The sequence below is a fragment of the Lithobates pipiens genome, unplaced genomic scaffold (assembly GCF_037356315.1).
Source record: "Lithobates pipiens isolate NorthernLeopardFrog02 unplaced genomic scaffold, aLitPip1_a1.2 Scaffold_19, whole genome shotgun sequence".
Classification (NCBI taxonomy): Eukaryota; Metazoa; Chordata; class Amphibia; order Anura; family Ranidae; genus Lithobates; species Lithobates pipiens.
In genome coordinates, this window is record NW_027507764.1 from 373,814,573 (window position 1) to 373,886,661 (window position 72,089).

The following is a 72,089-nucleotide window of genomic DNA, read 5'->3' on the forward strand; positions in this document are numbered from 1 at the left end:
TGTGTGTGTGTATAGTTTTCATTAATTGTATTCACCACTGCTCGGCAATATTTAGCCAGGTTAGGACAATTCCATAACATATGTATTAAATCAGCAGGTGATTTTTGGCACCGTGGACTCCGGGGAATCATGCCTACCCCACTTAAATAATTTAACCGGTGTTCTTATTTATAATATGCAGGGTAAATGGGTCCATCTCAGTGTTTGCTGACGACACAAAAATATGCAGGACAATAACAGCGGGATATAGAACCATATTTAATAAATTATTGGACTGGGCTACTGCATGGCAAATTAAGTTTAACACTGGTAAATGTAAGGTAATGCACTTGGGGGGTAAAAATATAAACGCAAGTTACGCTTTGTGGGGGAGAACCCCTAGGGGCTTCCAGGATGGAGAAGGATATAGGGGTTCTAGTAGAAGACAGACTGAGAAATAGCATGAAGTGTCAAGCAGCGGCTACCAAAGCCACTAGAATATTAGCATGCATTGAAAAAGGAATTTACTCCAGCGATAAGATGATTATTTCACCACTTTATAAAACTCTGGTTTGGTCACATCTAGAGTATTCTGTCCAGTTCTGGTCACCAATCCTCAGAAAGGATGTGCTGGAACTGGAGAGAGCCCAGAGAAGGGCAACTAAATGAATATGGGGACCTCAATTATGAGGAACGACAAGCGCTAAATTTGTGAGAAGAAACGCTTGAGGAGATTTGATTGCGATATACAAATATCTCAACAGTGATCCCAGTGTAAGTATGAAACTTCTCAATCCAAGGGAGTGTAAGTGGACACAGTGCCATAAGAGGAGACTGGAAGGAAGTGGTTTATCCTTTAAGGGGTTGTAAAGGTAAATGTTTTTTCACCTTAATGCATTCTATGCATAAAGGTGAAAAAACATCTGACAGTGCCAGTGCCCCCCCCCCCCCCCGTTTTACTTACCTCACCCCTCGAAAGTCCCGCGCTCGTCCCCCGACGTTCTTTCCACCATTCAGCCTGGGCGCTGATTGGCTGGAGTGGATGGATGGAAAGCAGCGCAGCCATTGGCTCGAGCTGCTGTCAATCACATCCACTGACGCGGAGCGCCGGGGCCGTGTGATACAGCGAGCGTCTATAGCCGCCGGCTGTATCATAGGAGCGCGCCCGCAGATGCTTCTCACCATGCGAGGGAGCTCGCATGAACGTGAGAAGCACCTGCGGGAGGAAGCCGAGACAGCCGCTGAGGGACCCCAGAAGAGCAGGTTCGGGGCCACTCTGTGCAAAACGAGCTGCACAGTGGAGGTAAGTATAACATGTTTGTTATTTTAAAAAAAAATCACTTTACAATCCCTTTAAGCTGCGTAGGGGTTTTTTTCTCTGTCAGGGCAGTAAGGATGTGGAACTCTTCCATAATCGGTGGTGTCAGCAGGAAGTATGGATAGTTTTAAAAGACTCTTGGACATGCATCTAAGCGAAAACAATATAGGGGGATATGGGAAATGATTTTCTCAAACACACACACGTTGGACTGTTGTCTTTATTCAACCTTACCAACTATGTAACTACCTTACTAAATGAAGCTCAATCAAAAGCAACAATAGGTGACAGGGACATGCATAAATTACTTTCTCTTTCGTTCATTGATGGACACAGCACCTTAATCTTGACCTTAGGGTTATATCGCCACCTTTAGGAGAGGACTAGGCAGAACACAAAAAACAAGCACAGTACCGCCCAGGAGGCGGTCCTACTGGCTATAACCCCTCACTCTTCTCCCAGCAGCTCAGTTTTTTTTCTGCCTAGTCTAGAAGGACCTGGCTCTCTCCGTGGGGACTAGTGGTCTTTAAAAAAAAATATCTTTTTTTTTTTTTTTTTGCTTCCTGTGATCTACAATCAACAGCCGGGCTGGGTGACAAGCTGGATAATATAGATCCCGGTAGTCTCCCCAGCCTGGCCATCGAGCACGTGCAGACCTTAGCTCCACGTTGGGTCGGCCGCGACAGGCCCCATTCTAGTCCAGTGGCGGCCAGTGAGCTATATGCTCCGGGGCACATATATGACCGGGCTACTGCTATCCGAGTCACAGTGTGCCGTGGCTGACAGCCACCCCGTACTGCTCGGGTGATGGGTCTGTCTGTGGAGTGCGTCCCTGCAGGAATGGTAAGTATGGTTCCACCTGTTTAGGCAGGATGGAGCAGCTGGGCATTCCCTGGGAGTTCGATTAGGGGGTCTCACTATCTCCCTTTCTTCACTCGCTGCCTATTTTCCTCCTCCCCATTCTAAGGGAGCGCTGTGTGACTGGGCATAAGGGGTTTAGAGCACGTACCAGGCCCAGGGGTCTTCCGGGTAATCTCTGGGTCCTGGCCAGGGGCTGCGCTGGGTGGTCATTTGGTTCGCTCGTTTAATCCCTGTGTTTTCTGTGTGCCGCCATGTGGGGGGAAATGGTTGCCGCGGCCATTTTCCCAGCGTTTTTGGGCACTTTTTGCCTGAGGCAGCCAGCGGTCATTTTCTTGTAGCCACAGGGGACGGTCTCTGTTACACTCTAGCTCTGGGCAGCTGATTAAGCTTGGAACAGAGGTTCCAAGCTCAGTTCCACACTCGAGTCTTGCAGAAAGAGATCCCGTCCAAATGGGACAAATCTCCAACATCCCTGGATTGTCAGATTCAGGTGAGCCAGCTAGCCAGGGCTTCGCTTCTCTGGTGGCTGAAGTCCCCGGCCCTTAGGTCCAGGAAGTCGCTACGTCCAATGAAGAGGAAGGCGATTACGAGGGACGCCAGCCTGAACAGCCGGGGGGGGGGGGGGGGGGGGGTTTGGGGCATCCAGATGGCTCAGGGTTGCTAGACGCAGGAAGAATCCCGCCTGCTGATCAATGTGCTGGATCTTCGGGCGATCGCAGAGGCTGCAGGGGCATCCGGTCAGGATCCAGTTGGACAATACGGCGGTGGCGTATGTCAATCATCAGGGAGGGAACAAGGAGCTCAGCTGCAGCACTGGAGGTCTCTCACATCCTACAGTGGGAAGAGCGGCGCGTGGCGGCTCTGTCAGCCGTACACATTCCGGGTGTAGAAAACTGACAGGTGGACTACCTCAGTCATCAGTTGCTTCGGCTCATTTGCCTAAGGTGAGGCATGCTGAATGTGGATCTCCTAGCCTCTCGATTTAATCGGAAGGTGCAGAGGTTTGTAGCCAGGTCAAAGGATCCCTGGTTGGCCCCATGGGGGCATTATCAGCCGATTTTTGCCTTTCCTCCTCTCAGACTCCTCCCTCGTCTGCTACGCAGAGTGGCGGTCGAGAGGATTCCGGTGCTTCTGATTGCCCCAGACTGGCCTTGATGTCCTTGGTACACCGACCCATAGTATGAATGGTGGCGGGTGTTCCTTGGAAGCTACCGATGCAGGAGGACCTTCTGTCGCAAGGGCCGATACTTCACCTTGCTTTACCGTCGCTGGTTTTAACAGCATGGCTTTTGCAAGCCACGTGCTGAGTGACCGAGGGCTGTCGGCTTCGGTAATTTCCACTATGCTGAGGGCGTGGAAGTTTTCTTCCCGGAAGATTTATCATGGCACGTGGAAGGTCTACATCTCCATGTGCGAGATGGGGTAGCGTCCGTGTACATATTCAGTTTCTAGGATTCTGCTGTTTTTGCAGCGAGGAGTAGATCAGAAGCTTGCATTAAGCACCATTAAGGGGCAGACATCAGCTTTGGCTGTCTTTTTTTTCAGCGTCCCTTGGCGAATCACTCATTGGTGCGTACATTTGTTCAGGGGGTTCGGCGTATGGCCCCTCTGGTACGACTGCTGTTTCCCATGTGAAATCTGAATCTGGTGATCTCGGTGCTTCAGAAACCGCTGCTTGAAAATATTAGGGAGATTCTTTTGACGCTCTCTCAGAAAGTAGTCTTTCTAGTGGCTATTACGTCTGCAAGGTGGGTTTCTGAGTTGGTGGCCTTGTCTTGCAAGTCTCCCTACTTGATCCTCCACATGGATAAGGCGGTGCTGCGTCCGCAGCCTTCTTTTCTTCCGAAGGTTGTTTCGGCCTTTCATGAGGACATCGTGCTTCTGTCCTTATGTCCTCGGCCGTCGCATCCCAAGGAGGTTACTTTACATTCTTTGGATGTGGTCTGGGCTCTGCAGGTGTATCTGTCTGCTATGGCTCCTTTCCAGAGGTCGGACTCCGTTTGTTTCAGTGCCTGGTCCGAAGAAGGGCCTGACGGTCTCCTTGGCCACCATTTTCCAGTGGATCAGACAGATTGTGGTTCAGGCTTATGCCATAAAGGAGAGGGCGTCTCCCATTCCTGTCACAGTGCATTCTACCAGGGCAACTGGTGCTTCCTGGGCTTTCCAACATCAAGCGTCCATTTCTCAGGTGTGTAAGGCGGCGACTTGGTCATCCGTACACACTTTCACAAAATTTTACAAGGTCGATGTGGGCACATCTTCAGATGCATGCTTTGGCTGCAAGGTTTTGCAGGCGGCCGTTTGAGGTAGCAACTCATCTGATGGGGCATTCTTGTTATGGGTGGAGTTTATTTTCTGTGTTCCCACTCCTCATTTTTGGCACTGTTTGGGGACATCCCCTAAGGTCAAGATTAAGGCGCTCTGTCTGTCAACGAACGAAAGAGAAGATACGATTTTTGTACTCACCGTAAAATCCTTTATTCTGATGTTCATTGATGGACATAGCACCCACCCCTCCAATTTATGTTTGTACTGCTTGTTGATGAACAAAGCTGCTGGGAGCAGAGTGAGGGGTTATAGCCAGTAGGACCCCCCCGGGTGGTACTGTGTTTTTGTTGGTGTTCTGCCTAATCTTCTCCTAAATGTGGCAATATAACCCTGAGGTCAAGATTAAGGTGCTGTGTCTGTCAGAAAAGGATTTTACGGTGAGTGCAAAAATCCTACTTTTGTATTTCTCTGTTGTCCTGGCTTTACAGGAGCTATTAATGCTCTTGGCAGAAGCTATCACTGCACTGGGGCTATATTGTAGAAACGTGCAAAAACTCTTACTGCACTTGTAATACCTTGAAAATTTATTTATACCCCTTGAACTTTTCCACATTTTGTCATGTTACAACCAAAATTGCAAATGTATTTTATGTGATAGACCAATAAAGTGGCACATTTTTGTGAAGTGGAAGGAAAATGATAAATGGTTTACAAATAAATGTGTGAAAAGTGGTGTGTGCATTTGTATTCAGCCCTCTTTACTCTGATACCCCTAACTAAAATCTAGCAAAACCAATTGCTTTCAGAAGTCACCTAATTAGTAAATAAAGTTCACCTGTATGTAATATAATCTCAGTATAAATACAGCTGTTCTGTAAAGTCCTCAGACATTTGTTAGAGAACCTTAGTGACCAAACAGCATCATGAAGGCCAAGGAACACACCAGACAGGTCAGGGATAAAGTTGTAGAGACGTTTAAAGCAGGGTTGGGTTATATAAAAATCTCAAGCTTTGAACATCTCACCTAGTACTGTTCAATCCATCATCTGAAAATGGAGAGTATGGCACAACTGCAAACCTACCAAGACATGGTCATCCACCTAAACGGACAGGCCGGGTAAGGAGAGCATTAATCAGAGAAGCAGCAAAGAGGCCCATGGTAACTCTGGAAGAGCTGCAGATATTCACAGAGCAGGTAGGAGAACCTGTCCACAGGACAACTATTAGTCGTGCACTCCACAAATCTGGCCTTTATGGAAGAGTGGCAAGAAGAAAGCCATTAGAAATCCTGATTGCAGTTTGAAAGAAGCCATTTGGGAACACAGGAAATATATGGAAGAAGGTGCTCTGGGCAGATGTGACCAAAATTGAACATTTTGGCCTAAAAGGAAAACGCTATGTGTGGCGGAAATCTAACGCTGCACACCACCCTTAGCACACCACCCCCACCGTGAAATATGGTGGTGGCAGCATCATCATGTTGTGGGATGCTTTTGTTTAGAGACAAGAAAACTGGTCAGAATTGATGGGAAAATGGATGGAGCCAAATACAGGGCAATCTTAGAAGAAAACCTGTTAGAGTCTGCAAAAGATTTGAGACTGGGGCAGAGTTTCACCTTTCAGCAGGACAACGACCCTAAACATACAGCTGGAGCTACAATAGAATGGTTTAGATTAAAGCATATTCATGTGTTAGAATGGCCCATTCAAAGTCCAGACCTGAATCCAAGTGAGAATCTGTGGCAAGGCTTGAAAATTGCTGTTCACAGACGCTCTCCATCCAGTCCAACAGAGCTGGAGCTATTTTGCAAAGAATGGGCAAAAATTTCACTCTCTAGATGTGCAAAGCTGGTAGAGATATACTCAAAAAGACTTGCAGCTGTAATTGCAGATAAAAGTGGTTTCACTAAGTATTGGCTCAGGGGAGCTGAAAACAAATGCATGCCACACTTTTCAGAGATTTGCAAAAAAATTCGAAACCATTTATCATTTTCCTTCCACTTCACAATTATGTGCCACTTTGTGCTTGTCTATCACAGGGGTAGGCTACCCCTGGCACGCAAAGCCTCTCTTGCCAGCACTCAACTCCCTCCCCAGTAGCAGAGCAGCGCAGGGAAGTGTCAGTGAGACACTAATGCATTCCAATTTCAGAATTCCCCACTCCACACCTGCACTGAGGGGGAGGCACTGTGCCCTCACACATTGCAAAAACATTGTTTGGTTCTCTAACTGTGCTGTAGTTGCGATTGTCAGCTTTTGTGATAGGGAAGCAATTGGGTGCAGTTCTGCTAGGGGGAAGTCCCTGTTTCCAGGAGGAGGGGGACTGTCATTGGCCACTGCTAAAGCCAATCACAGTCCTGCCAGCCCCACCCACCAGCTGGAGGAAGATGACTCGCTTGGTTGCCACTACCAATCTCAGAAAAAAGGATTTCACTGTGATTGTGGTTTTCTCAATCAGGTGACAGTTTGTGGAATTACTGTTGAGCTTCTGGGAACGTTGTTGAAATTATTCCTGAAACTTTGTTGCGTCACTTACTATTGAACCCCTGCACGCTGTGTCCCTTTAAGCCACAGCCAGTGTTCAGTGCAATGAAAATCACACCCAACATTTGCACTCTCAGCTGCAGAGGCCCAACTTATGATCCTGCACACAGGGCCACTGCTTTCAGAAAATGCCCCTGACCTGAGCATCCATTCCAGATGCTTGTATGTGAAAAGACATACATCCCATACAAGCACGTGGGCTGGATGTGAGAGGTGGATCAGCAGGATAAATGTGCCAGGGCAAGTAGATGTGTTTCATCTCTGCTTCCTTTCCAACACTCTGCATATCATAGATATGCAGGTGGGGAAAAATGTGCAGGAGGAGTTCAGAGGTGGGACAGAAGAGCAGGAAGGTACAGCGGTGGGGCAGCTGTGCAGGGTGGTAGAGATGAAAAGGGGGTTCAGTGGTGGGACAGAAAAGCAGGGGGGTAGAGCATTGGGGCAGATGTGAAAAGAGGTATTGGTGGGACAGAAGAGTAGGGGGTTACAGTGGTGGGACAGAAGAGGAAGGGGGTACAGTGGTGGGACAGAAGCGAAAGGAGGTAAATTGGTGGGACAAATGACCAGGGAGTTACAACGGTGGGTCAGAGGAGAAAGGAGGCACATCAGTGGAGCACATGAGCAGGGGGTACAGTGGTGGGGCAGAAGAGCAGGAGGAACAGAGGTGGGACAGATGTGCAGCAGGATCAGAGGTGGGACAGATGTGCAGCAGCATCAGAGGTGGGACAGATGTGCAGCAGCATCAGAGGTGGGACAGATGTGCAGCAGCATCAGAGGTGGGACAGATGTGCAGCAGCATCAGAGGTGGGACAGATGTGCAGCAGCATCAGAGGTGGGACAGATGTGCAGCAGCATCAGAGGTGGGACAGATGTGCAGCAGCATCAGAGGTGGGACAGATGTGCAGCAGCATCAGAGGTGGGACAGATGTGCAGCAGCATCAGAGGTGGGACAGATGTGCAGCAGCATCAGAGGTGGGACAGATGTGCAGCAGCATCAGAGGTGGGACAGATGTGCAGCAGCATCAGAGGTGGGACAGATGTGCAGCAGCATCAGAGGTGGGACAGATGTGCAGCAGCATCAGAGGTGGGACAGATGTGCAGCAGCATCAGAGGTGGGACAGATGTGCAGCAGCATCAGAGGTGGGACAGATGTGCAGCAGCATCAGAGGTGGGACAGATGTGCAGCAGCATCAGAGGTGGGACAGATGTGCAGCAGCATCAGAGGTGGGACAGATGTGCAGCAGGATCAGAGGTGGGACAGATGTGCAGCAGGATCAGAGGTGGGACAGATGTGCAGCAGGATCAGAGGTGGGACAGATGTGCAGCAGGATCAGAGGTGGGACAGATGTGCAGCAGGATCAGAGGTGGGACAGATGTGCAGCAGGATCAGAGGTGGGACAGATGTGCAGCAGGATCAGAGGTGGGACAGATGTGCAGCAGGATCAGAGGTGGGACAGATGTGCAGGAGGTACAGTGGTTGGGCAGATGAGAAGAGAAAGCGGGTTAGTGGTGGGGCAGATGAGAAGGTGATTCAGTAGTGAAACAGAAGAGCATGTACAGTTAGCCATCTCCACTAATAAGATCTTTTGTTTGGTGGTATTTGATCATCTCTGCATTTTTGTTTTTCCCCCCCAAAAAAAAAAAAAAATTGTGTTTTTCCTCCACCTTAAAACATAAAAAGGAACTGTGGGAACCCCCCCCACCCACACACCTAAAAGGTACCAGTTACTTAGCCGAGCTGTCTTTCTGGAAAATCTTCCGGGACGGCACACCTGAGAGATGAGAGGCTCCTCCCTTCAGGAAACACAATCAATCGACAGCTGTTTTAAAGTCCCCACCCTTCCCCTTGAACCTCAGTTTGTAGAGAAGTATCTCCTGAACCCGGTTCACAAGGGAAAATCCTTCCTCATAGGCACTCACCTTCTAGTGTTCTACAATTTTTCCCTCCTCCAACGGGCGGGAAGTAGGCCTGCCGTCCTGGAAGATTTCCCAGAAAGACAGCTACCGGTAAGTAACTGGTACCTTTCTCAAGTCATCTTCCAGGACGGCACACCTGAGAGGATAAACAAGTACCTCAGGCCACTGCCACTGGGGCCACTGCAAGACCCTCTTGGCGAACCTTGGTTCTGCAGTGAGCTTTACCTCCACTCCATATGCTTGATGAAGGTATCTTAGCTGGATCATGTGGCTGATCTGCAGGTCTGCTCCACCGATGTCCCTGCCTTTTCCGCTTCGGATGCAGTATCTAGGTGAAATGGGCTCTTAAAGATGGAATCAGAAAACAAGTTAAACTTGTAGGTTAGCAATGTTGCCTGTCTCACACATCTAACAACCATGGCCTATTGTGCCTGTAGGTGCTACTTAGAACCACTAAAAAGATAAATCAGAGACCAGTGTTGTAAGACAAGGACACTACATTAATCAATAAGAGGGCCTGTCTTAACACTACCCTGTTCAAGGAAGTAAAGCTGCAAAAAAAAAAGGGGGGGGGAGGGGGGGGCCTGACAGACAACCTTTTTTGTTCCTTTTTATCTTTACGTCAGCAGACGTCAGAAGACTAAAGGGAAGCCTACTTAAGGGTAATAGATTAACAGATGCTTGATCCCTGGGTTTAAGGCATGCCCAATCTATGGCTTTACTTAGGCCTGAGAGCCTACTTCAGATTAAAGTCCATAGCAGGAGTAGACTACCCATATTGCACCGAGCCAAAACCTATTTGATCGGGTATACATCTTTATACTTCATCCTCAGGCCCTAATACTCCTCTGAACAGAACTCTTCTTACTAAACAGGTCAATTCATTATCCCCTTCCTCCAGTGTCCCATAAACCTACAGGGCTTCAACCCTAGGAAATGGTTCTGGCATCCCTGAATGTAAGGGGTCAAGGTTTTCTGACATGTGGCATCTGCAGCCCGAACTTCTGGACCCTCCATGGAAAAGAAGGCTGAAATATAAAAAGGTGATACATGTATTAATATCACAAATAAAAAGATCATAGATTGTGGGCACGGCGCAATAGATTTAGACAGAAAGGACACAAGTATAGACAACAATGTTGTGTACCCGAGTGTGACTAGCTAAACCGATATATCAAATATGGGAAGAGACCCAAATCTGAACCTCAATGTAGACAAACAGTCCTCACAGCCTGGTTTTCTGATGTGCTGCCAAGATGTAAAAACATTAAGACACAAGCAAACCTTAAATGCTGCATATTTCTGAAGTGCAGCTAGCTAGGTCATAACTGATATATAAATACAGAAAGGACAGGAACGCCTTTACTGTTGTGTTTTACTGATGTACAGCAAAACAAGGCTATAAATATAAAAGACAGAAAGACCCAAACTTCTATGTTGCGTATTTCATCTGGTGAGCGCAAATACATCCTCACAGCACTGAGTGGCACACCGGGGAAGAATGTCCTTAGTCTTCCTGCACTAGTCACCTTATCCCACTATCAGCTCTAGAGATACAGCAACATGCGACTTTTTAGCAACTTCAGGATGCGATTTTGAAAATTTCTTTGCATATTGAAGGACATTTTTCTTGTGTTTTTTGCACGATTATCCCGCACTATCATTCTTTGCACTAGTAGTTGCATGACACTTGTTTAAGACTATTAATCAGCACTTTTTTGCACAATTGTAAAAAAATGTTTGTTGTTTATCTTTGTTTATCTGGTAACTGTGTGCATTTCATCAGAAAACATATATACAGCATTACACACACACATATATATATATATATATATATATATATATATATATATATATATATATATATATATATATGGCAAATCAGCACCCACGCTGATACATAGTATGTAATAAGAAAACCAGTATTCACACTGGATATACAAGTAATATTTATTGTTAAACACACACATAAGAAATAAGAAAACCAAACACCGATATTGGATATACAAGTACCGTATTTGCCGGCGTATAAGGCGACTGGGCGTATAAGGCGACCCCCTAATTGTCCAGCTAAAACGTTGGTTTTGACATATGCTCGCCCTATAAGACGACCCCCTTAAATACCTCATGTGCCAGATGGAGGGTCGGGTGCCAGATGGAGGGTCGGGTGCTTAAAACAAATCTCCGGTGTTGAATGGCGAGGTGGCCGTGGAGGGAAGAGGAGCCGAGGGGTAGCCGCATTCATACTGTATACAGTATTACAGTGTACCGCGCCGAGCCAATCACGGCAAGCGATGTATTCTATTAATGAATACAAAGCCTGCACGGATTGGCTTTGAGATTCAGAGAGGCGCGGGCTGATGATATTACAGCCTCTGCCAATCCGAGCAGGCTTTGTATTCATTAATAGAATACATCGCTCGCCGTGATTGGCACAGGTTGGATCATCAACCCGCGCCTCTCTGAATCTCAAAGCCAATCCGTGCAGGCTTTGTATTCATTAAAAGAATACATCGCTTGCCGTGATTGGCTCGGCGCGGTACACTGTAATACTGTATACAGTGTGAATGCGGCTACCCCTCGGCTCCTCTTCCCTCCGCGGACATTAATGCTGACATCCATATACCGGCGTATAAGACGACCCCCGATATTTGGGGGATTTTTTTAAGTATAAAAAGTCGTCTTATACGCCGGAAAATACGGTAATAATTTTTTGCTAAACACATACAGTTTTTCTAATAATTTTAAGGCACTTATTTGTACGCACTTAGATGCACAAACATAGGGTTCCAGCGTCAAAGCTTAATTTTAATTTTCTACTAAACCTTCACCACCAGTGAAGGAACAAATCCTAAAATGGTTGGACACCCTACTATAGTAGTAGTTGTCCTACCTTACCTCCATAGACTGAGCAAACGCTAGCCAGCTCATACCCAGGTGGGACCGATTAGCAACTAAAGTCTCAATGAGCCCAGCCCTAGAGACCAATTTAAGGCAGCCTCTAGAAGAGGTAGGTGGTTACCAATTTAGCCTGGGGGTAAATAGCTACTTGCATGCTTCAAATAAGCAATTATGTAGCTCTTGCATAGGTTTGCACAGAAAATCCTCAATTAAAAGGATGTAGGAAGCGATCTATGGTGAATCGCCTTTAGATCTGCCAGAGTGGATTGTAGCCCAAATCAGCAAAAAAGTTTTTTCTTACCTCCTACACTAGAATATAACCACAGTGTAAAGGTGGAGTGGGAGGTTGGAGCTTATGAAAGTTACCTATAGCAAGCAACCCCCAAAAGGAGGATCTGTCACAAGGGAACCCCTACTGTGCCACACAGAAGCTTGGTTCCTGCCCATCCTTGAATGTTGGGTCAGCTTTTAAGCATCATGAAGCAACTTCAGATTCCTAGCAGCTGGGCTAATAGGGCCAATAACCTAGTGCACCTGCTGACCAGGGGAGCTTCTGAATCCACCAACCACTGCCCAATTAATAACTTGTTCAGTGGTATACCTGGCCTGTAAGTAACTTTGTATCTACCAGGTCCCCTCTGTGCGCTATATTCATCCCTACTAATGTACCACAACTGGGCATGTAGGGAAAGGCTGGCAACCTACTGCTGCGATAACCACAGTGTCTCTGCTGTAAGAGGGAGCTGTGGCTGGTGGTTTTAGCAGTGGCGTCTGGGCTATTTGTATCCCAACTCCAGGTTTTGCACTGCACCAGTCAATATATACACAGGGAAGGGGGAGCAATGGCCTACCTCTTTCCCATCTAAGGTGGTTTAGGCACACTCGTTCTCTGTACCACCTGTCCACCATACAGCGTCTCTGATGTAAGAGGGAGCTGCGGCTGGTGTTTTTAGCAAAAGCTTAAGGGCTATTTGAATCCAGACCCCAGGGGAGATTATCTCAAATGCCCAGAAACCCTCTGGCTGGAATTGGGGATTTTGCAGCTAAATTCCCAAGGCAAAAAGGAAAGTACTCACCGTTGTCTTCCCCTTTTTGCCACAGCCAGCGGGCTTGCTTTTCCATCCTTATGGTCCACACGCAAGGAGGATAGCCGCCAAAGTGCCCCCCCCCCCCCCAACTGCTGTCCCCATAGGGAGGTACAAGGTTAGGCTGTGTCCTGCACTGTAGCAGTCAGTATATACACATGGGGGGGGGGCAATGCCTTCCGTTCCTCATTCCCATCTAAGGTGGTTAAGAGAGACATCCACCGTAGTGAACTGGTGCCTCCTCGCTCTAGCGAAAGGAGGATGTGGGCGGCTGCTCCTACTGACTCTCAGCCTTCCCTCCTGGATAAGAACGCCGCTGCCATTTTCCCGAAGTTTGAAAATGATGCGGGTGCTTGTTGCCGTGCCCTCTCCAGCAGCCAACGCGAGCTACCGGGGACCCAGGAGTCGGGGACACAATCCCCCTGGAAAGAACCGATGGCCAGCACCCCCGTCTGAACAGCCACCTGTACAGGTAAGGAAGGGAGACAGGATAATAGCCCCTGAAGTTCTGGGTACACCACTGTACCCAGTGTCCTTCAGCTCTCAGGGGGGGGGGGGGCTCTTCCAATTTCTGCTGCCCCCCCTGAGGAAAAGATAGGGGAACCCCCCAGGAAGGACAAGAATATCCTACCAGACCCAGAGGCTTCCTAAGCTTGTGGTCCGGCTCCCAGGGGGAGACCACCAGCCCTAGGCTTCAGGTCATTTGGAAAAAAACAGTTTCGCTGTGTAGGGAGAAACACAATCCACAATCAAAAACTGAGGATCAAGGGGAAGGGTGGGGACTTAAAACAGCTGTCGATTGATTGTGTTTCCTATAGGGAGGAGCCTCTCATCTCTCAGGTGTGCCGTCCTGGAAGATGACTTGAGAAAAAAAAAAGTCATCAGAATACGCCAATATGTATTCTGCTGCATATTTTTGGTAAAAAAAAAAAATCCCCAATAAGCATATATTGATTGCAGGCGCTATAACCTTTGCGCAAATCAAACTATGGGATATTTTTATTTTACTAGTAATGGCAGCCATCAGCTGGGAAGGAGACGATCAAAGGGTTAAATATGTGCCTAGCTGGCATTTTCTTACTGTGGGGGAGGTACTTGTAGTAGAGATAGGCATAGATCTGTGTCCCTGCTTTACAGGAACACAAGATCCATGCCTTCTGTACTGACAGAACAGCGATCTTGATTACATAGACAGACTGCCATTCTCCCTCTGTACTGAAGGATTGGCAGATGTCGGCTGATCAGCTCCAGCTGTGCATAATCACAGCGGGAGCGGGCCACTGGCGGCGCGCATGTACACCCCAGATCCGGAAGTGTTGAATCACGTACTGGGTACGTGATCCAGCACAGCTGTGCCACTTTGCTGCCGTATATTTAAGTTATATGGTCAGAAAATGCTTAAAGCCAAACCCCCCCCCCCCCCCCAAAGATACTCATCCCCCCCATCTTCCAGCAATGTGGAGGTTACACCTTTTCCTTGGGCAGTGGGTTTTTCGGCCTTTCCGATTGGCCAGTGTTGGGTGACGTCATCCCTCACATGCACACAAGAATCAGTCATTCAGACACAGCTGAAGAGAATTGGCAGAATGCATGCTGAGCTGTGCAGCTTAGTGTACCTTCAATAGGAAACTAAGCAGGCAGGTAAGTTTATTATTGCAGAATAGATTTAGACCCCTTTCACTGAGGCACTTTCACGCAAAAAATAAAAAGTGTACCTGAAAAGTTCATTTCCATTGAAATCAATGTGTGCTGGCAGGGCGGTGAAAAAACATCCCTCTCCATTGAAATGAATGGAAAGCTCTTCAAAAGCTCTCCAAAACACTGTTTTACTGGCAGTTTAGAAGCGCCTCCGTGCGAAAGGGGCCTTAGGATGTTTCTTCAATAAAAAGCTGTCGGTTCCTAGTTTTTGAAAGTTTGGTCCCAATTTAACCACTTAAAGACCAGGCTCTGAAATTTGGTGTTTACAAGAAAAAAAAAAAACAAAAAAAAAAAAAAAAAAAACTTAGAAAAAATTAATAATAAATATTTTTTTTATATCTCCTGAGTAAATTGATGCCCAACATGTTACGCTTCAAAATTGCACCCACTTGTGGAATGATACACACTTTTACCCTTAATCTCCATGAGACATTTAAAAAAAATAAAAAAATTCTACAGGTTGCATGTTTTGAGTTACAGAGGAGGTCTATGGCTAGAATAACTGCTCTCGCTTGAATGATCGTGGCAATACCTCACATGTGTGGTTTAAACACCGTTTTCATATGCGGGCGCTACTCAAAAAATGAATTTGCTTCTGCACGCAAGCTCGGCGGAACAGGGCGAATTAAAAAAAAAAAAAAAAAAAAATTGTATTTTAACTTTTTTTTTTTACGCGGTTCTTTTAAATTTAAAAATTGTAATAAAGTCCCTTTAAGAGCTATGGGCAGAAGTGACATTTTGACGTTGCTTCCACCCTGCAACGTTATGGCCAAGTGGGGGCCATCTTCCACTCACTTGTCTCCATACCGAACAGGAAGAAGAACCCGATCACCTGTGCCACTACCGGACAGCTCCAGTAAGCGGCAGAGGGCACCGGAGACTGTATAAGTGATCATGCGGCGGATGAATCCGCAACAGAGACCGCTTTTATCTAAAAGCCGACTGGCCACAGAAGAGGATACCAGGGTTATGGCAGCTAGCGGCTGCCACGATATTCCTCTTCAAAGTAGCGACGTAAAAACAGTCCGTAAGTGGTTATTCCTAAAAAAATGGAATGCGATATGCACCCTGGGTAGGCCTGAGGTATTTGTTTTTCTAACAGCTCTGTGCGAGTGGCAACTCTTTCTTTTAAGATCAAAAGCACCTTATTCCTTTCAAAAATAATTTATAGTAAACATTTCAGACAGTGCAAATGTTGCATTGGCATTAAGAAACACAGTAGTCAGTCAATCTGTAGTTAAAATGTTTATTTTGAACAAAAGCAAGTCCAAATTGGCAAAGGCAATATATTCTTTGTACTAGATATATTACAGTAAAGTAGAAATGAGGGGGCCCAACTGGCACCACATTAAGTCTTTCCTACGACTAAGGGTTCCTGATTTCCCAAAGTTACTAATAAATTATATAATATTTATATAGGAATATAAAAGTGTCCTGTATCACACATTAAAAACTGAATTGAAGAAATGTTTATTTTCTTATTGGGAAAAAAAAAAAAAAAAAAAAAAAAAACCCGACATGTTAAGTACACCTAAAATGATGCAGAAATGATGCTCCATCCAGTACGTAGATGAAATGGATAAAGATGTAGACCTGTATAAAAAAAAAAAAAAAAAAAGGAAAAAGGTTTGGGGTCCAAACCACATAACTACAAATGAAAACAAAAAATAGTGTACAAACTGAAAACTGACAGAGCTACAGCTGTGAAATTGTTATCGATGTGTCTAAGGAGCAGCACATAAACAAAAAAAAAAAAAAAAAAAAAAACCCGACATGTTAAGTACACCTAAAATGATGCAGAAATGATGCTCCATCCAGTACGTAGATGAAATGGATAAAGATGTAGACCTGTATAAAAAAAAAAAAAAAAAAGGAAAAAGGTTTGGGGTCCAAACCACATAACTACAAATGAAAACAAAAAATAGTGTACAAACTGAAAACTGACAGAGCTACAGCTGTGAAATTGTTATCGATGTGTCTAAGGAGCAGCACATAAACAAAAAAAAAAAAAAAAAAAAAAAAAAAAAAAAAAACACACACCACACCTGTACATCGCACCTAAATTACAAAACCAAACCATAAACCTTATATATGCCAATAGGCTTACGCAACAATGTACATCAAAGCCAAGAACTTATGAAATCTACCTAAAGGGTCAGTACATGGTACAGGAGCAACAATGTAACTAGGGCAGTGGTTCCCAACCTTTGTGAGACCGTATTTTTTCCCCCCAAACTTTCAAAAAAAAAAAAAATAATAGTATGTTCGCACAAGAGCAATTATTTCAGCCTGTGACAGCTTAAACTGCAGACAATACTTCAATGCTGCCATAGCCATTTTAAATCAAGTCGCAACATTATTGCACTATACATACCTTCAAACTTCATAACGTAGAAAAAAGGGACACAAGAGTGCAAGTATAAAATGTGCTCTGACACAAAAGCAGGTATAGGGACTCCCTGTACTGCATACTGTGTGTGGCATATGAGTGTGTTCTGAACCTGCTCATGTTCTACATTGCACAGTCTAGTGGTTTAGAACCACTAATGTAGAATGCTGCCCTGGGTCACACGGGTTTATTTACCAAAGAAAAATCCATGAGTACTACAAGTGCACTTGGAAGTGCAGTCACTGTAGATCTGAAGAGGAAAATATAAAAACAGCATGTTTGCTTGCACATGATTTATATCACCCAATCAGCAGAGCTTCCACCCACATCTACAGTGACTGCACTTCCAAGTGCACAGTAAATTTGCCTTTAGTAAATAAACATTGTGTTCTGTCAGCAGAGGGCTCTGGTCATTCTTGCCATCACCTTCCCAGCTCTTTATGGTGGAGCATATGCAGCCAGCTATATATAATAAAGGCTCAGCTTTAAATTAAGTGCTCCTTAAGTTGGGTCCCCAGCTAGCCAAACACTCAAGACTCTAACCAGTGTCTGCAGAGTTTTTTCCTCTTGTCTGCACCTCCTTCCAAGCACACTTCCTCACCCAGCATGGGGGGCCAACTGCTGAACAGGAGGGGACAGAGAAAAGTAGAGTTCACATGCTGGTGGTTGAACCACTGATCTAGTAGATAGGACTTTTTTTTTTAAACCAGATATTCCAAATGATCCTAGATGAGCCTCAACAAATCTTCCATTCTCCTTCAACCACTGTGTAACGATGGGGAAAAAGGTTAGCCACAGTCTGAAAATCTTAAACACCATCATCAATGATTAGTCAGACCCCAAGCTTTATAAAGCGTGGGCTTGACTAGTCCTACAGCACGTTGGCAAACATACAGCGCATAGTCGCAAACTGAGTTTGTGAAAAAAAAAAAACATCAGAATATAGTGCTGAATGCAGGAACAAACTCATGAAACTGACAAACTTATACAGAGAGGTCAATTTGGTGGAACTACTGGACCAGAAGTTAGGAGCACCATAGTGAACACCAAACATAAAAAATATGGATTGACGAGCAAGTGTTTTGGATCAGACATTTTAAACCAGTTCCAGTTTTCATTTTAATTATTTCTTATTACAAGTGAAGTTATGCAAGTCATGGGACAGCTAACCAGCTGCATCATATTTTCTGTAACGTTAAACCTATTGAAGCAGCCTTTAATAATCTTCAGGCAGGTCTATGTCATGTTTTAGTTGCTTAAGATCCGCCATTTTAAATCCAAGTAATACTTGCTGTTCATGATGTTTGAGAAATTTCATACATATATATCGCCTTGTACCAAAAAACGAAGCAACATCACTCTTCCACATATCTAGTACATGTGCCAGCAATTCAATTTCCCTTTTGGTGGGGTAAGGTTTCACATGGAAATACTTTAGCAGGAATTCCTTTTTAGCTTCATGAGATACAGTTGCAAAAGCATCTGGTACCATCACAAGCATGCTAACATTTTGATCAGCAGAATAATCAGAAAATTCGGATTTGGGGTCAATTTTTCTTCTTTTAGAAGGCACAGGAGACATGTCTTTTGAAGCACCTAGACCATTTTTCTGGCCAATCTTTGTATCATTTGATGGAACCTGAGTTTCTGCAGTAGAATTTGGTTTTCCTTTTGTACCATCATTTGATCCTCCCTTTGACTGCCCTTTAGCATTGCTGTCTGCAGACAACTCAAGTGCTGCAATACTATCTTTAGGAGCATTGCGACAGCGCTGAAGATGTACTGCAATGGCTGACAAAGTCATACTACCAGTGTAGACACCGCAGCAGTGTATACACTTAAATGCAGGGGATTTAAGTATAGTATGCATTGTGGGCATTATGTGGTGCTTATCCTTGTAATGTGTTTCCAGTGCTTCCGACTTGGATAAAACATGTTCACAAAAAGAACATTTAGCGCCCTGCTCATCGTGTGTGCTTCTCTCAGAGGTTTGTATTTTGATGTACAAGGGAGTAGAAGTGTTAGAATTGGCTCCAGCAACTACAGCAATCTGCATTTCTTTTTCTCCAAGCTCTTCCTTGGAAACATGAAAGGTAAGGTCAAAATGAGGAAAGAGTGCTGTACCATTAGCATCACATGAGACTGTAATACCTTTTCTTACAAAGTCTCCATGGATTTTCTTTTTGTCTACATGTAGGATTTTCATGTGGTAGATAAAGTTTCTGAGTTCGTAAAAAACAGCTTTGCAGTACAGGCATACCATACCATGCATTAAAAGGTGCTGCAACACCTCTGTCTCTGGAGTAAATGCCCTGCAAGTGACACATCGAATAGACTTTTCCTTCACAACTTTCAAAAAAGATGCATGTGCTGCTGCAACTACAGGTTGATTTGGGTCATTGCTGGTGGCAGACTCTGTTGGCTTATCAGGGCTATTTTCCTGTTTTATATGAGCAATCTGCATGTGAACTTCATAGACGTTTGAAGGGAATAGTTCATTGCATACTGGACATGTCTTCCATTGTCTAGTCTTGTCCTTATCACCTGGAGCAGTGGCTGGGCTATTGGCAGGAGTTGGTTTTGGAGTTGTATTATTTTGTGATGTGCTTTGTGGTGACTGTACACTAGGGGGAGATGGCGCACTGGCTGGAGAAGTGGATACTACTGGCTGGGACAGCTGTACAGGCACGTTTGGTGTATTAACAGCTGGAATAGCACATGGAGCAACCGGCAATGTTACAAGGGTATATGTAGGTATTCCATTTACTTGTTTTCCTGTTGGTATGAGTTGCCTTATTATAGGTGTTGCAAGGAAGGTATTTTGGGGAACTCCAGGTTGATTTCCTGCAACGTTAGTCGACTTCAGTGGTTGATTTACAGAAATGATTGTAGGCCTTATATTTTGATTCATCTGTAATACATTGGACTGCAAAGGCTGTGGGCACGCAATCATTGTTGACTGGTTAACAGGAAGCAGGCCCCTGGCTAATGGCTGGTTAACTGGTAAAACTGTAGGTCGTACATTGGCCTGAGCGCCAGGAATGATCTGTCCACCAACACTGCAAGCAGAAGGAAGCACAGTTGCAGTGACAGGCTGATTTAGAGTAAATCTTGGAGAAAGGAACATAGACTGAGGAAGGGAAGCTTGTAGAGTAATGCTCTGGTTTTGAGGAAGGGCAGTAGTTACAAATCCAACTTGAGCAGTAGGGGCAACAGTAGTAGATGTTGTCTTCACTATACCTCCAGCAGGATCGGGAACTGATGTTATAGATGGTACTACATTTGAAATGATAGCAGTAGATGCTCCCAAAAGGGGTTGATTGGGACCATTTTGAGGAAGTGAAGCCACCTTTGCATCTTGAGCAGATGGAAGAGCTGAAGCTGGGGAGATTGGCAATGCTGTTGGTTTAGGTGAAAGTGCTACAGGTGGACCAAGTACTTTCCTGTAGGGTCTTTTTATACTTGATCGACCAGCATCAGAAATATCAGATCTCAGCTTCTGTTCCAAATCTCTATGCTTGTCAGATGTCAGAATATGGTACATTAACGCATCATGGTTATGAATGGTGTAATTGCATTTTTTACAGTAAAATCTATTATCAAGATTAACTTTTGATCCAAGAGTCCCTTTAAGCTCCTCTTCTGACTTTTCCCCAAAATACTTTTCAAGTTCACTTTTATGGTGGCTACTTAGAACATGTCTCTTTATAGTGTAATACAGGCTGTCCGTAAAGGAACACTTTACACAAGAAAATTTCATTTGAACTGCTTTTGGATAATCTTTTGTCCAAACAGGATTTTGGCCATCCTTTGTAGCAGGCGTTTGGCCTTTTCGAACACTTGAGTGAAAAATCCGCATGTGTTTGACCACATTCTTTGTATGGGATGTGAATGGGCATCTTGGACAACTTGCCATCATCTCCTGATCTTTCTCATCTTCATGATAGCGCTGCAGATGACTTTTGAAAGACGTCAGCAGTCTTGTTGAAAAGCTGCAGAGGCTGCAACAAAACTGCTTGGATCTGTAACCCTAAAGAATATGAAAAGTGAAATTAGTCATGTTCTTATTTTTGATCAAAAAACACAAATATTTTCTTACTATGCAAATTTAAAAGAAAAACGATCTTCTGCACTTCTGGATTCTACTTCAATAAATGAGAACAAAATCAAGTACAAGTAAACCTAAGAACAAAAAACGTAATATATTGCAGCTTACCAGTCTTTTGGATGTGGTGACTGCATTTTGCTTTTTTTTTTTTTTTTTTTTTAAAGCCAAAAATATTTTTCAGCAAGTACAAAAAAATAAAATATTTGTTGATTTTACCAACAATGCAGAGAACGTTATAATTCCCATGAACTAATTAGAAAGCAAAACTTTAGTTCTGTTGTAATCTACAAATTCCCTTACCCTAGTGTGATGAATATGAACAAAAGCCAGACATGTTTGGAAAAGAGAACACAAGAGGGCACCAAAGTTTAGCAATTGGTTTGTCGCCCTCCTGTGTTCTCCCTACGCATATTTTTCTGTGAGGCAATGCAGCTTATGTACACTGGGATTAACCTTATAGACTTATTTTATTGCCACATCTACCGGTATATCTCTTGTGCAATATATTTTTTTTTGATGTCTGAAAAAGAGGGTGAGCAATACTTACACCTTTAAATGAAGGTCTGCTTTAAATATATGGATTTAAATCAGGCCTTAAAATAAATTTATCTTGCAAGCATGTTTTTATTTAACCGAACAGTGAAAATAGTAAACAATTTTTGTTGCTTTTTGTCAACTTATTAAAATTAAAAGCAGAACTAAAAACACATCTATTTTATTGTATTCCAAAAAAGTTGCATTCAAGGCATGCCATGAATGATAATGGTCACAGTTGCCTGTGTTCTCAACTGAACTGTCAAGCCATCAAATGGCTGGTGTCATAACTCACGTGTGCAGCATCATGGTAACTGCAGATCAGAGATGTCCGCTTCCTTGTCTGTAAAGACTAGGAGGGTTTAGTTTGCTTTTAATTCCAGCTGGCAATACATGTCAGCCACCTGCAGATACCCTGCACATTTTTTAGATGTACATCCCAGGAGGTGATGCAAACTGAGACTTTAGTCAGTTTGACACCCCTAGATGGCAACAATTACAAATTTACAATTGCATTGGCTTGGATGTACTACTGAATATACTCTTCTAGAAAGTAAGACTTAAGATTAACAAAACTGCATTCTGGTGTGAACAGGCCTCTTACACAGGCGGCAAGCACTTCCACTTCTCTGAAAAGCAATCCTTGCTCAGATCACTTTTAAAAAGGTGTTTGACAGTCAGCAAGGAGGCAATATGTCTCCTCACTGCCTGTTTTAACCCTGTAAATGTCACGCTACCAAGTCACAACCACATGCATTACATACGGTTGCAGCACGACACTATTTGAATGGGTCACGTTTGGCAGGTGGTGGTGCCCACTGATCCCAGCATGGGGTTTTGTTTATGCCACAGCAGGTGTACACCCCTGGCCATTGCAGTTTAAGGGGAAGTGTTTGGGGTGGTAAAGCTGCGGCCTAATTACATATTTTTTTGCACCCCCCCCCCCCCCAATCAGACGTGTCCTAATGTTGTAAGCCCCGAACATTAACAATCAGTGTGCTCAGAGCTGCTCACTTGCACCTGACCCATTAGTCGAGCAGCTGTGTCCTTGCAACTGCTACATCCTAACAGACTGCAACAGGCTGCCTGCAGGTAGCACCTGGAGGCTAGGGACGCAAAAAAATAAATTAAAAAAAATAAAGCCTTTTCGCAGTCAATGAGCTTTGGCGTCTGTGTGAACGAAGCCTAAAGAGAAATGTCCCTATAATGCTAAATAATGGCTGCAAGAACATTTGATAATAAGCAGAAGCAGTAATATACCTTTCAGAATTACCCATCGGGTCTAAAGCACTGCTTCATGTACTTTTGCTACAGTCAACTTAGACAAATGTAAATGTGTTTTCCCAATCCTTAGCATTAGCATAGTTGAAGCTTTATTCAGATACAGGTCACTAAAAGCACCAGGGGAAGCACTCCCTTGCACAAATAATAATAATAATAATAATAATAATAATAATAATAATAATAATAATAATAATATACAGTTCTTTACCTCCAGATTAAAATATGAATTTGTTCACACATAACTGGAAAACTAGCATAAATAGCTTTTTCAGCTACAAATAAAAAGATACGCTGCGTTAGAGCAAGTATAAAATCAGATCTAGAAATTACGGGGCTATTTGGCACTCTGTTAAAAGCGGACAACATACTTGTAGACCCCTTTCACACTGGAGGTGTTTTTCCAGGTGCTTTAGCGCTAAAAACAAAACAGAGCCTGTAAAAAGCCTCATCTGCAATCCCAGTGTAAAAGCCCGAGTGCCTTCACACTGGGGCGCTGCACGGGCAGGACGTCAAGCAAGCAACATCTTTGAGGCTCTTTAGGAGCAGTGTATAAACCGCTCCTGAAGTCAAGCAGCAGCGACACTTTGAACACTTTATTTGGCCACTAGTGGGGGTTAAAAGAGCCCCAAAAATGATGGTAAGGCGTCGCTAAAACTAGCCGCACTTTACCGCCGACGCCCGGGCTCTGGCAGTTAAAAAAAAAAAAAAAAAAGAGTCTGGACTTTACAAATGCCCCTTTTATACGGGTGGACCAATCGAGTCCACCTGTGTTTTTGAGCCAAACCCGATTGGACCCTCCATTATCCTTATTAAATGTGCAGATTTTCATCTTTTCCTTGTAGCCACGTACTAGAGTTTCATGGTATAAACTTTCAAAGCATCAACCTGACATCACCCTGGAAAATAAAAACTGTAGTTTTGGGTGTAATAAACCAAGTGGAAAGAGAAACATGCACACAGTCTAAAGCTTTTTTCAGAAGGATAATGTCTTAAGAAGTTACAGAAAGCAGTGACATCAAGGGAGGATCTTAGCTCAGCAAGAAATTAATATTTTTTCCTAATCACCCACCAGCAGTCTGAATCCCAAAATTAAAGTTTTATTTTGCACAGGTAGACAGCGTTGTCAAGCACCCATTACAAAAACCTACTTCTATTTTTTTTTATTTTTTAGAAAGAATATTTTAAAACGACAAAATGAACATCAATGTGTTTTCACGTGCATGTTTACAATAAAAAATCCTGCCAAATATATTAAAAATAAATAAAATAAATAAAAATATGCTGTTGCTGAGGCAAAGTCACAATAAGGCACAAAAATAGCTTCCTGCACATTTAACCTTCTGCAAATAAAAAATAAATATGGTCATTGCTCAAGAAAGACAGTCCTACACAGGACTTTGATAAGATTAAAAATCTGTTCTACTCTGATTGCCAACCACTAGCGTTAGACATACATTTCTGCGTCCAAAAGCTTCCCAAAGCGAGACATCCTCCCATGATGTACTGGAAAAATTTGTGTCGCCTGGATTATAAGTGTTGATTTCCTAAAAAACAAACAAAAGAATATACATTTTGATACTTAATGTATTTAACTTCTTGCAAGCTTCACTATTGCTAAGGTATAGGCCATGCAATTCTGGCAAACAAAAAAAAAAATGCTTAGCAGATTCCCCAGATAGGTAACCGTACACAATGAGAAATATTTATATAAATAAGAAACCTCTCGCACAATTACCCATAACTTCAGAGCTGAAGTGTTCCATTATAAAAGATAACTGCTGAAATTATATGAAAAATCCCTACTACACATTGTTACTTCTGCATGTACTGCTTGAAAATACTTTAGAAAAACCACACTTTGACTCAATACTTAGTAAATATATGCGCCAAGTAATATGTAGTTACAAATGTGTTTGCATCAAATTAATATTCTAACTCATGAATCAGTACAAAAACTAAAATAAAAAATGTGAGTATAATAAATGAACATCAGACTTAGTCTTAGCCTAAAGAAGTCAATGACACAAAACGTAGGGTTACAACTTGGAGGGTAGACAGTACAGTTACAATACAATTCAAATACAGGAGGAATCAGAAGGTCCTACAAGATTTGTACAGTGTCAGAGTGTTACAGATTTTTCATATAAAATGAGAAATATGTACATTATACCTTTTAGTAATCACATAAATGTCTTAGAACACATTCAAATTTAAGCAATCTTACACTGCCAGTGAATGCAGACCCATGAGCTGCAATTAAAGTCCATTATAGAACACACAGTACAATATATTAGAAATGCTGTTTTTTTTTAACTGCATGGCAGCATGTATGTGTGACTTGCATACTGCATCCTTGCAAGAAAAAAAATAAAGATAAAATTCAGAGGGAACTAAGGGCATTTGAATAAGAAGGCCTTCTTATGCATGCAGGAAGTTTTGCCAACTCTCCTTAAAGCCTTTCCTCATGACAGCAGCGTTTTGGGAGAAAAAAAAAAAGCCTGGATGCTTGTAAAAATGTGTAACATGTGTTTAACCAGATGCCGACCGGACACAGCAAAATCCAAACAGTAGGTCCGTCTGACAAGATGTCTGCCAAGACCCGCCGATTGTTCTGTAAACAAGGCAGATCGCCATTCTGTTACAAGAGAAGGCAGTGATCCTGTCAGGAACACAGACCCCTGCCTTCCCACAGTACAAGCACACACACTTAAACCCTCTCATTGCCCATTAACCCCTTGCTTGCCAGCACCATTAGTACTGTGACAGTACATTTTTTATCACTGATGAGTGTCACCGGTCCCCAAATGTGTGAAGAGTGTTAGTTAGGCGTCTGATTTGTCTGCTGCAATGTCGCAGTCCTGCTAAAAGTAGCTGATAACTGCGTCATTACTAGTAGTAAGAAAAAATAAAGCAACCCCACAATCAATATATGTGGATTGGGATTTGCTTTACCAAACATATGTAACAGCATACATACTGGCCCAAATTTATTAAGAAATTAGATTTTTTTATTGGGTATGTTCTATAGCAGAAAGTAAATGGTTTTTATTTTCTTTTTTCAAAATGGTCAGTTTTTTTCTTTGTTTATAGCGCAAAAAATAAAAACCGCAGGAGGTGATCAAATACCACCAAAAGAAAGCTCTATATGTGGTGGGGAAAAAAAAAAAAAAAAAAAAAAAAAAAAAAAAAACACACATTTTATCTGTGTACAGCATTGCATGACCGCACAATTGTCAGTTAAACCTTCCGGAGCTGAACTGGTTAAAGACTTAAAGCACTTGGGTGTCAATTTCATTGGCCAGAATAATAATTTATTCTTGCCACTGAAACAAATTAAAGGGGTTGTAAAGGTAAATGTTTTTTCACCTTAATGCATGCAGGTGAAAAAACATCTGACAGTGCCTGCACCCCCAGCCCCCCCGTTTTACTTACCTCACCCCTCGAAAGTCCCGCGCTCGTCCCCCGACGTCCGTTCCACCGTTCAGCCTAGCCACTGATTGGCTGGAGTGGATGGATGGAAAGCAGCACAGCCATTGGCTCGCGCTGATGTTAAATCACATCTACTGACGCGGAGCGCCGGGGGCGGGGCCGTGTGATACAGCGAGCGGCTATAGCCGCTCACGGGAGCGCGCCCGCAGATGCTTCTCACCATGTGAGGGAGCTCGCATGAAAGTGAGAAGCACCTGCGGGAGAAAGCCGAGACAGCCGCCGAGGGACCCCTCTGTGCAAAACGAGCTGCACAGTGGAGGTAAGTATAACATGTTTGTTAAAAAAAAAAAAAAAAAAAAAATTCACTTTATAATCCCTTTAATGGTCAAGTGCTAAAAGTGCCTAGCGTTAACATTTTTACTAGTGTCAAGCAATTGTTCTGCCAAAAACACTGCTGCTCCAGGACAAAAAAAAACCCCAAAGCACACCCCTAGAAGCAGCTGCAAAAACTTCTAGTGCGCATGCTGCCTAAACATTGAATATGGCAGCTTGCCAATCCTTAGCGACTACATCCAAATACAGGACATTACTGTCGAAAATACAAATGGTGGTAATACGCCATCAGGTGTCCAATACTATTCTATTGAATACAGGGATGTGTTCAGTCTCTGTTTACACATGACTGTATGCCCAAATACATTAGTCAAATACTGCACTGAAGTTTGCCGATGACACCACCTTAGTTTGATTCATACAAGATAATGAGATAGCATATAAGCAAGAAATGGTTGAGTGGTGTACTGAAAATTGTATATTTAAGCCATACATGGTTCAAAATTCGGCAGGTTGAGCAGGGACCGCAAAAGTTCAATCCATGTATGGGCTCCCTAGTTGTACACAAGTCGATCTATCGATTGACTTGTAGACAACTAGCCTGTTGAATTTTTCCTGAAATATTAGCACTGCTGGCTATAGCTAGCAACACTGATCATTGTGCTCTGCAGGACAATGTGGGAGTCTTCCCCCATCAACACCGACCGTGTTGGAGAATCTTTTCTTTCCTTCCACTTCTGGAGGAAGAAAAAGATTAAATTGCATAATCTATGGCCTGCCTTAATATTGCAAAAACTAAAGACATAATGGTGGATTATAAGAGAGCAAGAAAGATCATTGCCCGGTGTATATATAAGGCAGTGAGGAGGTTGAAAGGGTGGACACTATAAAATTTTGGGGTGTGTATATTATGAGGGAGATGTCATGGTCTCAAAATAATTGTACCCCCAACAGGCCATGTTTACAGGTTTACCTTCATCTTGCACAGGTGCTTTTAATGAGAGTCAATGGCTTGGTATTTTGGACAGCCATTTTATCTAAGAGAAATTCCCAAAACATGGCCTGTTGGGGGTACTTGAGGACAGGGTTGAGAAGCACTGATCTAAGTAACCTATTACCTGAATGCAATACATTCTTCAAAGGGCAAGAAGATGTGCAAGTACCTCCGGTAAAATACCCTTAGGCATCGCGGTAGGCCAAATGGCAGGGCAACAAATTAGAAGGGATTGTCTCCAATAGTGAAGTACAGAAAGCACTAAGGACATGGGTAAATGGGAATATATAGACAAGCATCTTAAATGTCTACTGATGTTAAAGGGGCGTTCCAGACACTTTTTTTTTAAAGTCAGCAGCTAAAAACACTGTAGCTGCTGACTTTTAATAAGGACACTTACCTGTTCAGCGAGCCCGCGATGATGGCCGCCCAAGGCCGATCCATCGGATCGGCTGCTGGCGCCTCCATCTTAACAAAGGGAAACAGGCAGTGGAGCCTTATGGCTTCAATGCCCGTTTCCTACTGTGCAAGACTCGCAGTGCTTTGTGAATGGACCCATTCTTTTCTGGCACGCTGTTACACACAGTAACAGCGGTTTCAGGTAAGTGCATTTTTTGTTTTTATATTTTTCATTTTTTAAAGAATTTTAATGCCATTTTTTATTTTAGGGCGGCCCTCCACTTTAAATATTCCTATTCTCAGAGGGGCAATACCCAACCCTGTGTATTTCATGTGAAATTTTGGAATGTGCAGGTATTAAGGTTTTAAGTCTAGGATAGGATGAACAACCCCTTTGGGTTTTGGTACTATGAACAGGATGCTCTGGACCAGTCTTCCTAGGGACTGGAACAACCACTTCCTGGGACAAGAGATGGTTCAGTGCAGTTTGCAAATCTAACTTTCCTAGGCTCATTAGGAAGTTACATCACACCACAGGTCCCAACTTTAACACCTGGTCATTCATCTGTAACTAGGCTCTGGATGGTAGAATGTTTTCATAAACCAATTTTGAAAGGTTTAAAGAATATGTAAACCCAATGATTCATATTGTTGAATGTGCCTGCTGTACCAGTCTGTTTTTTAATGCTTCCTTTTTGCGAAATTCCTGGTGTTCTCGTCTGTCCTTCTGCTTTCCTAAAATAAAAACAAAAAAACCTCACCACACTTAAGCCTCATACACACAGTACGATTGTTGACCAACCGAGCGCCTGATTTTTGTCAAAAGGGTGTGTGCCAGGATCTCGTCTTGCATACTAACGGTACACAATTGTCGCGCCACAAACATTGTTACGTACTACGAGGAATTTCAGCTCTTGAGCGCCACCCTTTGGGCCCCTTCTGCTAATTTCATGTTTGGCGAGCATGCATGTTTGTACTTTTGACTTGTGTGACGGAATTGTGTACTGACCATATGAAAATCTGACATCAAGCCGTTGTCTACTGAAAATGTACTAGCTTATGATCCAACATTTGTTGGGCAAAAATGTCACAATTGTCAAAAGGAGCATACTAAATGGTAAGATTTTAGGACAATAGTCTGTCAGACAATCCCCTGCCAACAATAGTACTGCGTGTACGAGGCTCGGTTCACACTGCCGCAACTTGGGATTCGACTTGAGACCCCAAGTCACATGTCACGTGAAATCCCATTTTAGTCAATGAGAGCTGTACACTAACCTTCCCAATGAACAGCTGTGGCAGGACAGTCTGATCATTGGAGAAGAGCAGGCAGAGTTCTCAGCACAACCAGAAAAATTAAACACACTGCTCCAATACCTAATGTTGTCAGGTTTTGATAGGAAAGGAGAGGGACTGGCAGGAACACCAATGGTTTCACACAAAGGAAGCAATGCAAAGAGAACAGGATACATTTTAATACTTTTATAGCAGCCTGCTGATAACTACACATTGAACTTAATGCTGAGATGAGCATCAAAAGCAGGATCCAATGCCCAAATCAACATTACAGGGAGGGGTTGGAGTAGGGCTCCCAAAGTTGCAGCAATCTGCATGTACTGCGTCTATTGTTGTAGAAGACAACAGCAAAGCGTTTTTGGAAGAATTCAAAGTAAAATAATCAACTAATGAAGCACAGAGTGCTTCACCTAACACTATAAAAAAAAAAAAAAAAAAAAAAGGAGTAAAAACAAAAAAATTAAAATAAATAAAAAAGTTATTCCTGTGGCGTTTCTAGAATGAGGACGGAGTATTCTAGCTGAAGGGAAGGTAGGGAGGGCAGATTTGAAATTTGATTACCTAACAATGTCTGAAGTACCTAAATAGCCTTTTGGACATTGGCAGATAGTTGAAAAAGAGGAGTCCTTCAGAAGGTCATCTAGGCAACCTATTACCTCAATGCACTACATTCTTAGAAGGGCAAGATGATGTGCAAGTACCTCTGTAAATATGCTAATGTCAAATATTTTGGTATTTTTTGGCATCATTGTGGAAGGATAGCAACATTATGCCCTGCAGTACAGTGCAGATACTTAACCACCTTTCAACCAGCCGCCATCATACTGCGGAAGGTCGGCAGGATCCCGGGAGCTGTCGTAGCTATACGTCGGCTCCTTTAAGTGGGATAGCAGGCATGCATGCTGCACTCGGGGGGTGCCGATGCCCGTGACCGGCGGTCGCAAGGACCACCAGCCACAAGCGATTGCGGGCACGAGAGGCAGAACAGGGACATGTATGTGTAAAACACACAAATCCCTGTTCCGAGAGGAGATGCAGATCGCGAGTTCCTAATATCTAGGAGCCACGATCTGTCATCTCGCCCCCCACAGAACAGTCAGTGAACAGTTAACCCTTTGATCGGCCCCTAGTGCTAACCCCTTCCCTGCCAGTCACATTTATACAGTAGTCAGTGAATTTTTATAGCACTGACAGTCATGATTAAAAAAAAAAATTACTAACAAAACAAAATACTAAAAATGCCATAAATCTATCCCATATTTTGTAGGCACTATAACTTTTGCACAAACCAATATAAACTTATTGCGATTTTTATTACCAAAATATGTAGAAGAATACATATCGGCCTAAAATGAGGGGGAAAAAAAAGGGCATATTATAACAAAAAGTACAAAATATTGTGTTTTTTTTTCAAAACTGTCGCCCTTTTTTTATTTTTTTTGCGCTATAAACAAACGCAGAGAAGATCAAATGCCACCAAAAAATAAATAAAAAATAGCTCTATTTGTGGGGGGGGGGGGGGACTTCAATTTTGTTTGTTTACGACATTGCACGACTGCACAATTGTCAGTTAAAGCGACGCAGTGCCTTATCACAAAAAAGTGCTCTGGTCATTGAGCAGCCAAATCTTCCGGGGCTGAAGTGGTTAAAGAAGTCCAGTCAAAGCTCGTTTGGCTGGACTTCTCCTGTGGATCACAGGAGTCCAATTAGTTTAAGCACCACATTAAGAGCATCCACCCCTATGGAGTGGCAGATGTCAGCGGACACCCACAGTAATCGAATCCTGTCCGCAAAATCCAGACTGATGGTGGCCCGATTTTACATCCATCAGTCAGATTGGATGAAAGCAGACAGGTGGCCCAGTTTCATCTGAGCTCTCCTGGGTGAATCGCTGTCATTGTACATCGCCCGCTTTAAGACCTCTAGGGGGCGCACCCGAGCCAATGTCCGTTGCCACGACATCTGCCGGCCACACACTCCTGAGACACAGAACGGGAATCTGTCACTGTAAACACAGTTCTGTCAGCAGAGGAGACACATATCTGCTGTTTCTAGTGATTAGGAACAGCAATCCGTCTCCTCCAGTCACTACACTCCCCCAGTTAGAAACACCTCCCTAGGAACACTTAACCGTTTGATTGCCCTCTAGTGTTAACCCCTCCTTTGGCCGGTGACATTTATACAGTAATTAGTGGCTATTTTTAGCTCTGATCAAAAAAAGGTAGTTGTAAAGGCAGTTTTTTTTTTTTTTTATCTTAATGCATTCTCTGCATTAAAGAGGAAGTAAACCCTGATGCGTTTACTTCCTCTTTCATTCCCTGCAAAGGCAAAGCATAATGGACTACTATGCATCGCATAGTAGCCCATTATGTGTCACTTACCTGACACAGGAGCCAGCGAAGTCGCCGCTGTCCCCTGTAGTCCGCCGCATCCATTTTGCTGGTGGCGTCTCGCAGCTCCGCCGCTGTCATTCGGTGGAGCCGTGATGACGTCACTCCCGCGCATGCGCACGGGAGCCGACACGCGCGGCAGATCCATTGTTGGAAATGCCGCGCTCAGTGCGCCTGCGCGTCGCCGTAGACAGCGGTGCCTGTCTTCAGGCAAATATCTCCTAAACCGTATAGGTTTAGGAGATATTTCTTGGACCTACAGGTAAGCCCTAATCTAGGCTTACCTGTAGGTCAAAGTGGTTTGTAAGGGTTTACAACCACTTTAAGATAAAAAAAAAAAAAAAAAAAAAAAACCTGTGAGCAGCAGCCCCTCCTCAGCCCCCCTAATACTTACCTGAGGTCCATCTAGATCCAGCGATGTTGTAAGGGTGCCCAGGACTCCCCTCATTAGCCGAGACAGCAGCGTGGCGACATTGGCTCCCACTGTCAATCAAAATCAGTCAGCCAATCCAGAGAGAAGGAGGGCGGGGCTGCAGTTCTGTGTCTGAGTGGACAAAGAGCCAAGGCTTAGCTTGGGTGCCCCTCATAGCAAGCTGCTTACTGTGGGGGCATTCAACAGGAGGGAGGGGCCAGGAGCAACCAAGAAGAGGAGGATTCGGGCTGCTCTGTGCAAATCAGAGCAGGTAAGTATAACGCATTTGTTAATAACACCCCCCCCCCCCACACACACACACCAGACTTTACAATTACTTTAGTATTACCTTTGGAACACACATGGTGGTTTTTAGAGGAGCCCCTAGATAGCAACTCTTTCCAGCAGAAGAGGGGAAGTCGCTCATACCCATGCAAGAAGTCAACACAGCTTCCTGTATGTAGCACAAACTGCTAGAGTCTAGTACAGCATTCTGAAGCGGCCAAACCATTCTGCCAATGAAAAAAATGTATGCAAAGCTGGCCCAAACACGCCATTTAATGTAAAAGGAAACATGGAGTGCTTTTTAGCAATCCTCTATAGGATATCAAGATATAATTTAATGTGAAGTATACATTTCCTAAGGCACCTTCAAACTATGTGCTGCATTAATGCAACATTTTACAGTGTACTAGGGCAGACCAATTATTTTAAATAGGCTCTCGGTGCACACTAAAGGCATTGTCCACCAAAACAAACGGCAGCTCCCAGGACCGGGAGTCAGAACAGCTTAGTATAGGGAGACAGAAAACTAAAAGGAGAGTAGGGAGTCTAGGGGACTGGGGGGAATTCACAATTTACTGGAGGAGTGCGTTTAGGGTGCTAGGAGAACCCTATCTGGAGGGGGCCTGTGAGGTGCTGCAACTCGGGGCTAAGTGAGCCTAAAGAGCCAGTGATCTGGGAGACCAAAGACAACAAAAGTGCTGCTGACAAGAGATCCAAGTAGCTCTGCATTTTCATTGTTTGCTTTGTGAAGTTGAAACCGCTGCGTGGGTATCTACAGTATTTCCTCGGATTGCAAGCATAATTCATTCCAGAAACATGATTGTAATCCAAAGCAGTTGTACATCAAAGCGAATTTCACCATAAGAAATAATGGAAGCCCAGATTCGTTCCACAACTATTTAGTCATAGTTTTTTTTTTTGTGCCTCTCTCGGGAGGAAGGGCACTTCTTGTGCACCAAAAGTGCGTCACCAGCACTGGCATCATATTGGGACACCTTGAAGTCTCCTCGAACATGCTCACAACTCAGGAAGGCGAAAAGCACACCAGAAGCCTGAAAATAGTAAAACTGCCAACTTGGTAAACCCGACAAAGCACAATACTCCAGGCATATGCATCCTCCTGAGACCTACAGGCCAGGCAGTACTTGTAATTTAAAACATGGAAAAGGCCTTCCAGTAAGTGACTTGACATCTCTGGCACACCAGGTCTTAGTTACCAGTAAGGCGCCATTCACACTGCTGCGACTTGAAAGTTGCAAGATTTTACTGCAATTTTGCCACAGTTTCAGGGAATGCCTGTGTAAACCTTGAGGTCTATGGACCTCAACTACCATCAAAGTCGGACCAAAGTAGTACAGGGGCTACTTTGAAGTGGCACAGATATGAATGTTACTCATCGGAAATCATGGGATGCGACTTGGCAGCCCCAAGTCGCACAAATGTGAAAGGTGCCTAAAAGAGCCCATTACCACAATCACCAGACCAGAGGGAATATAATAAACAGAACTAAAAAAGTGTACTCCTGGGAGGTCTGGAAACAAAAAACTACTGAGGGATAAGGGGAGGGAGGGGCCTTTTAATCTTTCTTATTTGTGTTTCTTGTTGAAAGCAAAGCCAATCATCTCTCAAGTGAACTGTCCTGGAAGATGATTGGGGTGGGGGGAAAAAAAAAAAAAAAAAGGGAAGAATTGTCTGACTTTACAGGTGTGGTGCAGTTCCCGTTAATAAAGAAAGAACACACCTATAATAAGCACTAACAGGACTGTAGAAGTATAACATTTTGTAACAATTTTACAATGCAAAACTGACTGATCACCAAACTGGCTTTTACAGTGCTCATTTAATCTGGCATCACTAGGATTCCAGCTGCAGACTAAGACCTTAGCTGGCAAATGTTTTACTTTGTTCACACATACCTCAAGATTTCAAGCCTATACAGAGGCAATTTTTTTATTTATTTTTTTAAACCTCCTTACCTCATATGCTTCTCTGCATGTGTCCAAACCAATCTGCAGCAGCAACTGTTTCACTCTTTTCCTAGTCTTTCTTATTTTTTCCAGATTATTGACAGGTGTTTGAAACATTTTTGCAGTGCTAGAAAAGAAAAAAAAAAAGAAAAAAGAAGAAAAAAGACAATTAAATTTATAAACAAAATTTTATTAACGTTTGTCTCCATAATGATCTACAAAAAAAAAAAAATAAGATAAAAGTGCATTTACAATGGCACCTAAACGTGGTGCGGTTTTGCTGTGATAAATTGTGCGGCAACCACGCTAATACCATATCATACGAAGCTGGTCGCCCAAAGAAGGAGCAGGAGCTTCTTTTGGGGGACAATCGCAGCAAAACCGCACTTGGGTGCCATTGAAAACGAATGACACCCAAACACGAGTGCTGCATTTTGCCAGCATCGCAGTGCAAGTCACTTGATGTGACCAGGACCTTAAAGGGGTTGTGAACCCTCGTTTTTTTTTCCACCTTAATGCATTATGGTGAAAAGAAAAAAAAAAAAAAAAACTGGTATGTGGGCCTTTTTACTTGCAATGGAATTTCCAATGGTGAGGACGCGCTGTCTCTCTGCCCGGTGTTCTCGGCACTTGATTGGACAGATTGATAGCAGTGCAGCCATTGGCTCCTGCTGCTGTGAATCAAATCCAATGACATGGGCGCCAGGGCCGAGTCATACATTCCGTGGCTATGGACGGCGAACGCTGGACTCGAGCGCACAATTTCTTAACACTTATTATACCTTTGCTGTTGCTTTGGAGGGAATGTGTCACTGTTGTCAGTTTTTTGGCAAGTCTACAACATGGTACCTTGTACAGATAATTATTATGTAACTCTAAATACTCACACAAGCACCAAGTACACAGTGTAAACAAGCATTTGTGCTTGAAATGACATATGCTGGCCAATATCACCCCCAATCAGTTAAAACACTACTGGAATTCAAGTTTACTGTCCCTTTAACTAGTCTGTTTGGGCCAAGCGTGCCAAAACTATTTTTTACATTATTAGGCATGTACACTGTATGAGCTGTATAAACTATGTAGACTCTGCTATATACATGATACAGTATTGTGTTTTGGCAGTGAGACAAGCACTTGAGCGCACTAAGTGGTGCTCAGCCAGTCATAGGCAGCTATGTATTCTATGAATGAAAACAAAGATTCCTTTGGATTGGCTGAGGCAGGCGGATGAGGTCACAATCTTCAACTTTAGAAAAATCAGGGGAAGCTTTGTATTCTATGAATGAATACAAAGCTGCCCTTGACTGGCTGAGTAACGCTCAGCCCAAACATTCCGATTGGTCGAGTGCCTACCATAGCAAGCTATGCGGCTTGCTACAGAGGGCACAAACGGAGAACCCGAGAAAAAAGGAATCAGGGCAAAACCACTACACAGAGCAGGTATTACATATTTGTTAAATACATTTTTTTTTTAAGGGTTTACAAATTCGCTTTAAGTGCACGCTGAAATTAAAAGTAGCCACAAACCTAGTGTAAATGCCAAAACAAGTCCACTTGTTAGTATACAAGCAGTGACTGGTGTAATATTTCAACAGTCATTAACCTTATTTCCAGATACAAATTTTGGCTGAGCCAAGCACGATTTTACATGCGCGTTTTCCCACGCAACAATCACGGCAAATAAATGCACGTTGTGCGTTTTGTCACAATTCAACATATTTTTGTCTAATATATATTAACACAACTACTAAGGCTTCCGATTAAGCATTTTAGTGTTTTTATATGACAAATACTGCTTCAAGTGAGCTTCTTTTCTGAAACAAAATACTATACATTACTTTGTCTATTGAGGGTCACATTCTTTCACCTTCAGGTTATACTGCTGCCTAGAGGATTGGAGACTGGCAAAAAAAAAAAAAAAAACCCTGTAGAGCAGCCCAGGGCAATCCCTCCCACTAGCAGCACACATCAGGTTTATTGCATCATAGCTTGTGTCCTAGGAAGGATGGATGTCATCTTCAGCTATGCTGCAAAGTCTATCCAAATTTGTTTTCTAGCATTTCTCCCCACTTTCTTCAAATCAAGACTCTTCTGCAAGCAGCTGCTAGTTAACCTCTACAATTGTAGCTATTCAACACGGCTTTAGCAGTTTTGCAACCAGATCCCACAAATCTGGACAATGCAAGGCTAGCCTGGGAGTACCCTTTGAACACCAAGTTCTGTGAAAAGTGCTTTCCTGTCTCTGTTCCGGTAACAAGATAGTCATGGTGGATCACTTTGCAGATCCAGAGCTGGAAGAAGCACTTTTGCATTTTCTGATATATCACTTTGCGAAAAAGCTGTACAGGCTCAGCACCTGGAGCTACCTCATTCGTTCAGATTGCTCGGTGCCTTTAAAAACTCCTCCTCCTCACTGGTTTCTACAGCAGAAGGCCTAATGCTGAGGAACGGAGTTGCTGCCTTCATTCACTGGGTGGAGTGTCTTATGCAGGCTCTTTTCCGTCATTTATCATTGAGAAAGCATCTCCCCGCTGCTGCATTGCAAGGAGCCTCTTGAAATACTCGGATTCCAAGTTCATTCCTACTGCCTACTTAATGTTTCCTATTACTTCCAGCCAGCGATCCTCATTCGCCATCAGGGTTTTGCAAGTACTTGAGGCCTTACCTTATACTCAAAGCTGGAGTTGCCTTACTACTACACAATTACAATATATCTGTTTCAAGATGCAGAGGGGGACAGTCTTGCCGTTTTGGGTGACCCAAACTCTCACTTTACAGTTTTGGGGATGTTTGTTCTGAGCCGCCTGAAGTTGGCAACACCTAGATTCTGGAATCCTGTTCTCCATTGATTATAGGGTCCAACTTGTCATTCAAGTGCTTCCTAGCTCTGCCAAGTGGAGCCAAGCCCACATTATCAGCTAGGATTTCTACTGCAGTCAAACATGATTTTTCGGATCAATTAATGCAGTTGCTGGCTTATTCTGCTTGCAGAAGTTAAAGCGGAGGTCCACCCTAAAGTGGACCTTCCGCTCATCGGAACCCTCCCCCCTCCGGTGCCACAATCGGCACCTTTCAGGGGGGAGGGGGGTGCAGTTACCTGGATAATCCAGGTAATTGCACCCACTTCCGGGATAGCTCTCTGCGGAAAGGGGCGTAACTTACGCCCCTTTCCGCAAGTGCCCCGCTGCCTGCTGGGAAACACACAGATCCCAGAGGCAGCGGGGACCGTCCTCATTGCGCAGGGCGGCTCGCGCATGCGCAGTAGGGAACCGGGAAATGAAGCCGAAAGGCTCCATTTCCTGATTCCCATACCCAAGATGGCGGCGGCAGCACTCGAGTGTCGATCTAGAGATCGGCTTCGGGTGCCGACATCGCGGGCGCGCTGGACAGGTAAGTGTCACTATTTTAAAAGTCAGCAGCTGCAGTATTTGTAGCTGCTGGCTTTAAAAAAAACGTGGAGTCCCGGTGGACTCCCGCTTTAAGCTCGTTCCTCCACAGATTCTACAGTTATCTCTAACAGCTATTTCTGGCTCTAATCTTTACCAGACAAGATCACCCTGGGGGGGGGGGGGGGGGAGTCATTTTTCCTTCATTACTCTAGAATTGAGAGAAACCATTTCTACCCTTATTGATGTAGTGTGTGCCACTCTGAAATTGGAGGATTAGCCCACTGTCTCAGGTTTTTCAGGGCTCCTGCTAAGGCCTTTCCATGTCACCCCCTCTACAAAAGTTCTCCTCTATGGACATATGCAGAACACTGATTAGAATGCTGGAATGCAGGCACTGCGTTCAAGAACACCTGCCCCACATGGTCTTCAAGGGATGCCTCTCCGAACTGACCCTTGACAATGTCAAGGGTATTGCTGGAGTCAAGAGCTCCCACCGCAAAGTCTAGAGAAAAGTCTGCCTAATCTCCTTCCTCTTGCAGAATGCATGTTTAGGCCCCCCAAACTTGGCTCTCTGGTCACCTACATTGTCTAAGGTAAGGTGGCTTCTCAAAAACCCCTGTTGCACTCCTTTGGAAGTACCCAATCACCAACTAGGAACTTTGCGGTGAAATATTAACCTGTCCTTTTCTTCAAAAACATTCTACCAACAGAGTTCAATAGTAAAAAGCCAGTGGACTTTAAACTCCTATGTCTGAGTCCATACTCTTCATTCCCATTGGTGGAGCTGCTATGAGAAATGGACATGTGGGTGTAGTGGTGGCTGGATGTGGCAAGGCCTACTTTTTCCTCAAAGCTTTGTAGTATCCAACAGGGCTTCAAGAACTAAGGGGGTGAAACCAGGTTGTTCATTTTATAGGGAACTTAAAGTGATTGTAAAGCATATACTTCCACTGTGCAGCTCGTTTTGCACAGAGAGGTCCCGAACATCCTCTTTTGGGATCCCCCGGTGGCTCCTCCCCGCATCAGATAACCCCCTAGGAGAAGTGCTCTCCCAATGGGGTTACCTTGAGGCCGAGCTGTCGAGTCCAGCATCCTCTTTAACCACTTGCCGACTGCCTCACGCCGATATACGTCAGCAGAAGGGCTCGTACAGGCAGAATCACGTACATTGTCCCTTTAGGAGGCGGCCAGCGGGCACACCCATGGCAAGCTCCGTATAGTCGGGTCCCGCGGACTCGATCGCCACGGGGATAACCGTGATCACTTCACAGGGAGGAAGAATGGGGAGATGCTAATGTAAACAAGCATCTCCCCGTTCTGCCTAGTGAGTGTCACTGATCTCTGTTCCCTGTGATCGGAGCAAAGATCAGTGACGTGTCACACACAGCCATGCCCCCCACAGTTAGAAAGACGTCCAAGGACACACTTAACCCCTACACTGCCACCTAGTGGTTAACCCCTTCACTACCAGTGTCATTTACACAGGAATCAATGCATTTGTATAGCACCGATTGCTGTATAAATGACAATGGTCCCAAAAATGTGTCAAAACTGTCCGATGTGTCCACCATAATGTCACAGTCACGATAAAAAAAAAAAAAAAAAAATTAAAAAAAAAAAAAAAAAAAAAGGGAAAAAAAAAAAAAAAAAAAAAAAAAAAAAAAAAAAAAAAAAAATCGCTGATCGCTGCCATTTAAAAAAATTAATTATTAATAAAAATGCCATAAAACCATCCCCTATTTTGTAAACACTGACTTTTACGCAAACCAATTGCTTATTGCGATTTTTTTTTTTTTTTTACCAAAAATATATAGAATATGTATCGGCTTAAACCAGGGATGTCTAAACTTTTTTCAAAGAGGGCCAGATTTGATGAACTGAACATGTGCGAGGGCCGACCATTTTGCCTGACATTCTTTGAACCATTAAAATTCGGTCTAAGTGTGTTCGTCCGAGCTCTAATACACGTCCCAACAAGAATTATCATGCCTTTGTGGCTGTGTGTGGTGAAGAGATGAACTCAAGTGTATTATTTGGATACACCGTATTTATTGGCGTATAACACGCACCTTCACGAAAAAAAAAAAATTAAATTAAAATTTTAAATAAAGAACTGTGAAGCAAAATAAGGGTCAGTGCCCATCTGCAGACCCACAATTGCCAGGAACGCAGCGCCCACCATTGCCAGGAACGCACCCACCATTACATCAGTGCAGCCATGGAGGGCAGGACGAGCGCCAAAGACATCCTGCAGGAGAATTTCCTGTTTACACAATGGCCTCTTTTAAGAGAAAGTCCTCCTCTGATGGACAGAACAGTCGTCCAGAGTGTTGGCAGAGATTGGACTTCCTATTACTGCTGCCATGTATACAGGAAATTCTCCTGCGTGCACGGCACTCGTCCCGCCTCCTTCCTCCAAGGCAGCCGGACTATATATCTTCTGTGACCCCAGCGCTGGGAGATCGCTGGGGGCCACAAAAGATGTATATGTTTAAATAACCAGATGGGCCATTCAAAACCGGACTGCGATTGCCCCGCAGGCCGGACTTAGGACATGCCTGGCTTAAAAACGCTCTATCTGTGGTGGGGGGGGGGGGGATGGATGTAAATTTTGTTTGGGAGTCACGTCGCACAACCGCACAATTGTCAGTTAAAGCGATGCAGTGCCGAATCGCAAAAAGTGCTCTGGTCAGGAAGGGGATAAATTCTTCCGGGGCATAAAAATTCCATTGAGGTACCCCATGATGCTTTCGGAACTCCCTACATAATAGCATTTATCTTGCAGGTGTCAAATCTATATGAAGAATCACAACTGCAACTAAGCTGACAATTACCGTTACAGCTACTGTATATTCCTTTTAAATTGATTTACCTACATTTTGTCATGTTCATCAATATAGCTACATCTAATAAATACTTCTTTGTCAAAGTGGATATGCTTAAAACAGAAAGCCATTTTTCCAGAGTCATTCAACCCATTTCCTGTATTCTCAGGATGCCATGGACACACCCCTTGTGGTGCATCATGAAACCAGCCTAAATTCCCCAGAGAATGTTGCACAGAACGATCCTCCGGTCACTACATGAACATTGCTCCTTAAAGCGTGAAAACTATTGACAGAGGAAGGGACACTGGGATTAAAAAGTAATCCCCAATACTGAATGTCTCATATTTGCTCCCCTTTGGTCTGATGAATATACCATGGAAAGTGTTTTATTAGAACTATTCAATAAAAAAAATGTTGTTACTGCCAGAAATGCAGTTCTCTCTTGGGCATTTGCGCTGTGGCATCTCAAACTAGGTCATCGGCCCTGCTGAGCTCACTTGTGTGGACTACAGAACACTTTCACCTATGTTATAGGGGTGAAAGGAAAAATGTTCTGTAGGCTACCACTTCCTATCCTAAAATAACACTTTTGCCCCATAAATACAGTATAGCAATGTAACTATGCCAGCCTGGGACAAAAATGTGTTACTTACAGGATTAATAGTTCAGTTGAGAGCAGAATCAAATATGACAGTTAATATTTGTGGCATGACTTGAATGTAACCTTTATGGAAACTGTTACACTCAGTTACGCTTTAAACACTTAAGGACCAAGCCTCTTTTTGAGATGTGTTTACAAGTTAAAAACAGTTTTTTTGCTAGAAAATTACTTTAGAACCCCCAAACATTATACTTTTTTTTTTCCCCCTAACACCCTAGAGAATAAAATGGCGGTAGTTGCAATACTTTGTCACACCATATTTGCGCAGCGGTCTTACATTCGCACTTTTTTTATTAAAAAAAAAATAAGACAACTGTAAAGTTAGCCCAATTTTTGTTTTATATTGTGAAAGATAATGTTACGCCGAGTAAACTGATACCCAACATGTCACGCTTCAAATTGCGCCCTCTCATGGGATGGCGACAAACTTTTACCCTTAAAAATCTCCATAGGCAACATTAAAAGAAACAAAAAAATTCTACAGGTTGCATGTTTTAAGTTACAGAGGAGGTCTAGGGCTAGCATGATTTCTCTCGCTCTACCGATTGTGGTAATACCCCACGTGTGGTTTGAACACCGTTTTCATATGTGGGCGCTACACACGTATGTGTTCGCTTCTGCGTTTAAACATTTTTATTTTGGTTTTCTTACTTATTTTACCTTTTATTTTTACAGTTAAAAAAAAAAAAATCACTTTTATTCCTATAACAAGGAATGTAAACATCCCTTGCAATAGAAAAAAGCACGACAGGTCCTCTTAAATATGAGATCTGGAGTCAAAAAGACCTCAGATCTCATATTTACACTAAAATGCAAAAAATAAAAAATTTGTCATAAAAAAAAAAAAAAAACCCACGCGCACACACACACAAACAAACAGGGGCCTTTAAGAGCTATGGGCAGAAGTGACATTTTGAGGTCGCTTCTGCCCTGCAATGGTATGGAGATGGGTGTGGGCCTTCTTCCCCTCACTCGTCGCCATGTCACTTAAATGCAATACAAAATACAAAACGGGGGATACATTTATGGCATTTTTTTTTCATTTTTGTACTAGCAACAGCAGCAATTTTTAGCAGGACTGCGACATTGCGGTGGACAGATCCTACACCCGACACTTTTTTGGGAACCAGTGACATTATTAGTGATCAGTGCTAAAAAAAAAAAAAAATGCATTGACACTGTATAAGTGACACTGGCAGGGAAGGGGTTAAAGAGGAAGTAAACTCCTCTGGTGTTTTTGTACCTATAGATAAGCCTACATTAAGGCTTACCCAAGACCCCTTTCACACAGACGTTTTTTCAGGCACTTTTGGGCTAAATAGCACTTGAAAAGTGCCTCCCCTGCAGTCCTAGTGTGAAAGCCCGAAAGTCCTGCAAGCAGTATCTTTGGTGCGAAGAAGGAATGGCCCATTGAAATTAATTGGCATTGCTGCCAAAGCCCTTGCAAAGCACTTTGGCAGTGGCACTACATGGGTGCATTTAACCCTTTATTCGGCCACTAGCAGGAGTTAAAAGCACCAAATAGTGCCACCAAAACTAGCAGCGTTTTACTGTCAACCCCCGCCCACCCCAGTGTGAAAGAAGCCTATAGGTACTGTAAATGTCTCCTAAACTTGCACCATTTTGGATTTACTGTATACTGCGATTACATCATTGGCGCTTGTGCTCTGAAGAAACCACCACCCCCGCCCATCAACGCTGGAGCCTGCGAACCCAGAAGTAACACCAGGAAAGTTGTCAGCCGTGTCAGGGTGCTGCTGCAGGGCTTTGTTCTACAGGTAAATATTTTATAATGAGCCAGCATGCGATGCATACTAGCTCATTATGCCTTTGTCTTGTAGGTGTTTAATTTTTCTGGAGGTTTACAACCTTTTTAACATCCGGGGCGATCAAAGGGTTAAGCGTGTTCCCTGTTTGTGCTTTCTTACATGGGGGGGGGGGGGGGGGGCACTGCATGGACACTGATCCCTGTTACCGATTAGCAGAAACATAAGATCAGTGTCCATGCCTGAGAGAACGACGGTCTGCCTTGCTTACATCAGCAGACTGCCATTCTATCTCTGTCAGGAGTGACTGCGTGTGGCTAGCGGACAGCACATCTGCCAGACCCACTGATTGGCTTGCTGTGTGAATTAATGAAATACTTGTATAGCGCACAATGCAAACTGAATCGCCTCTAGGATTGTGTCCAATCAGTGCGTGTTCACCCCTCCCCCCCCCCCCCCATGCCTGTTGGCTCTATGGGTAGTCAGGTGTAAACAAACCCTGCTGTTTACATCAGGCAGGAAGAATACCCCCTAAAATGGAAAAGGATGCAGAACTGGGAGGTAGGCAGGTGTACCAGACAAGTCATTTACATCTACCTGTCCCATAGGTTCCCATGGACTCTCTAATCGGGGTGCCCATGTGAAAGGGGCCCAGTAGATTCTTAGAACAGTTACAATTCCTAGAGCTGTTTTTTTGTAACGGTTTGTGGCCCAGCAGATATTTCCCGTGAGCCCCCTATATATAGAAGGATTGCAGGAGGAGCAGTGGTCAGATCCTATGGAGGGGAGGTGGTTGGATGGTATAGTGATGATGATGATCTGCTCCTGTCATTGTTGGCTGATCCCGCATGGGGCTCTTCTATAGGAGAACACTGCGCTCTGATCACAGTGAGAGTGAAGAACACGTGTATGAAGGAATAAAGGATCACCCCTCCGCACACACGGCGGACACACCGCCTCCTCCTCGGGGCACAACCCCCTAGGGGGCAGCACGGAACGATGGCTAACCCCGTCAGGGGATGGAGGGAGGAGTCTCCGCCACAGCCGGGACACTCGCCGGTCCGGGCACACCGCCCTCTTCCCTCACACACAATAGTCACACGTGGTGCGCTTACCCGGCACAGCCAGAGGCTACAGCTCCGCTTATCAGAGCCCCGGGCCGGGGGGAGTCCGCCTCCTCCTCCTCCTACAGTCGCTTCTTCCTGCCGGTACAAGCCGCTGTCCCCGCCCCCTGCCTTTCCTGAGGAGACGCTGCGTCCGCAGTCACCGAGTGGGTGGGCGTGCTGGCCGTGGTGCCGTGTCCGCTCTTCTCCCGCCACCGAGACGCCTTCCCCCCGACTCTCACCGCCAGAAAATGGCGGCCGGCTATATACGTAGGAAGTGACGTCACAGACCCTATAATTTGCATGCACCAAGTGTCCACTGTCAGGCCACGCCCCCTTTCCATTGTGATTTTTTTTTTTTCAGGGATGGTTATAAGTCTCTATTGGGAATGTTCAGCTCAGTCCACAAGGGGGTTCACTAAGTTTTGGGGTACCCCATGACTTTCACCTGTCCCCCCCTATTATACAACTAAAGGGTGTGAGCTCACCTTGGCCAGTCTCGCGTTGCCTCCTGAAGCAGTTGACGTCACGAGAGGCGGGGCTAAATGACAAGCCTGTGACGCCTCCAGTCACGTTGCCTTCATACAGAGCCAGGCTCCTCCTATGCAAATTCCATGGGCGGTGATGAAAATAAACCCCGCCCACAGCTGTGTGGCCAATAGGAAAAAGAATGTGGGAGTGTCTTTCCTTTTTTTTTTTCTTTATTGGAGGGAACCACTTTGTTTTCATCAACCAATGGATTGAAAATATGGATGGGAAAAATAATATATAGGAACATTTACATTAATAGAATAAAAAAAAGTCTATGATATCTAACTATATAGGATACAATGTTCAGAACTCAGATGTTTCCCAACTGTTGTGTATGCAGGTTTCATCCATTGAACATCAATGGTTTCCAATCCATCCAAGCTCACCTAAGGATGAGAAAATAATACCAAGGTGTTCAATGAGGGTTACTTACCAAGAAATTCCACATCAATTCACATTAATAGAATAAAAACAGTCTATGATATATATATATATATATATATATATATATATATATATATATATATATATATATATATATATATATATATATATATATATATATATATATACAGATATATATATATATATATACTGTATATGTAATTATATATAGGATGATGTTAAAAATTCAGATGTTTCACAACTGTTGTGTTTCCAGGTTTCCTCCAACGAACACCAATGATTTCCAATCCATCCAAGCTCACCTAAAGATAAGAAAAATAATACATAAGTCAGTGATGGCGAACTTTGGCACCCCAGATGTTTTGGAACTACATTTCCCACAATGCTCATGCACTGTGCAGTGTAGGTGAGCATCATGGGAAATGTAGTTCCAAAAAATCTGGGGTGTCAAGGTTCTCCATCACTGACATAGGTGTTCAATGAAGGTTACTTACCAAGAAAGTTCATAAAACAAGTCTATGAAAGAAATAATTATATTTAGATATATCTATATATATACATACACAGATATAGCTATATATGATAATGTTCAGAATTCAGATGTTTCCCAACTGGTGTCTATCCAGGTTTCCTCCAACGAACACCAATGATTTCCAATCCATCCAAGCTCACCTAAAGATAAGAAAAATAATACATAAGTCAGTGATGGTGAACCTTGGCACCCCAGATGTTTTGGAACTACATTTCCCACGATGCTCATGCACTGTGCAGTGTAGTTGAGCATCATGGGAAATGTAGTTCCAAAACATCTGGGGTGTCAAGGTTCTCCATCACTGACATAGGTGTTCAATTAAGGTTACTTACCAAGAAAGTTCATAAAACAAGTCTATGAAAGAAAGAAATATATCTAGACACACATATATATATATATATATATATATATATATATATATATATATATACAGATATAGCTATATATATATGATAATATTCAGAATGCAGATTTTTCCCAACTGGTGTGTATCCAGGTTTCCAATCCATCCAAACTCACCTACCTTCCTCAGGACTAGTGATTTATGCTGACAATGTCACTATATAGCAGGTAGTGAAATGTGTATTACACTAATTCATCAGATTACTGTTTATATTAAATTCATTAAATTCTAACATGAACTATTTATACATTTTTATATGGAAGTCAATATCAATAAGTCAAAATCAATAAGGAAATTGCCATATATTGCAATGGCATTATCTATAAAGACTGTCCAGTTCTATCCCACTCCACAATGCATAGTTTGTGTATACTTATCATACAGAGCAGCATAAAAAAATGTATGTGATAAGCATACTTGGATAAAGAAGGGAAATATTGACAACTTTTTCAAGTTTTCATTACTGTCTGTATCCCACTGGGGAGATTTAAGCCTCGTACACATGATGAGAATATCAGACAAATGATTGTCTGTGTTTTTTCTTTTGCATGCTAGTCTCATATTGAAAATGAAGAGGTTACTTAAAGAGGAACTGCTGTGTGCTCACATAATTTGTAACAAAAACATCTTTGCCATTCTGAAGCTTCCCTCCAACTACTTTGTATATTATTTTATATATACTGTGATTCTGTACATTTTTTATTAAAAAAATCATACAAACATACAGCTCATTAATAAAAACATATTCACACAATTATGTGATTCTGTACTTGCCACATATACTGCAGAAATCTCCCTCCGCTAAGTCTGGCTGCATCCATTTTAATTGTGGGCAGCTGAAGCTGCTGCCTGTTCACATCCTGGATTTACACAGAAACACCTCCAGCTCTTCAGCCCCACAGCTCTCTATGGCCCTCTTATGACTCTCCCTCCCCCCTCCCTTCCAGGCAAACTCTCACAAGAGTGAGAGAGAGAGAGCTGTGTATGATGTATGAACATTTTTGTGTTTGTCCCTTCAGATAATTTTGCATTAACTGTCATGATTGGCTCTTGAAAGCTGTGTACTAATGATCAGATTATTGTACGACCGCTCCAAAAGCTGACTTTTTTGTCTGATTTTCTGATCATGTGTAGTAGGAATTCCCCTCTCTAGGAAGCTAGAAAAAAAAATGACATTTTGACCTGTCATCAGAACAAGAATGAATGAAATATTCCAAAAGGGATATTTGTTGCAGTGACAACTAAAAGAGAATTTCCCTGACTTTGGAGAGATTTTCTATCACATTCTGTTGTGTTAATGGGTCAGGAAGTGAAGGTAAATCTCTCCAATGGGGCACAGACATAACAAATACTAAATCTGGCAGAGGGTTTTAAACCCCAAACTATTTTTTTATTTTGGATACAGTAAGGATTTTTTTTTTTTGTCCCCTGTCTAGTCATTTTTTTGCTCTCTGTGTCCAATAGGGGAGATTTCCTTTCTCTTCCTGTCCCATTGCCAAAGCTGGAAGTGAGAGAACATTTCTCAATATGAAGGGATACCTGGTTGCTACCAGTGTGATTAGAACTACATTTCTCCTTTCTTCTTATTCTGGAGACAACTCAAACTTTGGTATTTACTTTCACTCTCGGTGGTCACCAGGGCAAGTGGGTCATTCTCCTAAATGGGGACACCGACAACAATAAAAACCTGACAGGTGTTCGAATCCCTCTTTATGCTACCCAAAAATAAAAATAAAAATAAATACTTTAGTTATACTCTAACCATTGCCTACTCTATAAAAAAAATACCTTAAATGTACCCTACTCTGACAATTTCAATTATTGTATTTAGCACAGCCTTTCTCAATCTAATCAACCCAGATAAGCTCTTGAAATAATTTTCAGATCTCACGATCTTGGAGAACACCTGCTAAACATGATTATGCTTACAGCTCATGGTACATTGGTATGATCAGTAAAGCTGGCCATACACCTATAGATTATTTGCAGATTTTCTATGGTTCGATGGAAAAAGTGCAACAGATTTCTCCATGTTCGCCAAACAATGTGGATGGAGGAATCTCCCACTTTTTCCATCTAAGCATAGAAAATCTGCAGATAATCTATAGGTGTATGGCCAGCTTAAGTTGTAGGACATCTTAATTAAAAGAGTAAAGAATGAAATTTTCAGAATATTTTACACCCAGGTCAGTAGGTCTGATGTTTTCTTAAAAAGCCCTCCACTGTACAACAAAATGATTCTAGTAATAATCTTGAAATGAAATGCATAATGATAATAGGAAAAAAAAATGAAAATTGTTGTCTTGGTCATTGTTTAACCTCTAGGGATCCGTGCTATAGCCGAATGACGGCTACAGCGCGGACCTACTTTGCCCCTGAGGGGCGCGCGCGGCGCGCTCTGTGATCAGCGAGTCTATGAGACTCGCTGATCACGGATCGAAGCAAGGGGTCGATCCCGACCCCTTACCACGTGATCAGCTGTCAGCCAATGACAGCTGATCATGTGACACAACGGAGCCAGTAATCGGTTATTTTCAGCGCGAGGAGAAAAAAAAAGAACCGATCACCGGCGGCCGTGATCGGGACATTAGTCCCGATCACGGCCAGCTTACCAGTGCCCACCTGCCCCCTTCCAGTGCCACCTCAGTAATAAAAAAGTGCCACCCATCAGTGCCCACAGTGCCACACATCAGTGCCCACAGTGCCACACATCAGTGCCCACAGTCTACCTCAACAACGGTGCTGCACCCCAGTGCCACATATCCGTGCCCATCGGTGTCATCTACCAGTGCCCATCAGTGCTGCCCATCAGTGCCCAGCAGTACCACCTATCAGAGCCACCTATCAGTGCCACCTATCAGTGCCCATCAGTCCCATCTATCAGTGGTACCTATCAGTGCCCCTTAGTGCCACCCATCCGTGCCACCCATCCGTGACATCTTCTCTATACCCATCTTTGCCCATCAGTGCCGCCTTATCTGTGCCCATCAGTACTGCCTTATCTGTGCCTATCGGTGCCACCTTATCTGTGCCTATTAGTTCCGCCTTAACTATGCCTATCAGTGCCCACCAGTGCAGCCTATCAGTGCCCACCAGTGCAGCCTATCAGTGCCCATCAGTGCAGCCTATCAGTGCCCACCAGTGCCGCCTCATCTGCGCATTTCAATGAAGGAGAAAAATGACCTGTTTGCAAAATTTTATAACAAACTATTAAACATGATTTTTTTATTTTATTATTATCTTGCATCTTTTTTTGTTTGTTTAGCAAAAAATAAAACCCCCAGCTGTAATTAAATACCACCAAAAGAAAGCTCTATTTGTGGGGAAAAAAATGATAAAAATTTCATTTGGGTACAGTGTTGTATGACCGCGCAATTGTCATTCAAAGTGCATCAGCGCTGAAAGCTGAAAATTGGTCTGGGCAGGAGGGGGGTTTAAGTGCCCAGTAAGCAAGTGGTTAAGAAACAACTGGCAATCTCAGAAGGAACCCTAGGGTTCCATGAAATCCTGGTTGGGAATGGTGTTCTTAGCCCTTGTACACACGGTCGGAAATTCCGACCACAAAATCCGTAATTTTGTCCGATACTGGTGTTGCATACACACGGTCGGACAAAGTTGTCGGGGAAAAAAAATTATCGTTCGGAACACTTTGGTCTCGTAATTTGATCTGAGCATACCTGGCACTTTGTCCGATTGGAATTCTCTACAAACAATCGGACAAAGACCGATCAGATCATGTTGTCGGAAAATTTTATATCCAGCTCTCAAACTTTGTGGGTCGGACATTCTGACAGAAAAAGTCAGATGGAGCCCACACACTGTCGGATTATCTGTCAACACGGTCAAATCGGACATTTTCCGTCGGTAAAGTCAGACCGTGTGTACAAGGGCTTAGAGTGTTCTTGTGGGTACAAAGCTGGGTACACATATGTGTAATGTGTTGGTTTCTATGCACATTGTCCTTGCTTATAAACTGTTTATAAAACTGGAATATTGTCTGTACTGAAGCTGTATTCATCACCTATACATACAGATGTTACACATTCCAAAACATTACTTGCATACATGATTGTTTTTTTATTTCTGCACATTGTATGCACATTAAACACCATCCTGCTGGGATTATCTGCTCACAAATTGAGTACAAGCAGAATACTTATGAGGTTAATGCTCACACATTATTTGAATACACAATTGTAAACTCTGTATCATTTAACATAAACATTACATAAACATAGAAAAGTGTCACTTCTACTATATATATATATATATATATATATATATATATATATATATATATATATATATACATATATATATACATACATATATATATATATATATATATATATATATATATATATATATACATACACATATTATTATTATTATTATTATTATGATATATATTGCAACTTTGTAGAGCAGGCTGAACAGGCATACAGATCATGTTAAGTTTTTCAAGTTGTGATCATATTGCTAAATCATTGCCAGTGGAAAATGACCAATCTTAGCAACCGCCATTCAGATCTTTAAAGCAGAGTTCCGATGTGATGTACGTAATTTCTTGTGGCGCACTGGCTCATGGGAGATGTGTGTCACGATTCCCAGGAGTCAGTGGGTATCACCGCGTCTCAGCATCACGCTGCGCCGTGTGTTAAATGCGCATGCGAGTGATCAGGAGGTGCATGCTGGGCATCCTGCAGCACCTTATCCCGTAAAAGAACCAAGTGGGCTTCACATGCCCACAAGCAAGATGGAAGCGCTCTAGAAAGAAAACACAAAGGTTAGTTTAAAAAAAAGAAAGGAAATACAGTGTCAGTTTTCTTGAAAATATCGTTTAGACCAGAGCTTCACAACCAGGGTTCCGTGGAACTTTAAGGTTCCTCCAGAGGTTGCTAGAGGTTCTTTGAGCAATCAGCAATTTCTTCCTCTCAGATAAGTTCCCACTGACACCATTGATCTTTTTAGCCATCTGTAAGGGGTAATTCTTCCCAATGACCAGAAGTCACTAATCTATCATGAGTTGTAGATATCATCATTTTTAGTAGGGGTTCTCTGAGACCGGAAAGATATTTCAAGGGTTCCTTTGTGTTGAAAGGGTTGAGAAAGGCTGGTTTAGACAATGACATTAATAACAGCAGAACAGGTGCCATTGAAAAATATATATATATATGTGGGTCAAACTTCACTTAAACTTCCAAGCAGATAAGCTTGACAGGCATCTCTTCACAATTACATGCAAATAATTATTTGGTGTGATCACTCTTCTCATGAATAAAGGACACCTGTATTAAAAGAAATACATAGGTGGCCATTGCGGGCCTCTCTTTCCAAAAAAATGCTTGTTGTCTGGCTATGCTACTGGCTATAGATCCTCAGACTTTGGTGTTCTATGAGTCACATACAATACATGGAAAAAGTGTGTTCACCATTACTAGTAAAAAAAAAAAATATTAATAAAAATGCCATAAAACTATCCCCTATTTTGTAAACGCTATAAATTTTGTGCAAACCAATCAATAATTGCTTATTGTAAATTTTTTTACCAAAAATATGTAGAAGAATACGCATCGGCCTAAACTGAGGGAAAAAAAAAAGTTTTTCTATATATTTTTGGGGGATATTTATTATAGCAAAAAGTAAAAAATAATGCGTTTTTTTCAAAATTGACGCTCTTTTTTTTGTTTATAAAAAAATAAAAACCGCAGGGGTGATCAAATACCACTAAAAGAAAGCTCTATTTGTGGGAAAAAAAAGGACATCAATATTGTTTGGGAGCTACGTCGCACGACCGCGCAATTGTCAGTTAAAGCGATGCAGTGCCAAATCGCAAAAAGTGGTCTGGTCTTAAGCCAGCAAAATGGTCCGGTCTGAAAGTGGTTAGTACAAATGCACTGCGGCAGCACACATAAAAGAATGAAAACTTTCAATTTGGATTTAGTCTTTACGGAAGCTACGATACATCAAAAACACATAATAATATTTTTCTGTTTTTCTTTTTTGACAGTGTGTCAAAAAACAACATGAGCAAGTCACGAGAGACAACGAATATATATACAGTATACATTAGAACCTGTATCTGTAGACCATCAACAGGGTAGAGGAAGGGATGAGGCAAACAATATATATATATATATATATATATATATATATATATATATATATATATATATATATATGCACTCCATGCAACCTCTCCAACTATCCATTCCCTCTCTCTGATAATCACCTTATTAGTTTCACTCTCTCCCTGTCCTCTACCCTCCTCTTTCTCCAAGCACCTAAAAGTTACCCACAGAGACCTGTCATCTCAACCCTTCTCTTCTCTACTCTGCTACCAACGACCTCTGTGACAAAATCTCACCCCTATCCTGCACCGACCTAGAAAATTCTGTCTACCATGCTTCACTTCTAGCTTCACTGAACTCACTGGCCCCCCTCACTACACACAGAATCAGGCCCGACCCCTCCAACCTTGGCAAACAGATGATACTAGAAGTCTGAAAAAACCTAGTCATGCTCATGAGTGCCTGTGGTGTAAGACTAAGTCTCAGAAAGATTTCAACCAATATAAATCTGCCCTCCAAAAATACAATTCCAGCCTCCTCACTGCCAAGCAGACCTATTTTATCACTTTCATTAACAACTTATCATCCCGCCCCCACCAACTCTTCTCTACCTTTAACTCTCTACTTTGTCCTCCACTGCCTCTACCCTCCCAACTCACTCACTGCCCCGGAGATCGCCAATCACTTCAAACAGAAGATTGATACAATTTGCGAGGAGATCTGGACTGTTCAGGTACCCTTCACGCTTTACACTTCATGCACACATGTACAATCATTACTTCCCTCTTTCAACCCCACCACTATAGACAAAGCTTGCTAACGTCCACCTTACCACCTGCCTTCTGGATCCTGTTCCCTCGCTAATGCTACATTCACCCTCTGGTTCTATTCTACACTCTCTAACCCACATCTTCAATCTCTCCCTCTCTTCTGGCATCTTCCCCAACTCTCTAAAGTATGCACTTGTCAGCCCCATACTTAAAAAGCCCTCACTGGTCTAATCCAGTCTTAACAACCTACGCCCCATCTCCTTGCTCAATTTTTGATCCAAACTCCTTGAACGTCTGGTCTACAACCGACTGAGCAACCACCTTGCTGATAATAGCCTTCTTGATCCCCTTCAGTCTGGATTTCGTCCTCAACACTCTACAGAAACTGCTCTATTAAAACTAACAAACTATCTACTAATGGCCAAAACCAATGGACACTATTCTGTACTCCTACTCCTGGACCTTTCTGCTACCTTTGACACGGTTGACCACCCCCTCCTCCTCAAAAAACTCCCCGCCTTTGGTCTCCTTGACTTTACTCATTGGTGGTTCTCTTTCTACTTATCTAACTGCAGCTTTAACGTTACTTACAATTTTACTTCCTCCTCTCCTCTTCCCTTCTCTGTTGGGGTCCCCCAAGGTTCTGTTCTTGGACCTCTCTTATTTTCAATCTACACCTCCTCCCTGGGTCAGCTAATAGCATCACATGGCTTCCAATACCACCTCTTCGCAGACGACACCCAAATCTACTTCTCTACCCCTCAGCTCACTCTGTCCGTCTCCTCCCGTCTCACTAATTTACTAACAGACATATCAGTCTGGATGTCACACCACTTCCTCAAACTCAATCTATCCAAAACTGAACATATACATTTTCCTCCCCCATGTGCCCCTTCCCCTGATCTCTCTGTCAAAATTGATGCCACAACTATAAGCTCATCCCTGCATGCAAAGGTCCTAGGTGTAGTCCTGGACTCTGAACTCTCCTTTAACCCTTTCATGACTAAGCCTATTTTTGGAATTTGGTGTTTACAAGTTAAAATCCATATTTTTTGCTAGAAAATTACTTGGAACCCCCAAACATTATATATATTTTTTTAGCAGAGGCTCTAGAGAATAAAACGGCGATTGTTGCAATATTTTATGCCACACGGTATTTGCGCAGTGGTGTTTTAAACGCAACTTTTTGGGAAAAGGGACACTTTCATGAATAAAAAAAAAAAAACAGTAAAATTAGCCCAATTTTTTTGCGTAATGTGAAAGATAATGTTACGCCGAGTAAATAGATACCAAACATGTCACACTTTATAATTGCGCGCACTTGTAGATTGACGACAAAGTACGGTACCTAAAAATCTCAATAGGCGACGCTTTGAAATTTTTTTACGGTTACCAGGTTAGCGTTACAGAGGAGGTCTACTGCTAGAATTATTGCTCTCGCTCTGACGATCGCGGCGATACCTCACATGTGTGATTTGAACACCGTTTACATACGCGGGCGCGACTTCCGTATGCGTTTTCTTTGCTTCGCGAGCTCGCGGGGACGGCGGGCGCTTTGAAAATTTTTTTTTATTTTTTTATTTATTTTATTTATTTTAAAACGACTAAATTGTTTAAAAAAAAAATAAATAAATTTGATCACTTTTATTGCTGTCACAAGGAATGTAAACATCCCTTGTGACAGTAATAGGTGGTGACAGGTCCTCTTTATGGAGGGATCGGGGGTCTAAAAGACCCCCCACCCCTCCTTTACACTTCAATGTATTCAGATCGCCGAAAACGGCGATTCTGAATACCGGATATTTTTTTTAAACCGGCGCCATTGGCAGCCGAGTAAACGGGAAGTGTCGTCATGACGTCGCTTCCGTGTTTACGATGAGGAGACTGGAACGAAGCCGATTACGGCTTCGTTCCAGTTCCTCCGCAGCAGCCGGAGGCGTCGGACCACTGATCGGTGCTCCCGATCGAGCGGGAGCACCGGTAACAGCGGCGAGAGGCGGCGGGAGGGGGGACGTCCCCTCCCGCTCCTCCGGCATAACAGCCGAGCGGCTTTTAGCCGCATCGGTTGTTATGGCTGGAAAGCCAATCGCCCGCTGTAAAAAACAGTACCGGGATGATGCCTGCAGGTGCGGGCATCATCCCGGTATACCCCCCGGAAGCCGAGTACGCAGATCTGCGTACGCTCGGCGGGAAGGGGTTAAGCCCCACTTCCAATCACTGTCCAAATCTTGCCACCTCAACCTCTGCAACATCTCCAAAATATGCCTCTTTCTAACCAATGACACAGCAAAGCTCTTAATTCACTCCCTGGTCATCTCTTGCCTCAAGTACTGCAACTCCCTTCTTCTTGTCTTACCTCTATATAGTCAATCCCACCTTAAATCGATCACGAATTCTGCCGCCAGACTCATCCACCTTACCAATCGCTCTGTGTCTGCTACTCCTCTCTGTCAATCCCTCCCTTGGCTTCTGCTCCCTCAACAAATTAAACTCAAAATATTAACTACTTACAAAGCCATCCACAACTTAGCCCCCAGCTACATCACTAGCCTAGTCTCTAAATACCAACCTATTCATTCTTTTCATTCCTCTCCAGACCTCCTCCTATCTAGCTCCCTCGTCGCCTCCTCCGGTGATCACCTTCAGGACTTTTCCAGAGCCTCGGCAATCCTTCCACTTGACCCTCCCTTCTAGATTGTAAGCTCTACTAATGAGCAAGGCCCTCTGATCCCTCCTGTATTGATTTGTATTGTAACTGTTCTGTCTTCCCCATGTTGTAAAGCGCTGCTCAAACTTTTGTCGCTATATAAATCCTGTATAATAATAATAATAATAATAAAAAAAAAAATATATATATATATATATACACACACACACACACACACACACACACACACACACACACACACACACACACACACACACACACACACACACACACACAATGCTGTGAAAAAGTATTTGCCCTCTTTCAGATTTAGTTTTTTTTTGCATATTTGTCACACTTAAATCACTTAGATCATCAAAATATTTTATTATTACACAAAGATAGTAAATACAAAATGCAGTTTTTAAATGATGGTTTCATTTATTGAGGCAAAAAAGCTGTCCAAACCTGCCTGGCTTTGCGTAAAAAGTAATTTCCCCCTAAACCTAATAACTGGTTGTGTCACCCTTGGCGGCAACAACTGCAATCAAGCGTTTGCGATAACTGGCAATGAGTCTTTGATGTTGCTGGTGAGCAATTTTGGCCCACTCCTCTTTGCAGAATTGTTTTAATTCAGCCACATTGGAGGGTTTTCCAGCATGAACAGCCTGTGTAAGGTCATGATACAGCATCGCAATGGGATTTAAGTCCGGGCTTTGATTAGGCCACTCCAAAACCTAAATTTTGCTTTGTTTGAACCATTTGGAGGTGGACATGCTGTTGTGTTGCAGATCATTGTCCTGCTGCATAATCCAAGTGCACTTGAGCTTGAAGTAGCAAACTGATGGCCGGACATTCTCCTTTTCTGGTAGAGCTCAGAATTCATGGTTCCATCAATTATGGCAAGTCATCCAGGTCCTGAAGCTGCAAAGCAGCCCCAGACCATCACGCTACCATCATCATGTCTGAGTGTTGGTATGATGTTCTTGTTATGAAATGCTGGATGAGTTTTATGCCAGATGTAACGGGACACACACCTTCCAAAAAGTGAAACTTTTGTCTCATCAGTCCACAGAATATTAAAAGTAAACTAAAAGTCTTGGGGATAATCAAAATGTTTTTTGGTAAATGTGAGATGAGCCTTTGTGTTCTTTTTGGTCAGCAGTGGCTTTGGCCTTGGAACTCTTCCATTTTTGCACAGTCTCTTTCTTATTGTTGAATCATGAACACTGATCTTACCTGAGGCAAGTGAGGCCTGCAGTGCTTTAGATGTTGCTCTGGGTTCTTTTATGACCTCCTGGATGAGTTGCCATCATGCTCTTGGAGTAATTTTTGTAGGATGGCCACTCCTTGTAAGGTTCACCACTGTTCCAAGTTATCTCCATTTGTGGATAATGGCTCTCCCCATGGTTCACTGGAGTTCCAAAGCCTTACATATGGCTTTGAAACTCCTCCTAGACCGATACATGTACATTACTTTGTTTCTAATCTGTTCTTAATTTATTTTAGATTGTGGTATGATGTGTGGTTTTTGTGATCTGTTAGTGTGCTTCACTTTGTCAGACAGCTTCTATTTATGTGATTTCTTGATTCAACAGGTCTGTGTCAGGTCACCTTGAGGCCAGGTGACAGATGCACACCGTAGGGATCAGGAGTGCACTGCAAGGTTGTGGACCCTATGGTTGATTGCTGTGGACGGGAGTCAAGGTGATAAGGAAGGCAGGGCCGCCGGAACACCAAGATGGATCCCATTGGGGTTAGAGCCTAAGATTCCCTGGGGCGCAGAGTCTAAGAGCCAGCAGGTGTTCACCAGAGCCTCTAGAGGTGAGGATGGACTGGGCTGCAACTAGCTCCAGGTTGCGACCCCCAGGGTCCCCCAGCTCACACCCACAGTAGGCAACTGGAGGATAGGGATAGTGAGGAATAAAGCGAAAGGTCAGGACCACAAGCAGACAGGGATAGTCAGGGACACGCCAAAAGGTCAGGATCACAGGCAAACAGGGATAGTCAGGGACACTCCAAAGTCGGTAACAGAACAACAGAAGAGCACACGACAGGTAACAGGAAGCCAAACACACAAAGGTTGATCAGCAGGGTTGGCCTGCAGTGCACAGGTTAATATAGAGTTCTCTGATAGGAGCTAGGGTGGAGCAATGCCAGAGGATGGATTACAAAAGCAGTCAGGTGAGGGTCGGCTGGTCTCTAGAGATGAACACATGGAGACAGGTAAGCAGGCAAACTCTATTGTATAACCATGACAGTCTGACAGTAATCAGGCCTGGGTGTGGCAAGTGAAATTTAACTCAGATTTGGATGGATAACTATCCATTCCCTCTCTCTGATAATCACCTTATTAGTTTCACTCTCTCCCTGTCCTCTACCCTCCTCTTTCTCCAAGCACCTAAAAGTTACCCACAGAGACCTGTCATCTCAACCCTTCTCTTCTCTACTCTGCTACCAATGACCTCTATGACAAAATCTCACCCCTATCCTGCACCGACCTAGAAAATTCTGTCTACCATGCTTCACTTCTAGCTTCACTGAACTCACTGGCCCCCCTCACTACACACAGAATCAGGCCGGACCCCTCCAACCTTGGCAAACAGATGATACTAGAAGTCTGAAAAAACCTAGTCATGCTCATGAGTGCCTGTGGTGTAAGACTAAGTCTCAGAAAGATTTCAACCAATATAAATCTGCCCTCCAAAAATACAATTCCAGCCTCCTCACTGCCAAGCAGACCTATTTTATCACTTTCATTAACAACTTATCATCCCGCCCCCACCAACTCTTCTCTACCTTTAACTCTCTACTTTGTCCTCCACTGCCTCTACCCTCCCAACTCACTCACTGCCCAGGAGATCGCTAAATCACTTCAAACAGAAGATTGATACAATTTGCGAGGAGATCTGGACTGTTCAGGTACCCTTCACGCTTTACACTTCATGCACACATGTACAATCATTACTTCCCTCTTTCAACCCTACCACTATAGACAAAGCTTGCTAACGTCCACCTTACCACCTGCCTTCTGGATCCTGTTCCCTCGCTAATGCTACATTCACCCTCTGGTTCTATTCTACACTTTCTAACCCACATCTTCAATCTCTCCCTCTCTTCTGGCATCTTCCCCAACTCTCTAAAGTATGCACTTGTCAGCCCCATACTTAAAAAGCCCTCACTGGTCTAATCCAGTCTTTTTTTTGATCCAAACTCCTTGAACGTCTGGTCTACAACCAACTGAGCAACCACCTTGCTGATAATAGCCTTCTTGATCCCCTTTAGTCTGGATTTCGTCCTCAACACTCTACAGAAACTGCTCTATTAAAACTAACAAACTATCTACTAATGGCCAAAACCAATGGACACTATTCTGTACTCCTACTCTTGGACCTTTCTGCTACCTTTGACACGGTTGACCACCCCCTCCTCCTCAAAAAACTCCCCGCCTTTGGTCTCCTTGACTTTACTCATTGGTGGTTCTCTTTCTACTTATCTAACTGCAGCTTTAACGTTACTTACAATTTTACTTCCTCCTCTCCTCTTCCCTTCTCTGTTGGGGTCCCCCAAGGTTCTGTTCTTGGACCTCTCTTATTTTCAATCTACACCTCCTCCCTGGGTCAGCTAATAGCATCACATGGCTTCCAATACCACCTCTTCGCAGACGACACCCAAATCTACTTCTCTACCCCTCAGCTCACTCTGTCCGTCTCCTCCCGTCTCACTAATTTACTAACAGACATATCAGTCTGGATGTCACACCACTTCCTCAAACTCAATCTATCCAAAACTGAACATATACATTTTCCTCCCCCATGTGCCCCTTCCCCTGATCTCTCTGTCAAAATTGATGCCACAACTATAAGCTCATCCCCGCATGCAAAGGTCCTAGGTGTAGTCCTGGACTCTGAACTCTCCTTTAAGCCCCACTTCCAATCACTGTCCAAATCTTGCCACCTCAACCTCTGCAACATCTCCAAAATATGCCTCTTTCTAACCAATGACACAGTAAAGCTCTTAATTCACTCCCTGGTCATCTCTTGCCTCAACTACTGCAACTCCCTTCTCATTGTCTTACCTCTACATAGTCAATCCCACCTTAAATCGATCATGAATTCTGCCGCCAGACTCATCCACCTTACCAATCGCTCTGTGTCTGCTACTCCTCTCTGTCAATCCCTCCACTGGCTTCTGCTCCCTTAACAAATTAAACTCAAAATATTAACAACTACTTACAAAGCCATCCACAACTTAGCCCCCAGCTACATCACTAGCCTAGTCTCTAAATACCAACCTATTCATTCTTTTCATTCCTCTCCAGACCTCCTCCTCTCTAGCTCCCTCGTTGCCTCCTCCGGTGATCACCTCCAGGACTTTTCCAGAGCCTCGCCAATCCTTCCACTTGACCCTCCCTTCTAGATTGTAAGCTCTACTAATGAGCAGGGCCCTTTGATCCCTCCTGTATTGATTTGTATTGTAACTGTTCTGTCTTCCCCATGTTGTAAAGCGCTGCTCAAACTTTTGTCGCTATATAAATCCTGTATAATAATAATAATAATTAAAAAAAATTATATATATATATATATATATATATATATATATATATATACACACACACACACACACACACACACACACACACACACACACACACACGCACACACACACAATGCTGTGAAAAAGTATTTGCCCTCTTTCAGATTTAGTTTTTTTTTGCATATTTGTCACACTTAAATCACTTAGATCATCAAAATATTTTATTATTACACAAAGATAGTAAATACAAAATGCAGTTTTTAAATGATGGTTTCATTTATTGAGGCAAAAAAGCTGTCCAAACCTGCCTGGCCATAACCATGACAGTCTGACAGTGATCAGGCCTGGGTGTGGCAAGTGAAATTTAACTCAGATTTCCAAAAAATTGCAGTTAATCACAGTTCATTCATGGTTCAGCATGGGAGTAGGCAATTACTTTTTCACATAGGACCAGGCAGGTTTAAACAGCATTTTCACCTTAATAAATTAAATAATAATTAAAAAACTGAATTTTGGATTTACTCTGATTATTTTTGTGTAATATTAAAATTAGTTTGATGATCTGAATCATTTAAGTGTGAGAGATATGCAAAAAAAGAAAAAATCAGGAAGGGACAAATACTTTTTCACAGCACTATATATATATATATATATATATATATATATATATATATATATATATATATATATATATATACACACACACACACACACACACACACTATATATATATTTTTTTTTTTTTTGCAGTTGCTTTGCCCAAACTTCTCAGAGATGTATTGTTGTTTCAATACCAATTTTTACTTTAGCTGTTTGGTGGTGATGCATTGTTTGATATTGTTGGAATTACTTTATTTAATTTTGTATGTGTATATACACACAATCCCTGACAGCCTTTTATTTTTCTCATTGAAAGTTTCCTTTAACTGCAAATTTTGTCTGCTCCTTTAAGTGTCAGCACATGTTATTAGTTCTATTTCATTATTTTACAGATGGAATTGCATCAGTAATTGTTTATCAGCAGTATAGAAAGTAAAGTCCAGAAGTGTAAACCTCAGTAAAGTACTTCAAAGGCAGTGAAGTTTCATATGTTGTCATGATTCCTGACCACAAGTTTCATCCTTTTTTTAGCGTATTAAGCATTTGTATGTATTTTTAGAATTTCCTTTGTTATGTTTTTAGGTTTCAAAACATTTGAGGTTGCGGCTTGGTTTTCAGAAGTACTATCCAAATGGTGATTTGAATGAATTTTAAATTGGTGGGTTACGCATGATTGCACTCTGCTTTTTGTTTACTAAGGAACTATTTGTCAGGTAAAATGTCAGACCCTTTAAAATGTTACTAATGAAGTGAAAAAAAGAAAAGGATGCTGGGATCATTGATTTTAACCACTTTAATACTGGCCTGTAATACCTCTTTATTTATACAGTCAGAGCTTTCTTTTAGGGATGGTCACTTACCTTATTCATTCCAAGCTGCAAGGCTTTCCATCTCCCTCAGCCTGCAGCATTTTCAGGATCCTCAGCTGATGTTGCAGTTATTTACATCATCGACATGAACCTCTTGCAAGACCATGCCTATTTATAAGATCTCCCTTCAGGTGTCTGGCATCTGAAATTTCAGTTAGCCTCTGAGCTCCTTTCCAGAGACTTGTTTCCTGTCTGTTAGGACTAACTGCTCATGTACCAAGTCTGGCTTGTTCAATTAGATTGGCTTTTTTGCTGCCTGTCCTGACCCTTGGTCTTTTTTCTGGATCTTTTTAATTTCTGCAGCATATTTTTTGTCTTTGCCAGTACTTCCTGAATACTTCCATGTGCTTCTCCTTCAGTTTATGCTGGTTAGCCTCCACTTGCTAGAGAGGGGTGAACCTGGGTGTCACCCCCTTGGAGTCAGCACACTCCAAAGTTCAACTTCTTGAGGGGATCCCTTGTAGAACACAAACCAGACTTTGTAATTCTCCCCCAAGGCCACATTCTCACTCCCTTTGGTACTGTGATAATTTGCTTGGTAATGAACTCATCAGAAACTCTGCAGTAGAAGGCCCAAATGCAACACATGGCTAGGAGGATGGACTGCCAGCAGGACATCCAAGAGTGGATTATGCTTTTCCTACAGGATCTCTCTGCCCACTTGGACCATCTGCAAGTCTAAGTTACCTTGGCTCTAGCCCCAACAGCCGACACACCACCCTAACGCTTTCAGTCTTCATTAATCCACTGCTTAATTTTTTTGGTGATCCTAAGGCATGTTGTGGCTTCATAAATCACTGCTATATTCATTTCCAACTTTCTGACCACCATTTTCCTACTGACCGCTTTAAGGTAGAGTATATGATCTCACCATGGCTGAGGCCTCTCCACTCTGGGAATGACAAGATGGTGCACTCGGACATTGTCAAGAAGGTATGACCATGTTCAATACGTGACCCAATTTCACACCCTGGCTTCAGAACCTTCTTGAAAACCAAGAGGCTTGAATTTCTACCTTTTGGGATGGTATATCTGGATGCATAAAGGCAGAATTATCTGGAAGATCAACTCCTGCTACCCTGAATCATTTGATTGCTCTTTTCGTTCAGATTGTCATTTGCTACCAGGAGAAAGCTCCTAAAATATAACCTTAGTTTAAACAGTGACATGCCTCCATCCCTAAATATTTTGCAACAAAGTATGGGAAGGGAAATGGGACTTTAAATGAGGCATGTCAATGTGATTTCTTTGAAATATGTATATAGATCTGAGAATTATTTTTGATAAATTAAATTTGTTTTGTGTCATAATCCCCTAAGGGAGTTTTGTAGGCATAATGAATAAATTAATATATAATGTATAATTTTAAATATAATCATAAGATAATTTTTAACATAATTGTAATTAAAGATTTAATGCAAGCAATCAATGGACATAATTAATACAGTACATACAAATAAATGTATTAATACAATGACAGATCATAAATGCAGAAATCACATAATAAATATATGAAAACAGTAGATGATGATAAGAATAAAATTCATAATTGAAATAGACTTGTCTGGGCACCCTTAGTTGTATATCCAACGCATTTCATGGCTGACTGCCAATCATCAGGGATAAGATGCACATGTATACTGAAAAATCTAATAAATAAAATGACTATTAATATACAAAGCCCTCAGGTAAGAGGGAAACGTCCAATACACACCCTTTCCTAAAAATACTTACAGAAAGATCTGCAAGTAAGACCTAGCTCCAGTGGGGGAACAGCATGGTGGTCTGGAAGTGATTGTGCCAACAGACAGGATAACACCCACCCTTCTGAAAGGAATCGGAGAAAGGGCCAGGAGGAACAGCAGCCATGGAATAATCCAGACAGTTACGCCACATGTCCAAAAGATATCAAGTGTACATATCTGACCCAAATCTGTAAAAAAAAGTGTGAATGAAAACAAGGACTGTGAGGAAACTGAAAAATTGTGACACAAGTCAAACATGTAGATGTTTAAATAAGGGATTGTATGTGTGTGAAAGAGGTGTGTGTAGAGTGATCCCATATGTGGGACCAAAGTGTACAGTATGTGTGATGAGATGTGTATGGAGATTAGGAGAGTAGATCGCACACCTAGAAAGAGTGTGAAAGTAAACAACAAATGCAACAAGGAAAAATGTGTGTGAGTAAATGAGGAAATTGACACACCCCTGATGGTGTAAGTGAGAATCAACTGCATAGCAAATAGTATGAATGTATGAGAATGTGAATAAACCTACCATATTCCCATGTGGTATGCATGTGGCTCAAAGTGATCCCTTCCTTAAGATACATTTTGGAGGAGTTAACTGTCAGCTGGCCACAGCTGATATACCCCGGTCCTAGATGTGTCCCCACCAACGTCATGTGACGCCACCTTGGCGTGCAGGTGGTGAGGGAACACACCACTTGGGGTATGAAGTACCCCAGTAGGTACCCGCCCACTTCCGCTGCGGCATGAGGTGGAAAAACAAAAATGCCACCACCCAGCAGCATCAATTGGCACTGCTCGTGGGGCACATTTGAACATGATGCCGATGCACTGAGATCAGACCCTGCCTCCATCATGCAGCTCAGATGAATGGAGGGGAGAGAGCTGAGCGCATCGCAACCACAGAAATGAGACAATCGAGTGTCCAGCCCTGCCGCCCATAGTCTGGGCTGGCTGAGAGATGGTGAAGGGGAGTATCCTTAACCACTTCATTACCTAGTCATAGTCATATGACGTCCTCGACTTACCGCCGCCACTGCGGGCCACCGGGGGAACCGCAACGTGGCAATTGGGAATCCGGCGTTTCCCTCGGGACACAGCCATTCCCCCATTATGGGTAATGAGCAGTTGGCGGAGTGTGAGGAGCAGCGCGACCAGCTCTATCCAAGCCAGTCACTATGCAGAGCAGCAAGTGAAGCGGCGTGCACGGCGCTCGTGCTCGCCCCCGGGGGCTGAGGCTTTCCCCTCTGATACAGCCCAGCCCCGATCAGGGTAAAGAGCCAATGAAATTGGCTCTTTACCGTGTGACCAGCTATGTCCATTCACAACCGGTCACTAAATCTAAACAAACCTGAGGTGTAACTGCTGTTGCTGGGTTCTCCTCTTCACACACCGATCCAGTGTGAGGAGGAGATCAGCTAACAGTGAGTTACAGATCTATATATACTACTATACTACTGTGCCCAGAGTGCCCCCCACCACCTCACCAGAGTACCCGCCACCAGAGTACCAGCCACCTCATCAGAGTACCCGCCACCAGTGTACTTGCCACCTCATCAGAGTACCCGCCACCAGAGTACCTGCCACCAGAGTACCCGTCATACAGCCACTATGTCCAGAAAGTTATATACCCCTGAGGAGGCATATCAAATTCTGAGTCTGACCGATGAGAGCAACGGGGAGCTCTCACCACCCAGTTCTGGTTTTGATTCTGGTTCGGAATATGGGCCCCCCGACAGCAGCACATCAGGATCCAAATCAGAGTAAGAAGTAGTACGTCCAAAAAGAAGATGGTCTGAACACCAGGCAGCTACCAGCAGTGCCAACGGTGCTAGACACCAGGAGGAGAGGCCCAGTACAAGCACTGCTAGACCCCAGGAGGAAAGGCCCAGTACAAGTGCATGCCAAAGAATTAGGGCCCAAACCCAGCTTCCAGGTGCCTTGGCAAACCCATTGTGGCTGCCTTCTAGCACAGGGTCAGCAATGATCCCCCCTTTCACAGCACAGCCAGGCGTGCAGGTCAACACTGCAGGTTTTTCCCAATTTTTTTTTATTTATATTTCCCTGACAATTCATTGAAAACAACCCCAGCTCAAGTTATGCCCACCCTTTTGAATGGAGACCCCCAACAGTGGAGGAGCTTAAATTGTTTTTAGGCCTAACGTTCAACATGCGGCTTACAAAAAAATAAAGTGCATAAATATTGGTCGACCAACCCTATCCACCACATGCCAATTTTTTCATCGGTCATGTCCAGGTTCCGATATGAAATTATAATGCGGTTCCTGCATTTCAGTGATAACTCACAGTGCCCCCCCCCCCCCGAAATCACCCAAACTTTGATAAACTATATAAAATTCTCCCCCTAATTGATTTTTTCTGCGAGAGGTTTGCCAAACTTTATATCCCTGACAAAAACATCTCTGTGGACAAATCCCTGGTCCATTTCATAGGCCGGCTGGGAATCAAGCAATATATCCCCAGTAAGAGGGCGAGGTATGGATTGAAGCTCAACAAGCTCTGTGAAAGCTCCTCCGGATATGTACACTCATTCCGCGTGTACAAAGGTAAAGACTCCCAGCTCCAGCCCCTTGAGTGTCCATCGTACATGGGAATAAGCAGAAAAATTGTTTGGGAGTTGGCATTCCCACTCCTCCAAAATGGGTATCACATTTACATGGACAACTACTACACCTGTTTGTCCCTTTTCCACCACCTACACCTGAAAAATACTCTGGCCTGCGGTACAGCAAGGAAAAACAGAAAGGGCTTTCCACAGAGTCTAGTCACCACAACGCTACAAAGGGGGGAATCAACAAGCTTGAGGAACGAGGAAGTATTGGCTGTGAAGTTGAAGGAATAGGAAAGATGTGTACACCATCCATGATGACACCTCAGTGGAACTTCGCAGAAGACATGGTCCTGTTCGAAAGCCTTCCTGTATCATTGAGTACAGTACATTAATGGGGGGTGGATTTAAATGATCAAATGTTGCAGCCCTATTTATCAACACGAAAATCCCTCCTCTGGTACAAAAAAGTTACAATTTACTTTTTTAATTTGACCCTTATAAATTCTTTCATCATCTACCAAAAACACCTTCATAAAGTTTATTGAAGACATTGTCACTGCCCTGATCTATCAACAAGTATCCCCCCCCAGAAACCATTTGCTCCGATTGTGTCAGCAGACTATATGAGCACCATTTTCCAGACTATATTCCACCATCCGGAAGACGACGCCAAAAATATGTTGAGTGTGCACCAAAAGAGGAGTTAGGAAAGACACCAGTTTCTATTCTCTCCAATGTCCCTCCCAAACTGCCTTTGCATCGGAGAATGCTTCAGACACTATCACACTTTTGTAAACTATTAGCCCATATTTCTAATATACTGACATTTCCCCATTTTAAAATTCTGTCCTGAATATTTCCCTGGTTCCTCAACCAACCATATAATTGTCTTCCATGTGAACTGACTTTGGCCTGTTTCTTGACTATGCCTCTGCCTGCCGTCTGCATTGTTTATCCTCCATGTTTCTGCCCTTTACGTGAACTGACCCTGGACTGTATCGACTATGCCTCTGCCTACCATCTATTTCTGCCTTTAACCTGCACTGTCCTCGGCCTGTTGACCATGTTTTGCCCCTTAGACTGATCTTTCACTCTGCTACACAGGGGTCTCACATATGTGAAGGGCTCCAGAATATTGTTCTGAGTTGAGAAAAAAAGTTTTTAGTTTTCTGTGTTCCCAGAACAGGGTCTGGTTGCCCAGAGGCTTCAAAGCGATTTGGGTGGGAGAAGCTTCTACCCCTGTCCCCATTCTTTCCTGACTGCCCTAAGCTTGATGGTCCTGCCTGCGCCCTGGACAAATACTCTGGCTGTGCTGACAATATCTCTGCCTGCTGCATGTACTAACTATGGACAGTATTCCTGCCTGCTGCATGGACGATCCTTTTGCTGCTGCTGACCACATCCCTGCCTGATATCTGGACCAATGCTTTGGCTGTGCTGACAACATCTCTACCTGTACTGACTATTCCTGCCTGCTGCCTGTTTTGCTGTTGCTGTCCACGTTCCTGCCTGCTGCTTGGACAGATTCTCTCCTCTGTGGATGACTGCACTGCTAAAACCACAGGTAATATTTTCTTTACCCTTTGCTCAGCAGAATGTATTTTTGTTTGTAATTGGTATTTATAGTACATGCTATGTGTTATAAATATGAAGGGCCTTCAACAATATGATAAGTTGGCAGGAATTTACGTGTGTAATCTATGCTCCTAGAACACCTGACAGTGCTACTTGGATGTTGGGCTTCTGTATGTGGCCAGGCTATGTAAAAGTCTCACACATGTGGTATCGCTATACTCAGGAGGAGTAGCAGAATGTAATTTGGGGTGTCCTTTTTGCTATATGCATGCTGTGTGGTGGAAATATCTTATAAATGGACAAATTTGTGTAAAAAAATGCACTTTAATTTTTTTCCACATATTTCAAAAACTTCTGGAAACAAATGAAACATTCAAAAGACTCATTATGCCTCATAGATTATACGTTGGGGTGTTAGCTTTCCAAAATGGGGTAATTTTGTGGGCATTTCCATTTTCATGGTGCTCCAGGGTCTGTAATAGGTGGTTGAGAAATGAGATGTGTAATTTATGCTTGTAGAACGCCTGACGGTGCTACTTCAATGTTGGGCCCCTGTATGTAGCCAGGCTGTGTAAAAGTCTCACACATGTGGTATCGCCATACTCAGGAGGAGTAGCAGAATGTATTTTGGGGTGTCATTGCAAGTATGCATGTGCTGTGTGAGAGAAATAACTTGTTATTATGATAATTTTGTGTACATTTTTTTTTATTTTCCCAAGAATTGTGGGAGAAAATTACAACTTCAAAAAACTCACCATGCCTCTTACTAAATACCTTGGAATGTCTGCTTTCCAAAAAGGGGTAACTTAGGGGGTATTTGTACTTTCCTGGATTAGGATCTCAAGAAATGAGATAGGCCATCCGTGCATCAGGTGTGATCAGGTTTGATAAATTTTCAATGATTTGCACCATAGCTTGTAGACTCTATAACTTTCACAGAGACCAAATAATATACACTAATTTGGATTATTTTTACTAAAGATATGTAGCAGTATACATTTTGGCCCAAATGTATGAAGAAAAATGACATATTTGCAAAATTTTACAATAGAAACTAAAAAAGTGGTTTTTTTTTCAAAAATGTCTCTTTTTTTTGCTTATATTGCAAAAAATGAAAAACCCAGCAGTGATTAACCACTTGACCACTGGGCACTTAAACACCCTTACTAACCAGACCAATTTTCAGCTTTCGGTGCTCTCACATTTTGAATGACAATTACTCAGTCATGCAACACTGTACCCATATGACATTTTTGCCCTTTATTTTTACACAAATAGAGCTTTCTTTTGGTGGTATTTAATCACCACTGGGTTTTTAATTTTTTGTGCTATAAAAGAAAAAAAGACAAAGAATTCTGTAAAAAAATGAATTTTTCTTAGTTTCTGTTATAAAATTTAGCAGATTAGTAATTTTTCTTCATACATTTTGGACAAAATTTATACTACTACATATCTTTGGTAAATTGGCAAATTGGTGGATATTATTTGGTTTTTGTGAAAGTTACAGAGTCCACAAGCTATGGTGCCAATATCTGAAAATTCATCACACCCGAAGGAATGACGGCCTATCTCATTTCTTGAGACCCTAACATGCCAGAAAAGTACAAATATCCCCCAAATGACCCCTTTTTGGAAAGAAAACATCCCAAGGTATTTAGTAAGAGGCATGGTGAGGTTTTTGAAGTTGTCATTTTTTCCTACAAAATTAAGATTTTTTTTTTCCTTTTTTTTTTCACAAAATTATCATATTATCAGGTTATTTCTCACACACAGCATATGCATACCACACATACCACATGTATGAGACTTTTACACAGCATGGCCACATACAGAGGCCCAACATGCAGAGAGCACCATCAGGCTTTCTGGAGCACCAAGGCCAATTCTGACATTTCTCCCCTACATGTACAAATCATCATTTATTTGTTAGAAAATTACATAGAACCCCAAAACATTATATATTTTTTTTAGCAAAGACCCTAGACAATACAATGGTGGTCGTTGCAACTTTTTAGCACGCACGGTATTTGCACAGCAATTTTTCGAACGCGTTTAAAAAACAAACAAACAGTTTTGTGCTTTAAAAAAAAGAAAAACAGTAAAGTTAGCCCAATGTTTTTGCATAATGTGAAAGATGAAGTTATGCTGAGTAAACAGATACCTAACAGGTCACCCTTCAAAACTGCACACACTCGTGGAATGGCGCCAAACGTTGCTACTTAAAAATCCCCATAGGCGACGCTTTTAATTTTTTTAATGGTTACATGTTTTGAGTTACAGAGGAGGTCTAGGACCAAAATTATTGCTCTCGCTCTAACGTTCGCAGCGATACCTCACATGTGTGGTTTGAACACCGTTTTCATATGTGGGCGGGACTTACGTATGCGTTCGCTTCTGCATGCGAGCATATGGGGACAGGGGCGCTTTAAAAAATTTTTTCCATTTTTATTGTTCATTTTACTTTATTTATTTTAGTTTGACATTTTTTTCCCCAAAAATTAATTTTTTGATCACTTTTATTCCTATTACAAGGAATGTAAACATCCCTTGTAATAGGAATAGGCATGACAAGTCCACTTTACAGTGAGATGTGGGGTCAATAAGACCCCACATCTCACCTCTAGGCTGGGAAGCCTGATAAAAAAAAAAAATGTCAGGGTATTGCAGAGTATTGGCAGGGTATTGGCAGGGTATGGCAGAGTATTGGCAGGGTATTGAAGTATTGGCAGGGTATTGGGTATGGCAGAGTATTGACAGGGTATGGCAGAGTATTGGCAGGGTATTGCAGAGTATTGGTAGGGTATTGCAGAGTATTGGCAGGGTATGGCAGAGTATTGGCAGGGTATTGCAGAGTATTGGCAGGGTATGGCAGAGTATTGGCAGGGTATTGGGTATTGCAGAGTATTGGCGGGTATTGCAGTGTATTGGCAGGGTAGTGTGTGTATTGCAGAGTATTGGCAAGGTATTGCAGAGTATTGGCAGGGTATTGGGTATTGCAGAGTATTGGCAGGGAATTGAGGGGTTACATTTCGGTGAGCAGTGATGTGGGCACTGCAGATGCAGCCCTACAGCGCTGCTGACAATGATCTCTTCCCCCTCCGCTGTACCGATCGGTACAGAGAGGGGAGAGAGGAACCGGCATCATTTGACAGAGCAATCACGTGGTAAACGGCCGCGATGAGCGCCCATTTACCATGATCCGTGATGCGCCAGGTCCTGTGGACCCGGCGGTCACGGATGCTCTCGAGTGCGCGCCCCAGGGGGTGCACGAGAGTGGAATTCTGGGAGGCCGTTAATTAACAACCTCTCAGAGTTAAACAACCGCCCTGCAGCCCTTAATCGGCTATGGGCCGGTTGTTAAGTGGTTAAATACCACCAAAAGAAAATTCTGTTTGTGAGGAAAAAAAATTAAAAAGTTTTGTTTGCGTACAGTGTAGCATGACTGAGTAATTGTCATTCAAAGTGTGAGCACTGAAAGCTAAAAATTGGTCTGGGAAGGAAGGGTGTATAAAAGCCCTATATTGAAGTGGTTAAGAGTGGTTAAGAGATCACATAGGTCTCTATAGGCGGTTGGTAAAATAAATTGAACATTGGCAGACAAATATAAACTAAACATATTTGAAGTATACAAAATTATATATATGTATATATATACACTATATATTTGAAGTATACAAATACCAGTAAAACATGAACTAGGGGGTCATGAATATTGTATAACAATAAATACATAGAGATGATGAATTGAAAGTCCTATTTTACCTTACCATACTTTGTACAATATATATAGGGATGGAGGCATGTCACTGAAGGTTGCGATGGGTCACTTTTGCTTCTAACTTTCTAAATGTTTATGGGTGGAAGACACCCGCTTTTTAGTGACCTCGCGCACATTATATACAAATTCATCATCTCTATATTCTGTTTGTGCAGATTCTATGACTTCCAGTTGATTTCCTTTAGTGTCGGTTCACACTTGTGTGAGTTGATAACGAATGCGATGCGTTAAACAAAAACTAGATTCGCATGTCATCCAAAAAGTTATTGTTTTTTATTACGGTCGTTCACATATATGCGTTGCGATTCCTTTCTGAAAGGGGCTTGTGCGAGTTTACATCGTTGCGTTGCGAATTTAATTTCCATAGACATCAATGTAAAATCGTTCTGGAATCGCATTGTTGGTTCAGATATATGCAAATTCTTCACCTCCAGCATCTCCTTCAAGTTCCGCCCCCTCACTTCCTGTTTCCTGTCACATGTCAATCGGTAATCAGTCAAGATGGCCCCCAAGCGTCGGAACAGTGTAGACAATGAGGAGCTCATCAGACTCGTCCGTGACAGGCCATATATATGGGACAGCCGGATAGAAGAATACAAAAATAATGCCAGGAAGAGCAGAGGCTGGGATGAGATTTGCAGGAGTCTGTTTGCAGACTGGGATGACTTCACACCTCAGGTTCGAAAACATAAGTATATTTACATTTACTTATCCCATTGACCACCGATCCCACAGACCACCAATGTAAGGGCATGCATCCCACTGACCACCAATCCCACAGACCACCAATCCCACTCACCGCCAATGTAAGGGCATGCATCCCACTGACCACCAATCCCACAGACCACCAATCCCACTCACCACCAATGTAAGGGCATGTATCCCACTGACCACCAATCCCACTCACCACC

At 43.0% G+C, this 72,089-nt stretch overlaps 1 protein-coding gene across 2 annotated transcripts; it reads right to left on the minus strand.

The window, feature by feature from the left end:
- Positions 1 to 15,803: 15,803 nt before the first annotated feature.
- ADNP2 (ADNP homeobox 2) lies at positions 15,804 to 44,412 on the minus strand. Of its 2 annotated transcripts, XM_077492306.1 has the most exons (4): positions 44,154 to 44,412; positions 34,401 to 34,518; positions 24,341 to 24,430; positions 15,804 to 20,990 (listed from the first exon to the last, which is right to left on the minus strand). In XM_077492306.1, exons 2-4 carry the CDS (start codon positions 34,506 to 34,508, stop codon positions 18,177 to 18,179), a joined length of 3,012 nt encoding a protein of 1,003 aa, XP_077348432.1. In that variant the 5' UTR covers positions 34,509 to 34,518; positions 44,154 to 44,412; the 3' UTR covers positions 15,804 to 18,176. The 2 variants fall into 2 exon arrangements, with proteins under 2 accessions (XP_077348432.1, XP_077348433.1); XM_077492307.1 differs by lacking the exon at positions 24,341 to 24,430.
- Positions 44,413 to 72,089: the final 27,677 nt, after the last annotated feature.

What these genes read in the sequence shown, in the direction of transcription:
- ADNP2 (XM_077492306.1), bottom strand. Translation starts at nt 34,508, where the DNA reads ATGTTTCAAACACCTGTCAATAATCTGGAAAAAATAAGAAAGACTAGG. An exon ending in CATGCAGAGAAGCATATGAG is followed by an intron (nt 24,431 to 34,400) that starts GTAAGGAGGTTT and finishes TTTGTTTTTTAG; the next exon opens with GAAATCAACACTTATAATCC. An exon ending in AAGCTTTTGGACGCAGAAAT is followed by an intron (nt 20,991 to 24,340) that starts GTATGTCTAACG and finishes CATATTCTTTAG; the next exon opens with GGTTACAGATCCAAGCAGTT.